The 72,089-nt window shown below is 41.5% G+C and overlaps 3 protein-coding genes across 3 annotated transcripts in view; 1 reads left to right on the top strand and 2 right to left on the bottom strand.

Moving 5' to 3' along the window:
- The window catches only part of LOC144688008 (cell cycle checkpoint control protein RAD9B-like), a 44,789-nt gene extending 19,001 nt beyond the window's left edge, over positions 1 to 25,788 (bottom strand). Inside the window, exons 1-7 of the mRNA XM_078554661.1 lie at positions 25,571 to 25,788; positions 18,395 to 18,465; positions 17,224 to 17,376; positions 12,138 to 12,252; positions 11,384 to 11,483; positions 10,794 to 10,900; positions 10,513 to 10,619 (exon numbers count right to left, since the gene is read on the bottom strand). Coding sequence (XP_078410787.1) covers positions 10,513 to 10,619; positions 10,794 to 10,900; positions 11,384 to 11,483; positions 12,138 to 12,252; positions 17,224 to 17,376; positions 18,395 to 18,465; positions 25,571 to 25,604 — 687 coding nt within the window. The 5' untranslated portion in view covers positions 25,605 to 25,788. The remainder of the gene's footprint in view (positions 1 to 10,512; positions 10,620 to 10,793; positions 10,901 to 11,383; positions 11,484 to 12,137; positions 12,253 to 17,223; positions 17,377 to 18,394; positions 18,466 to 25,570) is intronic.
- Positions 25,789 to 29,640: 3,852 nt separating this feature from the next.
- Positions 29,641 to 44,819, top strand: vps29 (VPS29 retromer complex component). The gene is made up of 4 exons (XM_078554178.1): positions 29,641 to 29,782; positions 39,866 to 40,057; positions 42,751 to 42,986; positions 44,300 to 44,819. Exons 1-4 carry the CDS (start codon positions 29,780 to 29,782, stop codon positions 44,415 to 44,417), a joined length of 549 nt encoding a protein of 182 aa, XP_078410304.1. The 5' UTR covers positions 29,641 to 29,779; the 3' UTR covers positions 44,418 to 44,819.
- Positions 44,820 to 48,883: 4,064 nt separating this feature from the next.
- Positions 48,884 to 70,798, bottom strand: fam216a (family with sequence similarity 216 member A). The gene is made up of 8 exons (XM_078554660.1): positions 70,672 to 70,798; positions 67,829 to 67,869; positions 62,317 to 62,444; positions 53,360 to 53,486; positions 52,273 to 52,453; positions 49,342 to 49,426; positions 49,010 to 49,060; positions 48,884 to 48,901 (listed from the first exon to the last, which is right to left on the bottom strand). The coding sequence occupies exons 1-8, from the start codon at positions 70,746 to 70,748 to the stop codon at positions 48,884 to 48,886; spliced, it is 708 nt and encodes a 235-aa protein (XP_078410786.1). The 5' UTR covers positions 70,749 to 70,798.
- Positions 70,799 to 72,089: the final 1,291 nt, after the last annotated feature.

Raw genomic sequence — 72,089 nt, 5'->3', positions numbered from 1 at the left:
ACAGCTGCATTCTCCTTCACTTAGTTAGCAGCCTTCCATCAGCCATGCTGCAGCTACTGCATCAGAGCACTGGGACAGGCAAAAGCACATAAAAGACAAGCATCAAGGCAATGCAGAACAGGAATTAGCTGGTGTTTGTATGCAATATGACAGACTTTGATTTATAAATTTGGTTTTGGTTTGGAATATTTATTTTGTATTGGCGTTTATTTTTGCATTGTGGCTAAGAGAACATTATGATGGTCAATAACTGGGAAATTAAGGTGTAGCATTGTTGAATGGGGAATTGGAACTGTGTTTACTGAAATTGCAGTCAGAAGAGTTGTTCATGGACAACCTGACCAGAAAAGGGCTGCCTTCTCCCTTCCTGTTCCTCCTCCTCCATAGCTTTTCACTGTATAGCTGGCGGAAAGGGCTGTTCCCTCATGGTGGCAAGGTTGTGCAGCATGCAACATACCAGGAAGAATCAGCCATGTGGTCAGCAAATGGCCCATGTTCCCCTGTAGACACCCTATGGTTTGACATGGTGGCTCAAATACAGATGAATGGCAGACTGCTGCAGAACGAAGGCATCATGATTGCTGTCATGGTGCCGTGTACTGGCCTGAATGATTCACTTCATATGGTCACACATCAACTGGACGCTAAGGGAATGGAATCCCTTTCAGCTGCAGTACATCTCAAAGCTGACATACAGTGCCCAAAAAGTGACATATGTGCAATCACTAGCACCCTTTACTGGGGCTAAAAACTGTAAGCTTCACAAAGCCACGTACTCAAACCACCATCTGCTCCCAGACAAGAGAGAATGAAATGTAGTCAACTTTCTTTGAGAGCCTCAGTGAGCTCCTTTATACAACAGTGGGTGGCAAACTGAAATGTTGAAAAGATCTCCAGCTGCAGCCTGAAAGGAGCCCTACACTTAAAAGTTTGGCCACTGTCACCTTCGCAGCCATAAGCAAAGCCATTCTCACCTTACTAAAGTTGTAGTTGTAGCTGCTGCAGATGACAGCTTTCAATGAGGACACCCTTAGTGAAACATAAATAACGCACACACAGTTCCTCGCTGAGGTTTAGGTTGCAGAATTGATCCCTAACCACCTTAGGCAGATATAGCCTCCTGCTGAAACACTTTTCCCCCTTCTCCTCCTCTGTCTTCAAACAGCTTGCCCTGCTCTTCATGCCCCCTGCTCATTCTCTCAGTCATGCTGTATTCCATGGGGCATGCATTCTACTGCACCCCATGTCTGGGAGCAATTGCTTTATGCAAAAGCTTTTAAGTCAGGACCAAGTCCTTCAGCACCTGCCACTCTAATCCCTGTATACTTTTGCAACCTTAAAGAACTTCAGAAAGCGCCAGACTTATACAATTGTAGCAACACACAGTAGAAATCAATAAGCAACTAACCTGAAAAAACAGTTGACGATCCCTTTTAACGGCGCTGGTGAGAGGGGGTCCATCCTGCTGCTGAATGTGCGCTCAGCCGGGTATGATTAAAAGTGTGTTGGTTGCAGCATTAAGTTCCAAAATGGCAGCTTGGCATCAAACTAGCCTTATATGCTGATTAACACCTTAATATGCCAACTCTGCATACTTCCAGCAGTGTCTAATTATATGCACACTGATAACCTTACCAATGTGCCGTCTGGCAGAACTCACACCAGAAGTTCGCATGGTACCACTGGTGCCATTTTGGACCTCTGGCGCTACACATCTGAATTGTGCACTGACTTTCTCCTATGTATCCCACTGTAAATTTCCCATTTCAAGTCCGCCTTACACCTTTCCCTTTGTCCCTGAATAAATAAAAATTCTTAGTTTTCCCAATACTGCCTGTTAGCCCACTCCTCTACACATCTCTCTACCACCAAAAATGAATTGTACAGGGAGGTTGTACACGCAAAGCAAACATTTTTTAGTTTCTAGAACAGATTGTTAAGGATCCGGACTTAGCTGATTTCCGAGCGGAAATCAGGAACTACAAGTCCCAATGTGCCTGGGTGTTTCCACATGTGCATGGATCGGGAACGGGCTAAGAATGCACAGGGACATCTGCCCAGGGCACCTGCGTGGTGGTGGTGGCATGAAAACCTGACCATGGGACCCGGTGTGGCGAGAAATGTAAGCCCATACGATCAGGGAGTGTTCAAGAGAAGAAAAGGCTTCAGGCAAAAAAGGTGCTGCTGGTAAAGATTCCAGGTGGTTAAGGCCTAGAGAAGCCCAAAGGACTGAGAAGGTCACTGGCTCTGTACTTGAAAGGGTTAGGGCTCAGAAGAAGCCCTGGGAGCCATTTATAGCTTGGCATACCTGGGGAGATTGAAGCCCGATGAAGCTAGCCACCTATTAAAGAGCTGAAATTGCGCCAGTAATTAGAGGCTGGACTGCAGACTTGGGAATCCAGGGGAATATATTCTCAGGAGATGAGATTGAAACCCTAGGTGAGCACTTGTTGAGGGAGTCCAAGTCAGAGCAGATTTTGAGAGAATTCAGAGGCTAGGATCTTCAAAAGTGGACATTTGAACTCCCTCATGAGGGAGGCAGTTTTAATAAGATTGTGTAATTCACAGTAGACACCAACATCTGGGTGGGTTGCTGAGAAATCCACGGGATCTTTCTTGGTTGCATTTGCCATTTATTGTGCAGTGTAGTGTGTTCCATGAAGTGTGTTCCAACACAGTTTGCCTGTTAATTAATATGTGCCTCATGTTAATTCTGAATGTTAGAGTATAAGATAGATATTGTAAATTGTTTTACTTAACTGACTTTGTAAAGTTTATTTTGTTTGTTTAAAAACAATGGAATCTTGTGGTTTTATTCTTAGTAAGTACCTTGGATCTCAAACTTTGTCTACTTTAAACTAGAAGTGACTGATCCCTAACCAAATTGTTCCAAAATTTGAGGGTCTGGTCCAGGATCATAACAGGACTCTGAATTTAATGTCATTACCTGCCAATAGCGTATGCATGGTGTAAACAAACTTCTGAGCTCTTTCAAAGTGGTACAGCCATGCTGGAAGCCTGTCAAATGGCTGGCAATGAGCTTGTGTCAGACTCCTGGGATCCAGATGGATCTTAAACTCCAAAAATAGAAGGCCGTGCTTCAGACTGCAGCACTTCCACACCTTTGAGGTAGTCTAGCCCTTCCACTTTCTGATACATTTGAGGTGAAGAATGGAATTATCTGGTTGTTGTGCCAACTGGAAAGAACACCATATTGTCCACTTCAAGTCTATACTTGCTTGTAGTCTTGATGTCCTCCACAACACATTCAGGGCATTAAGCACCCCTCTTGATCAACGCCCCACCCACCACCTTAAATATTCACTTCCTCCAGCACTAGCACACCATGACCAACATCTACAAAATACGCTGCAGCAATTTGCCAAGGCTTCTTCAACAGCACCTTCCAAGCCCTGAAGCCTACCACTTAGAATAATGTCACCTAGAAGAACAGAAAATCAGAACTGAGGAAAGATCATTAATCTGAAACTTTTAACTCTGTTTCTCTCTCCACAGATGCTGCCAGACCTGTTGAGTGGAAGCAGATTCAACTTTGTGCTTCTCCACTTGAGTTTCCAATTCTTCAAGTACCAAACCACTGTGAGAAACACCAAGCAAGTGTCATGTGCTTCCTAGCAATAAGACAGATAATGGGGTGAAAATTGGTTACAGCCTGCTTCTGGGTCCACAGCCAGTAGCATGCTGACAGCTGCACCACAACAGGAGATCCAAATCAAAGACAAAACAGGTCCTTGGGCCTCATTCACGTTTTTTAAGCAAGCTGCTACTGTCCACTGCACTTCTGTACGCAGCTTGCATTTGAAGAGAATGAATGTCAGGCTCCCTAATCACCAGCAGTGCCTGAAAATTACATAGTGTAATGGGAACTTCAAACAGCAATGGGAGAGAGGAAGACTGTGATATCAGAGGTGCACTCTTGCTCCTGTTTGTTCCTCAGAAAAACTGAAAACATTCTCAAGTTAGAACTTGCCTTTTGCAACCACTGAAGAATCCTGAGCATCTGCTCCGCTCATTGGAAACAAATTTCCATAGGGGTCCTTAAACAGGCATTCTGTCCATCATACGAATATGTGAAAAAGGAGCAGGAGTAGACCATTCAGCTCCTCGAGTCAGCTCTGCTGTTTAATAAGATCATGGCTGAATGGTCTACCCCTCAAATCTGCATCCCGCCTACCCCCGATAACCTATCACCCCCTTCCTTACCAAGAATCTATTTACCTCTGCCTTAAAAATATTCAAAGACTCTGCTTCCACCACCTTTTCAGGAAGCGAGTTCCAAAGACTCAGGACCCTTTGAGAGAAAAAAATTTGCCTCATCTCCGTTTTAAATGGGCGACCCCTTATTTTTCAAGAGTGACCCCTAGTTCTAGATTCTCCCACAAGTGGAAACATCCTCTCCACATCCACCCTGTCAGGGTCCCCTCAGGATCTTATATGTTTTAATCAAGTCACCTCTTACTCTACTAAACTCCAGCAGATACAAGCCTAGCCTGTCCAACTTTTCCTCATAAGACAACCCACCCATTCCAGGTATTAGTCTGGTAAACCTTCTCTGAACTGCTTCCAACGCATTTACATCCTTCCTTAAATAAGGTGACCTATACTGTACACAGTACTCTAGATATGGTCTCAAATAATTTCCCTACTTTTCTATTCAATTCCCCTCGCAATAAATGATAACATTCTATTATTACATTCCTAATTATTTGCTGTACCTGCATACTAGCCTTTTGCGATTCATGCACTAAGACACCCAGATTCCTATGCATCTCAGAGCTCTGCAATCTCTTACCATTTAGATATGCCTCTTTTATTCTTCTTGCCAAAATGGACAATTTCACATTTCACACATTATACTCCATTTGCCAGATCTTTTCCCACTCACTTAACCTATCTATATCTTTCTGTAGCCTCCTAATGTCCTCCTCACAAATTACTTTCCTACCTATCTTTGTGACATCAGCAAATTTGGCAATTATCCCATCCATCCCTTCATCCAAGTCATTTATATAAATTGTAAACAGTTGAGGTCCCAGCACTGATCCCTGTTGCACACCACTCATTACATCTTGCCAACCTGAAAAAGACCCATTATGCCTACACTCTGCTTCCTGTTAGCCAGTCAAATCTTCAATCCATGCCAATATGCTACCCCTATACTGTGAGCTTTTATTTTCTGCAATAACCTTTTATGTAGCACTTTATCAAATACCTTCTGGAAATCAAAGTACAGTACATCCAGCATTCCCCTTTATCCATAGCACATGTTACTTCCTCAAAGAACTTCAATAAGTTGGTTAAACATGATTTCCCTTTCACAAAACCATGTTGACTCTGCCTGATTACCTTGAGCTTATCCAAATGCCCTGCCATAACTTCTTTAATAATAGCTTCTAGACAGATGCCTCAGGGAGCTGCAGACCTTCAAATAATAAAAGAAAGCACAAAAATGCTGCAAAAAATGTCCTTGCAGCACAATCAAGCACCTGAAAGCATACCTCATAAAAGACAGTCCCCAGCTGTTTCTTTTTATTTTAAGTCCTAACAAAGATGTCATCCCACCTTTGGATGGGGTTTCATTAAAAATGTAAAGCCCACCTGACCGATTGGCCCATCCGCTAACCATAACGTTGGATGGGGCACGGAAAATCAATTCCAATGGGCCATAATGAGCTAAATTGCCTACTTAATTATCGGCGGGTGCTCTTCTGACTTTTGCACATGTCCACTGAGCGAAATATCATGCAATTGTGCCATGACATTGGGACACACTAAGGAATGAAACCAGACGTACCACCCAGCATCGACCTAGGCACCAGAAACGACAGTGGCAAACTCAGCCCGATCGACCCTGCAAAGTCCTCCTTACTAACATCTGGGGGCTAGCACTAAAATTGAGAGAGCTGTCTCACAACTAGTCAAGCAACAGCCTGAAATAGTCATCCTCACGGAATCATACCTTACAGATAATGTCCCAGACACCACCATTGCCATCCCTGGGTATGTCCTGTCCCACCAGCAGGACAGACCCAGCAGAGGTGGCGGCACGGTGGTATAGAGTCGGGAGGGAGTTGGCCTGGGAGTCCTCAACATTGATTCTGAACCCCATGAGGTCTCATGGCATCAGGTCAAACATGGGCAACAAAACTTCCTGCTGATTACCACATACTGCCCTCTCTGAGCTGATGAATCAGTGCTCCTCCATATTCAACATCACTTGGAGGAAGCACTGAGGGTGGCAAGGGCACAGAATGTACTCTGGGTGGGGGACTTCACCAAGAGTGGCTTGGTAGCACCACTACTGACCGAGCTGGCCAAGTCCTAAAGGACATAGCTGCTAGACTGGGTCTGCAACAGGTGGTGAGGGAACCTACAAGAGGGAAAAACATACTTGACTTCATCCTTACCAACCTGCATGCCGCAGATGCACCTGTCCATAACAGTATCGGTAGGAGTGACCACCACACAATCCTTGTCAAGACGAAGTCCCACCTTCACATTCAGGAAACCCTCCATCATGTTGTGTGGCACTACCACCGTGGGAAGGGACTGGACAAGGGGAGAGAGAATGGAGTCAAGATAGCAAGAAATGAGTTCCGTGGGGCAGGAACAGGCTGACAGGATCAATCTGCCAGGACAGTCCTGTTTGTGGATTTTGGATAGGAGGTACAAGTGGGCCGTCCGGGGTTGGGAGACTATCAGGTTGGAAGCTGTGGAAGAGATGAGGTCAGTAACAGTTCTGGAAACAATGGCTTGATGTTCAGTGGTGGGGTCATGGTCCAGGGGGAGGTAGGAGGAAGTGTCTGCGAGTTGATGCTCAGCCTCTGCGAGGTAGAGGTCAGTGCGCCAGACAACAACAGCACCACCCTCCACAGGTTTGATGACAATGTCAAGGTTGGACCTAAGAGAACGGAGTGCAGCAAGTTCAGAGAGAGACAGGTTAGAGTGGGTGAGAGGAGCAGAGAAATTGAGACGACTAATGTCACGCCGACAGTTCTCAATGAAAAGATCAAGAGAAGGTAAGAATCCAGAGGGAGGGGTCCAGGTGGAGGGAGAATATTGGAGGCAGGTAAAAGGATCCATTGAACGGGGAGAGGACTCCTGCCCAAAGAAGTGAGCATGGAGACGAAGTCGGCGGAAGAAGAGTTCAGCATCATGCCAAGCCTGAAATTCGTTGAGATGAGGGCGTAAGGGTACGAAACTAAGTCCTTTGCTGAGCACTGAACGTTCAGCATCGGAGAGGGGAAGGTCAGGGGGTATGGTGAATACACGGCCGGGGCTGGGATTAGAAGACAGGATGGGGACAGAGGGACAGGCAGGGGTGGAGGGTCCTGGATGGGTGTTGGTGTCGATGAGTTGTTAGAGCTTGCGTTCCTTTGCACCTGAAAGACCCCACCACTGAACATCAAGCCATTGTTTCCAGGACTGTTACTGACCTCATCTCCTCTGGAGGTCTTCCTTCCACAGCTTCCAACCTGATAGTCTCCCAACCTCAGACAGCCCGCTTCTACCTCCTACCCAAAATCCACAAACAGACTGTCCCGGCAGTCCGATCGTGTCAGCCTGTTCCTGCCTCACGGAACTCATTTCTTGCTATCTTGACTCCATTCTCTCTCCCCTTGTCCAGTCCTTTCCCACCTACATCCGTGATTCCTCTGACACCCTACATCATATCAACAATTTCCAGTTCCCTGGCTCCAACCGCCTCTTCACCATGGACGTCCAATCCCTCTACACCTCCATCCCCCACCGAGATGGTCTGATGGCTCTCCGCTTCTTCCTCGAACAGAGGCCCGAACAATCCCCATCCAGCACTACTCTCTTCCGTCTGGCTGAACTTGTTCTCACACTGAACAATTTCTCCTTTAACTCCTCTCACTTCCTCCAAATAAAAGGTGTGGCTATGGGTACCCACATGGGCCCCAGTTACGCCTGTCTCTTTATGGGGTATGTGGAACATTCCTTGTTCCAGTCCTACTCCGGCCCCCTCCCACAACTTTCTCCGGTACATCGATGATTGCTTCAGTGCTGCTTCATGCTCTCGTCTGGACCTGGAAAAATTTATTAATTTTGCTTCCAATCTCCACCCCTCCATCATTTTCACATGGTCCATCTCTGACACTTCCCTTCCTTTCCTTGACCTCTCTGTCTCAATTTCTGGTGATAGAATGTCCACCAATATCCATTACAAGCCTACCGACTCCCACAGCTACCGCGACTACAGCTGCTCACACCCCGCTTCCAGTAAGGACTCCATCCCATTCTCTCAGTTCCTTCGCCTCCATCGCATCTGTTCTGATGATGCCACTTTCAAAAACAGTTCCTCTGACATGTCTTCCTTCTTCCTTAACCAAGGTTTCCACCCACCGTGGTTGACAGGGCTCTCAACCGTGTCCGGCCCATCTCCCGCGCATCCACCCTCACAACTTCCTCTCCCTCCCAGAAACATGATAGGGTCCCCCTTGTCCTCACTTATCACCCCACCAGCCTCCGGATTCAAAGGATCATCCTCCGCCATTTCCGCCAACTCCAGCATGATGCCACCACCAAACACATCTTCCCTTCACCCCCCCGGCAGCATTCCGCAGGGATCGTTCCCTCTGGGACACCCTGGTCCACTCCTCCATCACCCCCTACACCTCAACCCCCTCCCACGGCACCTTCCCATGCAACCGCAGAAGGTGCAACACCTGCCCATTTACTTCCCCTCTCCTCACCGTCCAAGGGCCCAAACACTCCTTTCAAGTGAAGCAGCATTTCACTTGCACTTCCCTCAATTTAGTCTACTGCATTCGTTGCTCCCAATGCGGTTTCCTCTACATTGGAGAGACCAAACGCAGACTGGGTGACCGCTTTGCAGAACACTTGCGGTCTGTCCGCAAGCATGACCCAGACCTCCTGGTTGCTTGCCATTTCAACACTCCACCATGCTCTCATGCCCACATGTCTGTCCTTGGCCTGCTGCATTGCTCCAGTGAAGCTCAACGCAAACTGGAGGAACAGCACCTCATCTTCCGACTAGGCACTTTACAGCCTTCCGTACTGAATATTGAGTTCAACAATTTTAGATCATGAACTCTCTCCTCCATCCCCATCCCCTTTCCGATTCCCCCCCTTTTTTGCCAATAATTTATATAGATTTTTCTTTTCCCACCTATTTCCATTATTTTTAAATGTATTTCCATCCATTGTTTTATCTCTAGCTTTTAGCCTATTTCGATTCCTTCACCCCACCCTCACTAGGGCTATCTGTACCTTGCTTGTCCTGCTTTCTACCCTTAATTAGCATATTCCTTAGATAATATCACCACCTTCAACACCTCTTTGTCCTTTTGTCTATGACATCTTTTGGCTATCTCCACCTATCACTGGCCCTCTATCCAGCTCTACTTGTCCCACTGCCCCCCCCACCTAAAACAGCTTATATTTCACCTCTCTTCTATTTTTACTTAGTTCTGTTGAAGAGTCATACGGACTCGAAATGTTAACTGTGTTCCTCTCCGCAGATGCTGCCAGACCTGCTGAGTTTTTCCAGGTAATTTTATTTTTATTTTGGATTTTCAGCATCCGCAGTTTTTTTGCTTTTATCTTACTTATTTCTATGTGCACTCCCAATTCATCTGTTTTGTTTCTAATGTTACGTGCATTCAGATACGGAGCCTTTAGTTTTATCCTTTTATTGTTTTCATAACCTCTAGTTTCATCTGTTGATTTACTGTTAGATTTGTACACTCTATCCCTTCCTGTCACGGTCTGTTTCTCATTTCCCGTAATAACGCCTTTCTCTTTTGCCTTGTCTCTACTCTTTGGTTTACCACATCTTCCCAAATTTGTACCCATCCCCACTACTTAGTTTAAAACCCTCTCTACTTCCCTAGTTATGCGGCTCACAAGAACACCGTTCCCAGCATGATTCAGGTGTAGACCAACGGTACAGATCCCACTTTCCCCAGTATTGGTGCCAGTGCCCATGAACCAGAACCTACTTCTCCCGCACCAGGCTTTGAGCCAAGCATTTATCTCCTTAATTTGATTTGCATGTGGCTCAGGTAATGATCCAGAGATTTTGACCTTTGAGGTTCTGCTTCTTAATTTGGTGCCAAGCTCCTTATACTGATTTGCAGAGCCTCCTTCATTAATACATGCAAATAGTTTTTAAAACCTGTTTTTGGTGGCTGCCTGGGATGCATAAAAATGGGTCCTACACTTAGTACACAACAAATACATGCAAATGGAGCACACAGCCATCCACAGATAAATTTATCAGTATTGCACTCGTTTTACGCCTTTCCAGCCAAAAGACAAATGGTCCAATGAAAAAGTGGGATAAAATATAAATTTCATATATTCTTATTAAACTAAATCATTACTTCAAACATTCACAAAACTAGTCTGCATTTTGCATCAATTGGTTTAAAATGTTTTTTTGTGGTTCTGTGACATTGCATATTCTGAAGCATTAATCTACCACAGTAATATAAAGTCCCGTACCCTAATCTCCTTCAAGCAAAACGTAATCTCAGAATCAACTCCAACCTGAAGGTAATCAAACTCGTTGGGTTTTAAGCTCATTTCAGTTTGCATTACCTTTGTGAAATCTGTACAATAACAAGAAAAGTATACAGTAAATGTTTTTTAAAAATCTAGTTTACAAATAAGGTAATATAATAAAGGACAGAATTAAAAGGCTTTCATCTCTTTTACTTGATATAAACAATTTAAACTCTTTATTCATTCTGCATAGCAGTGAAAACTAATTTAAAGTGACTTGCCTTTGCCTTCATCTACATAACTCTTGAAGAAAGCTTTCATAGGAGTCAAAATCAAAGTAATCTCCTCTTGTGACATTGGAAAATGAATGGCTATATCAGCCAGAAGCCTTTAAGAAAATTAGATCACACATTTTATCATTTTGTTTCAAAAAATGCCTATTGCTTCTCAAGATATGTTCTCTCCCTTATTTTATTCTTCATCTAGTGGTGTTTCCATACTGTGGTAGTTCACACCTATTTTCAAACAGCATCTCATTGTTTACCAGATCATGCATTCCCACGTTTCTTTAGTGTTTCATAACCAGTGAGTAAAGGGTGCCTCTCTTACATTTTGGTGAAAGGAGGAACTTGGCCCTAGCTCAAGATAAACAACAAAAAACTGCAAATGATGAAAATCTGAAATAAAAACAGAAAATGTTGAAAACATTCAGAAGTCATTCAGTATCTGTAGAAAGAACAAGTTAAGGTTTCAGCTGTTACTCTTCAACAGAACTAGTCAGCATTGTCTGTTTATGTTTCAAGGTAAGATACAGTAATGTCATGATACACCAGTATATTCCTGCTGGATTAAATGCATGATTGCCCCCTACCTTGCCTGGGATCTGAATACATTTGGGCTCAAGTGTTTTGAAAACACAGCTTGAAGGGATTCGCACTCCTGAAATGTCAGATTATGAGCTTTAGTAATTCCTGTGTGTAGTAAAATGGAAAGTGATTTGCAATAAAAATCAGAATCAAAAAATAATGCATCAATGGCACTTTTTGAAATGTTGACACATTCTAATGGACTATGTAGCACAGTGCTGCCCTTTATATCTAGGACTGTTAAAGAAAGAACCTGCAATTGAAAATTTCTTTCATGGTCTCTGAATATCCCAAAGCACACCATAACAAATGAAGTATCTTTGAAGTGTAGTCAGAAAGTCATGAGTTTTAGACGCCTCTCCAGAGATGCAAGTACATAATCTAGCCTAATATTTCAGTGTACTACTGAGGGACTGCTGCATTGTCCACCTTTCGGATGATATGTTAAACTGAGTTATCATACTTTCCTAAGGTTTATCGCTCAACCAATATAATTTAAAAAAAGATGATTTTGTCATTTAACTCATTGCTGTCCGTGGGACTTTGCTACGCACAAATTAGCTAATTCTCTCTCTATGCTTCTTAAGGAATTGGAAATGTTACAGAATAAAAGGGAATAGCTCAAGAAAGAACGATTATCTACAGATATAACACATAATTGCTGCAAATTGTTCAATCATTAATGATGCATTCTTCCCACGAAAACCCTAGTGCTGGCTAGGAGTAAAAGCATGTGATAGAATTAAAGTATTTTCCTACCGTGCTTGCAGCAGAACTGAAAAACAACACGGCAGTTCTGTGAATTCACATAAATCTTGCATTTTTCTACATTCCTCTCTAATGTAGCTAGGCATCGAAACATAGGAAGAACATACTGAAAAAAGCCAAGAGAGTCAAGAAGTAGTAGTCTGTCAGCTAAGTGGTCCAGTAGTATAAATGGCAGAGTGTTACTTCAGCAGCCAACCCAGTGACACACGCAACAGATGTTTGTCATTAACAAGCAGGCCACAAACTCAAGTTCCAGAAATACCATTAAGACTAACTAGATACTGGTGAGAGTAAATTAATCAAGACATTCTGAAAGCCAACCTCAGAGCTTGCAAGCTTGATCTCAATACAAGAGAAAAAACAACCTTGGACAGATCCAAATGGAGAAGTCTCTGTCATCATGCAATTTCAACATTTGAGGAGAACCAAGTTTAGTGCTTTCAGGACAACAGAGTGTGGTGCAAAACCAATGTCTCCATCCATCCCTCCAACATTGATGTCATATGCAGTATTTGCAATTGGTAATGCAAATTGAGACTTGGCCTAATGTCACACTAGACAACATCAACCTGGACTAAACCAGTCTTCTTTATTTGGCTGAACACTCATCCGTTGAAACTACCGAAGAATTCAACAACTGTCGTGGAGTATTTGCATTACATTCAGCATACGAGGGATAAGATAGCAAATTGTTAAAAACACCATAACACGCAATAAATATGGTTCCTACCAACCAATCAAAGACACCTTTAACACTCACTCACTGCTTTAGAAAGTTTCAAGTTACTAAATAAATTTGATGGGAACAGAATTTGTAATGACCAGTAAGGCTAGTCATTAAAAATCTTATGGCTAGAGTTTGGAGTTCAACATCCACTAAGATGTCAAATTTGAATACTCACATAAAAACAGGGGACAAAAAGATCAAAATGTTAAAAAAGTGCAAACGATGCAAAGCTTTTCAGGTGTTACAGGTGCCCATTGGTGTCTCAAATGGCATCTGTGGCTTGTACACACTTTAGGATGAGCGACGCCAGACAGTATATTGGTGAGTGCATTAGTGTATGTGCAGTAAATGGCCATTAGAAGTATGCAGAGCAGGCAGATCATGGTGTCAGTGGTACCATTTTGGAGCTTAATGGTCTAAATTGACCTTGCACAGAAGTAAGAAGGACCCTCTACCAACACCATTTAAAATGGATCATTAACTACTTAACAGTTAGTTGCTGGTTGCTTTCTGTTGGCTGTTGCTTCCATTTCACTAGCATTTGGTGCTTTCTGTAGTAATTCAAAGTTACCCAATTCTTCAGGGAGTATGGCAGCTGTTCATAAAGCTTCTGCTGACTTCAAAGCTTCTGCACAAACCAGTTGCTCCCAGACATGGGTGCAGTAGTAGCCATTCTCACTGGAATACAGCATGACTTGGAGAATGAAGAGATGCCATGTAGAGTAGGACAGGCTGTTGAAAAAGGGAGGAAGAGGAGCAGGAGAAGGGCTCTCAGCCGGAGACCATATCTGCCCGAGGCATTTAGGAAGCAATTCTACACAAATCTCAGCAAGTAACAATGTGTGACATCTGCACTTTAGTGAAGACTGAAATCTGCCACCTCCTGCAGCCACAACTGCAACCTCAGTGCAAGGGCCATATTGTCAAAGGCTGTGAAGGTGACCCTGGCAATGAACTTTTGTGCATCCAGCTACTTGCAGGCTGGAGTTGCAGATGTATGCAACATCTCGCAGTCTGCTGTCCGCTGTTGGATGAGGGAGGTCACTGGCTCACTCTATTCATTGAAAGGTAACTACATTTCATTTTCTCTTGCCAGTGAGAAGCAGGAGATTTGAACACAGCTTTGCTAGGGCTGCAGTCTTCCCCATGGTGCAGGATGCTTCTGACTGCGTTTACATTGGTTTACAAGCACATCTCAGGTCTATACTAAACTGAAAGGAATTCCAACACTCAGCATTCAGCTATATAACCATAGGCAGATTATCATGGTCAATGCCCAGCATCGAGGCAGCAGTTATGATGTCTTCATTCTACAGCAGTATGCTATGCCATCTGCAATTCAGACACCAGGGCAAGCTAAAGGGTGGCTCCTGGGCAACAAGTACTATCCGCTGGCCCCAAGGTTGATGACTCCTGCGCATAACCTATGCACAAATGTGCAGCATGCATACAATGAAAGCCATGTTGCCATGCTGATACAACACTTCTACTCCCTGGAACACTTTGGGGGAGCCCTCCAGTACTCAGCAGAGCAAGTGTCAAGGTTCCTCATGGTCTGTTGCACATTGCACAACCTTGTCATCATGCAGGAACAGCCTTTGCTTTACCAGCTTTACGGTGAGAAGCTCAAGAATAGATGTCTGAGGAAGACGTGGGGGGAGAGTGGGGGGAAAGAGGAGGACAGCAGGCAACCTAGACAGCCCCTTTCTGGCCAGGCTGTTTGTGAAGATGTCATCCTAGTGTGATACCAGTAACTGGAACCCCAATTTCCCCTTCTCCAACAGACCTGCACCTGTTGCTGACCATCAAAGTCTATTTGGCCATAATACAAAAATAAATATTCAAAACCAAATTTATAATACAAATCATTCCATAAAAAGTCAACTAGTCATCCGTGTGTATTCCCTTACTGTATGGCTTACGTGCTTTCTCACCTACCCTAGCGCTTCCCCAGTGACTACAGCATGGTTGGTGGAAGGCCCAGGTATGGACTGCCCCATCTTGGCATGGGAAGAAGCAGTCTGTGCCGACTGCCTGGCAGGTAGGAGCAAGGACACAGATGGAGTGGCAGGGACGGGAGGACAAATGTTCTCTTCCTAAGAAAGAACAGCAGGAATGTGTTCAATGGGGCCACTGGTGTTTCCTCAGCATGGTGTTAGCAATTCCAGTAAAATGTGGAAGGACAGATTGTTGAACTGCTGTGACAGCCTGCAAGCCCCTTTCAACACTGATATCTGCAAAGATTACAGCAAGTTGAGCTTGCATGGCAGCAGTCTGATCTTGCTTGACAGAAGTTTGAGCTTCCACATCAGCATTCAGATGGTGGGTACTGGAATGGAAACTGAGGCATCAGCCATCAAACCCTATATCATGGTTGGGTCCACAAGTGTGCTCATGAAATTGACCTCCATTTTGATGCTGGAAAGGATGGGCATTGAGCCCTGTGCAAAGATGTGTCAATTTTCTGCTGAACTCTTCAATGCTTCCTAACATTGCTCGTAGGCTTTCTGGCAGGCTTCCCAATGCACTGAGCATTTCATTGTGCATACCCATAAGTCTTTCTTCTTTAAGCTGCTTTATCAAATTGCTCATCTGAGTTCTCTGCAGTGGATCCTATTTACATCTTCACCCTCTGGCGAGCTAACACCTGCACTATCCTTGTCCCCTGCCCTGGCTGCAGGTCATTCATGCAGATCCCACCTCTATAATATTCTCTAAATTACAAGGTGTCAGTGTTGGAGCTGGTGGTGAGAGTGTGCTGTCAGGTGATGTTGCTGAGTTTTCATAATCTCTGTCTTCTTACTGTTCCTGCACTGCCTGGCCAGGTTGAGTATTGGAAAAGACAAAGACACAAGGGTAAGGTGGTGTTGCGACAAGGATTGGGAGAAAGGAAGACTTGCATGTTTAAATCATCTGCAGCTTGTATATCATGAGAGTGTGGGATGATGGGGAGATGGGATCTGAGGAGAATTAGGTATGAGGATACTGTCATCTTCCGTGGTTTCAGCGCCTTTGCTTCCACTGATATCAGCAATGGACAACCCAATAATGGCTTGTGTCACCTCCTCCAAGGGGGTCAGATGTACAGAGATGCCTGTCACTCTCCACTTAGCTCCTGTTGTCTCTAGTTGTATGCAGTCTTGTCCTGCAAGAGAGATGGAAATGTGTCAGTGTTGTAAAATCTGTTTGGGTGATGTGCTGTCATAGTTGAACAGCTGGCAGCAATTACAAGCTGTGAGAACTGGGTGTAAGGCTTGTGTCAATGCTAAGTGTGTAATGGTGCGCTGCAGCATATAAGTGTCAGGAATGAGTCCTGATTGATACAGATTGTTGGTACATGAATGATAAAGCTATGATGAATTGATCAGTGTCTGAAACTAGTGATACAATTGGTAGGATAAGGCATTCACAGATCTTAACCATCTTGAGGTCATTGAATTTCTTGTGACACTGCTTCCAGGTCTTCTGGGCTTGACTTCTGGCATAGATATTCTGAGCACGTGTTTGGAGGGCCTACTGCAGATACAGGCCATCCCTCTTTATTTGCACCTCCTTCACCAAGCTTTCCAGTACAGCATCCAAGAACCTTGGTGCCTGGTCTCTCCCATGTTGCACCATTCTTCTGTATTTCCCAGATGTTTCAGCACTCTCAATTCTGCAAACATCCGCTCCATCCACAATGCACCTCTCTTTAAGAGGTGCAGGCTAGCTTTAACTGATGCTATCAATCCACAATATTGGACCCCCTGGTCAGGCATCCCATCAATCAACATTGTGGTTAATGCTGGCTGGATGCAGCAATCATGAAAACAGCAGGCTGAAAGGAGCTGGTGTGCTGCCCGATTTGCAGTCAACAATTGCGGGTCACACATCACAGCCCCCAGACCCGATTTCGGGAGGGGAAAGGGAGCTATTGAATTCAGTCCTGAAAATTTCTTTAAAGATAATTTGCTTCAGACAATACCATACCTTGTGAACAGAGCATACAGTAATATCCTATTGTTGAATGGCACAAGACAAGCCAATGGGATCTTGACATCTTGTATAAAGTAACATTTTAAACAAATTCAGACCATGCGTTAAGTCCAACATTAAAATTTTTGACTTCCAGTAAGTAATATTTACACTAGTTCTTCTCCAGTCAAAGGAGTTAGAGATTTGTCAGGTTTTATTCTCTGTACAACAACTCAAGAAAATCAGGCCAGAAACAGATTTAAATTTTTACACACATGTTGTAACTACTTCAAAGTAATACAATTTATCAACTTTTAAAATTTATTTCAACAGAGATACTATCTGGCGTTGTTGTCCAATGTTTCAGCTTGTAGCTCCTGAACAATCAAACTATACCTTGATTGCCATCTTACAGTTGAGGGGTATATTTTCATTCTCATGAGTGTCTTGCTGATACCTGTTCCCCCTGCTGTAGTGCAGGAAGAAGAGTGGAGAGAACAAAAAGCAAGCATATGCTGACCCAGAAGAATTAACTGATCTCAAAGCAAGCTGCAAAGAAAGGGAACCAAAAACATTATCTATAGTAATATGCAGAAGTACAACTAATAAACTTAAAATTATTTTAACAAATTAAAATTGGAAAAATATTTCAGTATTTCAAACAATACAAGCTGTCTTTGGCCAGTGTATTGAATTTTAAAGGAGTTCCCCATTCCACAATTTGATTATTCAAAATTGAAGGGAAGCCTTTCTTTTGGAGGGAATACCTAATTGTTCTAGTTTTTAAAAACGCCTTTTGTCTCTCCTCCTCTCCTGAAAGCTCTGACTCATGCTGGAGCACTGTTGCACTATTGGCACTTTAATGTAGGTAGCCATTCTCCAAATATAATGTTAAACAGTGAATGTTTGAATGTTGTTGTGGAGATGACGTTAAAGCTGAGCCATATCCTGTCCTCATCCCAAAGTTATAAATATACACTTTGCAGGAATACCTCACTCATCAGTTTGAGGCCCAGGAAAATTTAATTCACAGACCTCGGCAATGCAATCCCAAGCTGGTTCCCACCTGAAACCAGCCAGGGATCAACAGCCAGAGTGGACTGTTAGCAGGAAGCCATCACCAGAGACCAAAGGGACAGTTCAGCACTCGGGTAAGTTACCAGAAGAGGATTTGGAAAGACCTCACAATCCAGGAGGGAGTGGAAGCCTAAACTTTTCTTCTCAGGCCCTGAAAGTACTTCTGCACCTCCTGGTCCCACAAGAAAAGTCAAATAAAGTTTTTTACTTGGTCTATTCTGCCTCTACCCACTAGATTGGTCTAAGGAAGCCACAATGGCTTCCCCAAGTAGGTCTCTGCGTAAAACAGTAGTTGGACTCCCAATGTTGTCATCGCCAGATTTAAAGAAGGGTCACATTGGATTTTGGTTCAGAAGAGCAGGTTAAAATCAGAACCTGTGAGAAAGGAGCAGGACCTCAGCAGGTAAATCCCATGTGTGTTTTTAATTGCCCACCTGGTTTAAGTCGCCCCTTCAGTGCCACAAAGGAGTTGCTAATGTCAATGACTTACCCCTTTCTCTAAAGGGTCAAACCATAACTCATCACCAATTCGGGACAGGGCATGTATTGCCTTTCCAAATGCTGTAAAATATAAATACCATTTTTTTTACACTATGCATTACTTAAAATGGAATAAGAGTTTCAATTTCCTACGTCCTGATGGAAGGTCATCGACCTGAAATATTAACTCTGTTTCTCTCACCACAGATGCTGCCTGACCTGCTGAGCATTTCCAGCATTTTGTTTTATTTCAGATTCCTGCTTTCCAATCTCAATTATGACATTCTGGAGAGACATTGTTCTGTAACAGCAGTAGGACAAGATAACACAAGGAAAAAAAAATCAACCATCACACTACCAACTGATCCTAAAGCAAATTGGCTGCTCACCTCTTGGCTAAGCATGTTATATGGGATATGGAGAAGCACAAAAATTATTGAGTCATTGAAAGTTGCTTTAGACTGGATGACAATTCTATGTCAAATATGCCAGATTTTTAAAAAATAAATGTGGAAGGGTAAGAAGAAAGAAAGAAAAATCTTAAGAAATAGTCATCAGTAATGATGAGGCTGAAAGGTGATTAAAATGGTGGAAATTCTATTTTGACAGGATATCATTTTCATGAATCCTGAGATACATACATTTGAACATATGAATTAGGAACTGGAGTTTGCCACTTGGCTCCTTGAGCCTGCTCCGCCATTTAATAAGATCATGGCTGATCTGATTGTAACCTCAATCCCACATTCCTACCTACCCCCGATAACCTTTCATCCCTTGGATCAGTAAAGGGGTGCACAATCAGTTAGGGGAGACTTCGGCCTGAGTGAGACAGAGACCGAGTGAGTATATTTGGGAATTTGATTCAAAGTGGGAATTCGGTGCATAAGGGGAATTCGGTGCTTTAGGTAAGGTTACTGCAAGAAGTGCGGCTTAGAATAGAGTGCTGGGAGTTGGGTAATTAAGGGAGTTAGGGAAGGAAGGGAAAAAGGTACTCTTTTGCTTTCTGCTTTTTAACTTTCTCAGCCTTCAGCTAGTGGTCGTACTCTGCTACAGGAGAAGATAATTATTTGGTGAGTATCTGGTAAAGGACTAAGGTTTATTCTATTCCTAAGGTTCAAAATAGTCTAGCAATTGGTGGTAAGGTTAATAAAATATATAAAAACAGAAGTAAAATATATAATTGAATAAAATAATTAAATAGTTAATTAGAACACATTAAGGATGTCATGACAAGTGATGTGACACAGCTGCAGCATGTGGGAGCTCCTTGATGCCAGTTTGATCCAGGACAAACACGTCTGCAATAAGTGTTTGAAGTTTGAGCAGCTTCGGCTCAGAGTTTATCAGCTGGAGGCTGAAGTACAGACACTGCGACACATCAAGGAGGGGGAAAGTTACCTGGATTCTTTGTACCAGGAGGCAGTCACACCTCTTAGAACAGAGTCTTCTGATTTAGTCAGTAGTTGGGGACAGGAGCATGTGATTGCGAGTGAGGCAGGTAAGGAGACTCAGAGGGCAGGTGTGCCGGAGCCTCAGCCTTGCAATTGTCCAAGAGGTGTGAGGTTTTTTCAGCTTGTTTAGATGAGAGTGGGGGCTGCAAGGTGGATGAGCTAACCGGCCATGGCACCATGGTACAGGAAGCCATTCAAGTGGGGGGAGCACAAAAGGAATGTAGTGGTAGTAGGGGATAGTATAATCAGAGGGATTGATGCCATTCTCGGCAGAAAAGAGTGAGAGTCCAGACGGCTGTGTTGTCTGCCCGGTGCCAGGGTTCGCAACATCAGCACAGGGCTGGAGAAGAACTTGCAGTGGGAGGGGGAGGACCCAGTCGTCATAGTCCATGCTAGTACTAACGACATAGGCAGGACAAAGAAGGAAGTTCTGCATAATCAGTGTGAGGACCTAGGCACCAAATTAAGAAGTAGAACCTCAAAGATTATAATCTCTGGATTATTACCTGAGCCACATGCAAATTGGCATAGGACAAATCAGATTAGGGAAATGAATGTGTGGCTCAAAGGCTGGTGTGGGAGAAATGGGTTCAGGTTTGTGGGGCACTGGGACCAGTACTAGGCAAAGTGGGATCTGTACCGTTGGGACGGTCTATACCCGAACCGTGCTGGGACTGTTGTTCTTGCGAGCCACATAACTAGGGAAGTAGAGAGGATTTTAAACTAAATAGTGGGGGGAAGATGTGGTAAATCAAAGAGCACAGACATGGCAGAAGAAAAAGGTATTATTATAGGAAATGAAAAACAGACCATGACAGGAAGGGATAGAGAGTAGAAATCTAACAGTAAATCAACAGATGAAACTAGAGATTATAAAAAGAATAAATGGATAAAACTAAAAACGCTGTATCTGAATGCACGTAGCATTGGAAACAAAACGGGTGACCTGAGAGCACACATAAATAGAGAAATAAATAAATATGATTTGATAGCCATTACAGAGACATGGCTGCAGAAGGACATGGATTGGGACATGAATATTGAAGGGTACAGGATAGTTAGGAAGGACAGGAAGTGCAGAAAAGGTGGAGGGATGGCTCTGTTTGTTAATGATGGTATTAGCACAATAGAGAGGGATGACCTAAGTTCAGGAAACCAGGATGTAGAAACAGTTTGGGTAGAGGTGAGAAATGGTAACGGAAAGAAGCCACTTGTGGAAGTTGTGTACAGGCCTCCTAACAGTAATCACATGGTTAAAGGAAGAAATAATGGGAGCTTGTCAGAAAGGCACATGATAATCATGGGAGATTTTAATTTACATTTAGACTGGAAAAGTCAGGTGGGCAAAGGTAGCCTAGATGAAGAGTGCATTGAATGCTTTCGGGATAGTTTCTTAGAACAGGATGATTTGGAGCCAACCAGAGAACAGGCTATACTAGACCTGGTATTGTGCAATGATATGGGAGTAATTAATGATCTCATAGTGAAGGCACCCCTAGGTAGCAACAACAACAATATGCTTGAATTTTACATTCAGTTTGAGGGAGAGAGGAGTGGGTCCGAGACTATGTTTTTAAACTTAAATAAGGGCAATTATGAGGGCATGAAAGCTGAGCTGGCTAAAGCGAATTGGCAAAGTATATTAAGGGATAGGTCAATAGAGTTGCAGTGGCTAATATTTATGTGGATATTTCAGAATGCACAGAATAGATACATTCCAACGAGTACAAAAACATCCAAGGGACGGACATACCATCTGTGGTTAACTAGAAAGGTTAAAGATAGTATCAAACTTAAAGAAAAAGCATACAATTGTGCGAAGACAGATGGCAGGTCTGAAGATTGGACAGAATATAAGGAACAGCAAAGAATGACTAAAATACTAATAAATAGGAAAACATTAGAGTATGAGAGAAAGCTAGCCAGAAATATAAAAACAGATGCTAAGGTTTTTATAAATATTTAAAAAAGAAAAGAGTTAACAAAGTGAGCGTTCGTCCTATAGAAAGTGAGTCTGGAGAATTGATAATGGAAAACAAGGAGATGGCAGATGAATTGAACAAGTATTTTGCATCAGTTTTCACTATAGAAGATACAACATCCCAGAAGCAACTATAAATCAGGACATGGAAGTGGGAGAGGAAGTCAGGAAAAAACCTTGTGGCACACCATTCTGCCAACCAGAAAAAGACCCATTTATACCTACTCTCAGTTTCCTATTAGCTAGCTAATCTTCTATCCATGCCTGTATGTTACCCCCTACACCATGCGCTTTTATTTTTCGCAATAACCTTTGATGTGGCATGTTATTAAATGCCTTCTGGAAATCTATGTACAGTGCATCCACTGGTTCCCATTATCCACAGCACATGTGACTCCTTCAAAGAACTCCAATAAATTGGTTAAACATGATTTCCCTTTCACAAAACCATGTTGACTCTGCCTGATTGCCTTGAATTTTTCCAAGTGCCCTGCTACAACATCTTTAATAATTGCTTCTAACATTTTCCCTATGACAAATGTTAGGCTAACTGACCTGTAGTTTCCTGTTTTCTGTCTCCCTCCCTTTTTTAAAAAAGGAGTTACATTTGCTATTTTCCAATCTAATGGAACATTCCCCGAATCTAGGGAATTTTGGAAAATGAAAACCAATTCATCAACTATCTCACTAGCCAATTCTTTCAAGATCTTAGGGTGAAGTCCATCCAGACCTAGGGATTTGTCAGCCTGCTACCCCAACAATTTGCTCAATACCACTTCCCAGGTGATTATAGTTTTCCAGTTCCTCCCTCCCTTCCATTTCCTGATTTACAATTATTTCCGAGATGTTACTTGTGTCCACTATAGTGAAGACCAAAGCAAAATATCTGTTTAATTCATTCGCCATCTCCCTACCTTCCATTATCAATTCCCCAGGCACAATTTCTAAAGACCATAAAACCATAAGACATAGGAGCAGAAATTAGGCCATTCGGCCCATCGAGTCTGCTCCGCCATTCAATCATGGCTGATAAGTTTCTCAACCCCATTCTCCCGCCTTCTCCCCGTAACCTTTGATCCCCTTACCGATCAAGAACCTATCTATCTCGGTCTTAAATACACTCAATGACCTGGCCTCCACAGCCTTCTGTGGCAATGAATTCCATAGATTCACCAATGCTCACTTTGTTAATTCTTTGCTTATTTAAATATCTATAGAAACTTTTACTGTCCATCTTTATATTACTAGCTAGCTTTCTCTCATACTTTTCCCTCCTCATTAATCTTTTTATGAGATGTCAGATCTAGAGGGCCAGACATGACATGCTTCTTGTCCAAAATACGATTAATGCAAAAGATCAGGGATTGGAAAGCAAAGATAATTTTGAAACAAAATTAAATCACTTTCAAATCCAAACTCCTGGATGGCCATAGGTGATCTGTGTAACCCTGCTCCAAAATGTATTATCCTCGATAATCACCTCAAACACAAATAAATATGTAATTACTTGCGATAATTATACTTACGATGTGAGATAAAAAGCAGCTGTAAGCCTCCAAACGTCTCCGTAGGAATCAAAGTAAAAAGAGCCTCATTTTGAATTTGTACGATGAAAATGCTTTGCTTGGTGTCTGGTTAAGCCTATGGGTTGCCTTAATTGAGATTAGTTTGGGAATTTGTTAAAAGTTATGATAGTAGTCATTTGTAGCCATGTGTATATAAATTTTAACCTGTGTAAATTAATAAAATGTTTCAATTAGTTTAATGTAAAACCTCGAGAACTGGTGGTCTGATTCCTGAATTTAGAGTCACATCTCAAACATAACACTTAAAATTATAGGTTATGGCAGTTGTTTAAAGTTTCCCTCTGGGATTTTTAAATAACTCAGCTTTACCAACTGCATCAGTTATAACAATCCAGAGGACTGGGAAAGTTTTAAAAACCAGCAAAAGATGACCAAAGAAATAATAGTAGGAGAAAATAAACTTTGAGGGTAAACTAGCAAGTAATATAAAAACGGACAGTAAGAGCTTCTTTAAATATATAAAAAGGAAGAGAGGCCAAAGTCAATATAGGCCCCTTAGAGAATGAGGCTGGGGAAATAATAATGGGGAACCAGGAAATGGTAGAGGAGTTGAATAAATACTTTGCATTAGTCTTCACGGTAGAAGCATACAAAAAATACTAAATAATCATGGAGCAAAAGGGGGGGAGGAAATAAATACAATAATTATCACTAGAGAAAAAGTACCAGGGAAAATAATGGGGCTAAAGGCCAATAAGTCACCTGGACCTAATGGGTTGCATCCTAGGATATTAAAGGAAATAGCTGCAGAGAGAGTGGATGCACTGGTAGTAATCTTCCAAGAGTCCTTTGGAAAACTGCCAATGTAACACCCTTATTCAAAAAGGGAGGGAGACAATAAAACAGATAATTAAAGGCCAGTTAGCTTAACATGTCATTGGGAAAATGTTGGAGTCTATTATAAAGGATGTAATAGCAGAGCATTTAGAACTGCATAATCTAATCAAGCAGAGTCAGCATGGCTTCATGAAGGGGAAATCATGCCTGACAAATTTATTAGAATTCTTTGAGGAGGTAACAAGCAGGATACATAAAGGGGAACCAGTAGATGTAATAGATTTGGATTTCCAAAAGGCGTTCGATAAGGTACCACATGGAAAGTTACTTAATAAGATAAAAGCCCATGGGGGTAGTATATTAGCATGGATAGAGGATTGGCTAACTAATAGATGACAGAGAGTAGAGATACAGGGGGTATTTTCAGGATGGCAACTTGTGGAGTGCCACAGGGATCAGTGATTTGGATGAGGGAAATGAATGTACTGTCGCCAACTTTGCAGATGACACAAAAATAGGTGGGAAGGCAAGTGGTGAGGATGACACAAAGAGTCTACAGAGGGATATAGACAGGTTAAGTGAGTGGGCAAAAATGTGGCAAATGGAATATAATGTGGGAGAGTATGAGGTTATGCACTTTGGCAGAATTGAGGAGCTGAACATTATTTAAAAGGAGAAAGACTGAAGAAAGCTGCAGCACAGAGGGATTTGGGCGATCCTCACGCATGAATCCCAAAAGGCGAGCATACAAGTTCAGCAGGTAATAGGGAAGGCAAATTGAATGTTGGCCTTTATTTCAAAGGGAATGGAACATAAAAATAGGGAATTCTTGCTAAAACTATACAAGGCAGTAGTTAGACCACACCTAGAATACTGTGAACAGTTTTAGTCCCCTTATCTAAGGAAATATATACTGGCATTGGAGGCAGTCCAGAGAAGGTTCACTAGGTTGATCCCAGGGATGGAGGGATTTTCTTCTGAGAAGAGTTTGAGTCGGTTGGGCTTGTACTCATTGGAGTTTAGAAGAATGAGAGGTAACTTTATTGAAATATACAAGACTCTTAGGGGGCTTGACAGGGTAGATTTTGAGAGGTTGTTTTCCTTTGTGGGAGAGTCTAGGACCAAAGGGCATAATCTCAGAGATGAGGAGGAATTTCTTCTCTCAGAGGGTAGTCAATCTGTGGAATTATTTACCGCAGAGGCTGGGTGGTTAAGTATATTCAAGGCTGAGATAGATTTTTAATCAGTAAGGGAATCAAGGGTTATGGGGAAAAGGCAGGGAAGTGGAGTTGAGGATTATCAGATCAGCCATGAACTCATTGGATGGCGGAGCAGACTCGATGGGCCGAATGGCCTACTTCTGCTCCTACATCTTATGGTCTTATTACCTCTCAAGTTGTTTCCAGGTATGATGCACTTCATGTTCAGGTGCACTTCAGGTGTTTTTCACACCAGCACAAGGTCAAACCGCCTAGTTTCACTTGCTACCAACACAACCATCAAATTTAACAAGCAAGTCGGTAAAATTACTTCAAAATTAAGATTAAAAAAATTGGATAAAATATGTTTTCCCCTTATGAAATAATTGTCGGTGGAATCTGGGCTGCAGAGCTTCGTCGGCAACAGGCGGCCGCTCAAACTCCCGTTTTGGCGCCACTTTCGCCCACTCCCCCTCTTTCTCCACGCCCACTCTCCGTCCCTCGGCCGTTTGTCCCGCCCACTCTCCGTCCCTCGGCCGTTTGATTCGTCCATTCTCCGTTCCCCCGCCCCCCGCCGTTGCCCCGCCCACCCGCCGTTGGCCCCGCCCAGGCTGCTTTCCGCGAGCGCTGGCAGTTGGGGAGCCCAGGTCTCCGCGCGCCCAGTTTAAATGTTAACATTCTGAGCCACCCTGAGCAGTTGCCTTGTCGCTGCAGCCAGACCATTGCCATCAGGGTCACTGGCACACAGCGGTTCAGATTCCTGCTGATCACCTGGATCTCCACGGCTCTGCGAGGTCACCTTTCAATCTCCTGGCGTTCACCCGACTGATCTCAGAATACGCACATGCCATGCCCGCTGGTTCGCTTGAACCTTTTCCTGGCTGGCGGGCACCGCAGCCTATCGACTGCTTTATTTTTTTACATTTTAGTTTGGACAGGCTGTCTCTTTCATTACAAAAAGCGGAAGTACTGAGGATGCTGGAGATCTAAAATAAAGAGAAACACTCAGCAGCTCAAGCAACATCTGTGGAGAGAGAAAAACAGTTAACGTTTGAAAGGGCATCGACCTGCTGACCGTTCAGTTTCCTTTCCTGACACCCATACTAGTTAACCTTAGAAATGGTTCCCTCTCCTGAGGTACTATACCACTCCATTTCATAGAAACTAGGAGCAGGAGTAGGCCATTCGGCTCTTTGAGCCTGCTCCGCCATTCATTATGATCATGGCTGATCCAACTCAATGACCTGCTCCCGCTTTCTCCCCATATCCTTTGATCCCTTTCACCCCAAGAGCTATATCAAACTCCCTGAAAACATGCAATGTTTTGGCCTCAACTACTTTCTCTGGTAGCAAATTCCGCTGGCTCACCACTCTCTGGGTGAAGAAATTTCTCCTTATCTCAGTCCTAAATGGTCTACCCCGTATCCTCAGACTGTGACCCCTGGTACTGGACTTCCCCACCATCGGGAACATCCTTCCTGCATCTACCCTGTCTAGTCCTGTTAGAATTTTAAAGGTTTCCATCATAGAATTAGGCCATTCACTCAGTCGGGTCTGTGCCAGCTCTCTGCTAGAGCAACTATGCTAGTCCTACTCCCTGCCTTCTCCCGGTAGCCCTGCCTTTTTTCTCTTAATTGCTTATCCAATTCCCTAATGAAAGCCATGATACTTTCAAGCAGTGCTTTCCAGTTCCTAACCAATTGCTGGATGAAAAAGGTTTTTCCTCATGTTGCCTCTGGTTCTTTTTGCAATTATCTTAACTCCATTTCCTCTGGTTCTCAACTCTTCTTCCTTTCTCCTTACTATCTACTCTATCCAGGTCCCTCTTATTTTGAACACCTCTGTCAAATCTCCTCCATTCCCCCCGCTCGTGTATCTTGTGTCCTTGCAACTATTGCATCATCTCCGATCTCCCATTCTTCTCCAAAGTCCTTTTTTTTAATTCATTCATGGGATGCAGGCTTTGCTGGCTGGGCCACCATTTATTGCCCATCACTAGTTGTCCTTGAGAAGGTGGTGGTGAGCTACCTTCTTTAACTGCTGCAGTCCATGTGGTGTAGGTACACCCAGAGTGCTGTTAGGAAGGGAGTTCCAGGATTTTGACCCAGCAACAGTGAAGGAACAGTGACATATTTCCAAGTCAGGATGGTGAGTGACTTGGAGGGGAACTTCCAGGTGGTAGTGTTCCCATTTATCTGTTGCCTTTGCCCTTCTAGGTGGTAGTGGTCATGGGTCTGGAAGGTGCTGTCGAAGGAGCCATGGTGAATTCCTACAGTGCATCTTGTAGATGGTACACACTGCTGTTACTGTGCGTCGCTGGTGGAGGGAGTGAATGTTTGTGGATGTGGTGCCAGTCAAGCGGGCTGCTTTGTCCTGGACGGTGTCCAGCTCCTTCAGTGTTGTGGAAGCATCCACTCATCCAGGCAAGTGGGGAGTATTCCATCACACTCCTAACTTGTGCCTTGTAGATGGCGGACAGGCTTTGGGGAGTCAGGAGGTAAGTTACTCATCATACTATTCCTAGCCTCTGACCTGTTCTTGTAGCCACAGTCGTCCAGTTCAGTTTCCAGTCAATGGTAACCCCCAGGATGTTGATAGTGGGGAATTCAGTGATGGTAATGCCATTGAACATCAGGGGGCGATGGTTGGATTCTCTGTTGTTGGAGATAGTCATTGCCTGACACTTGTGTGGCGCAAATGTTACTTGCCACTTGTCAACCCAAGCCTGGATGTTGTCCAGGTCTTGCTGCATTAGGGCATGGAGTGCTTCAGTATCTGAGGAGCCGCGAATGGTGCTGAACATTGTGCAATCATCAGCGAACATCCCCACTTATGACCTGATGATGGAAGGAAGGTTATTGATGAAGCAGCTGAAGATGGTTGAACCTAGAACACTACCCTGAGGAACTCCTGCAGTGATGTCCTGGAGCTGAGATGACTGACCTCCAACAACTACAACCATCTTCCTTTGTGCTAGGTATGTCTCCAACCAGTGGAGAGTTTTTCCTCTGATTCCCATTGACACCAGTTTTGCCAGGGCTCCTTGATGCCATACTCTGTCAAATACGGCCTTGATGTCAAGGGCAGTCACTCTCACCTCACCTCGGGAGTTCAGCTCTTTTGTCCATGTTTGAACCAAGGCCATAATGAGGCCAGGAGCTGAGTGGCCCTGGCAGAACCCAAACTGGGCATCAGTGAGCAGTTGTTGCTAAGCAATTGCCGCTTTATAGCACTGTTGATGACCCCTTCCATTACTTTACTGATGATCGAGAGTAGACTGATGGGGCAGTAATTGGCCGGATTGGATTTGTCCTGCTTTTTGTGTACAGGACATACTTCGGCAATTTTCCACAGCTGGGGTAGATGCCAGTGTTGTAGCTGTACTGGAACAGCTTGGCTAGGGGCACGGCAAGTTCTGGAGCACAGGTCTTCAGTACTATTGCTGGAATATTGTCAGGGCCCATAGCCTTCGCAGTATCCAGTGCTTTCAGCTGTTTCTTGAACATGCCATCTCCCAAAACCATCTTTATCTTTAGCACAGCTCCATGTCAAATGCCTGCAATCAGATTTCCACCCCCCAACAGTACCAATATGGGTCTGAGCCTATGACTATGGCGCACTATCCCATCTCATCCTTCTGAAATTGAAAGCACAAGTTGTAAACATTACAGCCTAAGAGATGGCAGAAAGTTTAGAAAAGACCACTCTAACCAGCTGGCCAATTCTCACTCATCTGAAGTAACAAAAACAAGTTTTATTTGAGTGACAATTGCTCATTTTGGTTTCAAATGACCTATTTTGACATATGTTATTTTTATTAAAAAGTCCATATGTTTATATAAGTTTCCAAACGCTTTATTTTTGCCTTTTAGAAATGTGACTCTTTGCATTTGTTTATGTCAGCTGTGCTATTTGGGAGCACTCTCGCCTCTTACTTACAAGGTTCTTGGTTCAGGTCCCACACCAGGGCTTGAGCACAAAAAAATCGAGGCTGACACTCTAGTGCAGTCCTCAGGAAGCACTGCACTGTCGGAGCTGCTGTCTTTCGGCTGAGACCTTAAGCCGAGGTTCCATCTGCCGGTGCATGTGGATGTAAAGGTTCCCATAGCACTCACTATTCAAAGAAGTGTGCTGGCCAATACCAAAATTCATAAATGTTGGGGCATACCGATGTTAGTCTGTGATGCCAACACAAGCAGAAGCAGATACTAATAGCTGACCTGAGCCCGGAGTATTTAAAATTCGAAACAGAAACATTTGCGATTCCCGTTGTTCTGCGATTGTCCAATTGACGGCGCCGTAGGGACCTGTTTCTAAACCGGAGCGCGATTGGCTGAGTATTTGCTGGGCGCTGAGTCCCTTCGTTGAGGTGCAGCTTTCCGCTTCGTCGATTAGAAAATGGTGAGTTATAGATTGGGGCTCCGGAGATTAGGTGGCTGTTTTTTGCTGTAATCCTCGTCGCCCTGACAGAAAGGGCATGTAAATGTGAAGTTGACTGCGGCTGTTGTCTTGGCGTTGGGTGGTGTTGAGAGCCCGGGCCCGCGATTAGTACCTGAGGCCTGCGATGGGATTTGGGAACTATCACATGATGTTTGTCAGCTGGCTGATCCTGAAGGCAAAGCTGCAGGCAGGAGTAGGTGGGTTTTTTTTTTAAGGTCATTTCGTGGACGGCCGAAAATAAGAAAATTTCCACAGCTTTCCTGATGTAGCTGCCGTTACACTGTGTGTATATTCCAACATCAGCAATCAGTCACCAAAATGTCCCCCCCCCCCATTCCTGTTTAATTAAAAAAAGCGCTTTGGCTGCTGGAAAGATGATTGTACTGACGTGGGCTCAATCGTACTTCTTCGTAATCCAGAACTTCCATAAAAATTGATGCGTTTAGATTTTTTTTTGCTGTAGTTTAGGTTGCCACTTAACTGAAAATAATACTCTACAGTTTGCTTCTGACAGCAAGATACAGCAGTGGCGTGAGCCACCTAGAATAGGCCATTTTACACTGCAGGAAGTGGTGTTAACCCCCCCCCCCCCCCCAGTGCATGTTCCAAATTGAAGCAGAGTTTATTTAAATACTTTTGAGAAAATGAACGTGTTTCACCAAACGTTTAAAATTTACAGGCGAGGATTGGAGGGTTGTACGTGCAAAAGCAGAGCTGTTTCCATGTTTAGAAAATTTAATTTGTAGGCAGGTGGGAAATGAGGTGCTGCTGGCTCTCAGTCACGAACTACAGTGGGCTGACAGTCCTGATGCAAAAAAGAATACATTTATTTCAGTTTTTGTGTTTTTAAAAATCTGGTGGGATTTAAATGTGATTTAAAATTCTTTGTTTTTTTGTTATTGTTTGATTGAAACACAATGAGATTAATATATCTGAAATGGAGAATTTTACAGTAATGCAGCTCAATTTAATAGTTTTAGCTGTGGTAGAAATTATTTTAGAAGGAAGATCATCAATGTTGGGTACTGTCAGTTAATTGAGTATATATTATATATGCCAGCTAATAGACTTGTCGTTTAGGAAGCATATTTACAGGGTCTATTTGCATGGCAACCGTTCCATTTCCTATCTACAGGCCATTCAGCTAAGCAGGTATATGCCAATATTTATAGCTCACATATTAGCCACCTCCCCCTTTAATTACTTCTGTTCACATTGCCCTGTACCCAAAGTTGTCTCTAATTGTATTTTCTGTTGTTTGCGGGCCCTTGATTTTTTTTTTTTTGCAAGGCCCTGCACACACACTAACTGAAAGGGGCTGACTTGTACCCAGCCTGCAAGGGGAACTTCCAAGTTGCTGCGCTGCTGCAGAGCTCGGAAGGAACATTTAGCAGTGTGGTTGATAGTGAGGAAGAAGGCTCTACTCTAGGAAGATATCGATGGACTAGTCAAGTGGGCAGAAAAGTGGCAAATGGAATTCATTCCAGAGAAACATGAGGTAATGCATTTGAGGAGGGCAAATAAGGCAAGGGACTACAGAATAAATGGTAGAATACTGAAGTGTAAAGGAACATACAGTCTAAGGTTATGTTGACAGATTCCTGAAGATAGCAGTTAGGCGATTAAGAAGTGTTATGATCCCAGCTGAGGTTACCCCTGGACAAGCCTGATCCCAGTGTGGAACCCAGCTTGATAGATCCTAACATTTAATTTGTTTGTTTCGATACATGGAGACTGGCTACTGAACAGAGTCACCGGAGGTAGCTAATGAACTGTTAACAGAAGACTATAACATTTATTAAACAAGAAAAGATGAACAATATTGTACAATACTCCTTCACCCACAACTATACCTTTACAGATATATACAGATTTGTGATGATAACACAAGTTACAAATGCTATCTTATACCTTAATGTTCACAGTGAGCACACAATCTATGTACACCTATGGCAACCTATGGTCAGACACACCACCCCCGAAACCAAGTGACAGATGTCACCTCAACCGGATGCTATGGACCTCTCCTCAATTCTCCCCAGACGCTTGTCACACTATGAGCCAACCAGTCTCACTGCACTCTGTCTTTTACACAAGGGTTTCCAATCTTCACTCTCCAAGATCTCGCCTTGGAATCTTCTCCCAAACCGATGCTTTCTCTCAAACAATTCCACAAAGGTTCACCTCCAAAGTTTCAAACTCTCCTTCCAATGTTCCTCTTTTCTGGGTTGCCACATGCATTCAAGCTGTCTTCTGCGCACTCTCTCTCATCGACTCAGCCGGCAACAGTACCACTACTTCATATGCCCATCGCAAAGAGTTGCAGACCTTCAGCTGTCTCTTAGGACCTTCTTGCCTCTTGCAAGCTGTTCTCACTTTAAATCTGCTTTCTGTAGGTTTGTCCCTTTTAAATCTGAAGCTTGGAGCCTTTCTCTCTGCCCCCCACTCTTTACTTCATGAACAGGACCTTTTCCACGTTCCTGTCCTTTCTTTGACTAGAAGGTCTGCTTGGGACTTTCCCCTGTTTCTGTCTTACTCTTTTGGCCTCCTTTGGTTCTTTTGGGAAATCTGCAGTTCCCTCTCCCAGTGTCCAGTCTCTCTGGGGTCTTGGCTTCAAACTGAACTTAAAACTGCTGTTTCTTTAATTTTTCTGTGTGCCTGTGGGAGGGATCTGCCTCCCTGGTAATCTGTTGCTAGGCAACAGCCCAATTCTTCTAAAACAAAAACAGAAAATGCTGGAAAAACTCAACAGGTCTAGCAGCATTTGTGGGGAGAGAAACAGAGTTAATGTTTTGAATCCGTATGCCTTCTTCATACCGACTTGAAATGTTAACTCTGTTTCTCTCCCCATAGATGCTACTAGACCTGCTGAGTTTTTCCAGCATTTTCTGTCTTGTTTCAGATTTCCAGTATCCGGAGTATTTTGCTTTGATCTTAGCCCAATTCTTCTCTTGTTTGTTTAACCTGGCTGCAACAGTAATAAAAAACCTCATTAAAAATGCAGGCACCTTTTTAAAAGTGAAATTAAAACTCAATTTGACCTTTCTTAACACACACATACAGAAATACAAATCAAACTTAAACTTTAAAGCTAAAACGTATTCCTAACACCTACAAATACCAATATAACTGACTTAAACTATCTCTATTTCCTGACAGAAGGCATATGGGATACTTTCTTTTATTGGCCCAGGCCTAGAGTATGAGTGGGAGGCTATGCTAGAACTGTATACACTAGTTAGGCCACAGCTAAAGTACTACATTTCTGGTTACTGCATTGTAGGAAGGATGTGATTGCATCAGAGAACATTTGAGGATGTTGCTAGAAAAGGAGAATTTTGACAATGAGGAAAGGTTGAATAGCCTGGGGTTGTTTTCTTGGGGATAGAAGAGGCTAAGGAGAGATTTAATTGAGGTGTATAAAATTGAGTGGCTTAGAAAGAGCAGAAAGGAAGGACCTATTTCCTTTAGAGGCATCAATAACCAGGGAACATAGATTTAAAGTAATTGGCAGATGAATTAGAGGAGAGCTGAGTATTTTCATGGTGAGGGTGGTGGTGGTCTGAAACTTGCTGTCTGAAAAACAAGAAAGAGGCAGAAACCCTAACTGCATTTAACAAATACTTGGATGTGCACCAGAAGTGCCGTAACCTACTGGGCTAGAGGATATGAGCAGGATAGTGTGCAGAAGCTACAACTTGACTCATGTACAAGTTCAAACTCCAATAACAGGCTAGGTATACATTTTTGGATATCGTTGATTTATAAGATATAAATATACCTGTTCTTTCTAATTTTTCCATTCCACCAATCAAGAAAAATGCAACTGCATCACTTAAGATTGGTGAATAACCTTTTGGTGAAGGAACAGGTGGCCTTCAAGGTTGGTTCATGAGCACCCGAGATGTAAAAATACAAACATGTTCAAATATAAAAGCATAGACTACGAGAAGGTTTTAAAACAACTGGAGTATGAAGTACCATATTTGCAACAATTTTAGAAGTGTTTTGTGTTAAGCAATCATAAAATTGTTTTTCTTGGTGACTTTTGATATATTTTCCCTCTGACTTTTGTTTATTTTAACATATCCCCAACCTCCGTTTCATGTCTACGATTGACCTTCAATTCATTAAGGCCTGTCACAGAGTAAGTTACTCTCTTGGTGATGGTGAAAATTGTTTGTGCCAATAATTTTGGTAGTGTGCAGACTAACAGTTTATTGCTGTATATAGTATTTAACTTGCAGGCCTAATCCAAGCAGTTTGTGGACTGATATTTCCTTTGACTTTGCAGAGGTTCCCTAACTTTTTTGCTAAGCACCCCCCTACCTTTCAGTGATTCATGTCCCATACATGGCCCCTTTTCTAAAGAACAGTATTTTGTAGTTCCAAAGAAGATTGTAGAGTACAATTTGACTTAGTTTCAAAAACTAGGAAGAAAATTTGAGAGTTCAAGATGTTCACCCTGCCTTCAGTCATGAATGGATTAAACCTCAAATAGTCAGCAGCTTCAAGGACCTTTACTTTCATGTCGCAATCAGGAGATTTGACAGAAATGTTATTCGGCATGGGATGATTTGAATCCCTACTAATTTCTAGAAGTGAACATTGGACCTATAAGAGCTGCTTCTGGTGTAACAGTAATCAGTCACTTTGCACCAGAAGCTGCTATGATAAGTTCAGTTTCCCTCTTGTAGAAATCAGCAGAGATTCAAACGTCCCTTGCTGTCTTGACATTGCCCCAAAATGCATATCCTGCATAGGAGGCGACATTGGCCCGCACTTTCTTCCCAGTTTGGGAACCTCTGCAGTATGATGATCAATGTTTATTAGTAATCATACAGGTTAAGACAGTTTTACCTCCATGGTCAGATTGAGAAATTTACTAAGGCAATCATTGGAAGAGGAGAAACCATATGTTTTCCATCCAATGGGAATATGTTCAAAACTCCTTTACTTGCCCTCTTTCATCAACTCCCCCATCTCATCTGCAGCTACCCTCCGAACAAACTTCAATATCCTCACTCAGCCAGTTGATTAAGAACTCTTGCTTCATATTTTTATTCTGATGTAGACCTCCAGTTGGTCAATGAAAAGTTATATTAGCAGTGACAATAGAAACATCCATAGTTGAGATGGCCTTGCAAGAATAGCAGCCTAATAAAAGGTTAGATTATGAAGGCGAATACCAGCTGTTTCCCTGCTAAATTACATTAATGAAAATCTGTGTAATGTTACAGTGATTGTAGCATTGCAGTTTTTTGGGGAACACAAACACATTTTGTAGGATTGCTTTCTGTGTCTCGGGGTGTGAATTGGTACATTGTTCTTTGTTCTCCATTGGACTGAGCAGTTGTTTCTTTTTTATTATTCATTCATGGGATTTGGGCTTCGCTGGCTGGGCCAGCATTTATTTCCCATCTCTAGATGCCCTTCAGAAGGTGATGGTGGACTGCAGTGGTTCAAGAAGGCAGCTCATGTGATGTAGGGTCACCCACAGTGCTGTAAGGAAGGGAGTTCCAGGATTTTGACCCAGCGACAGTGAAGGAACGGCAATATATTTCCAAGTCAGGATGGTGGATAACTTGGAGGGGAACTGTCAGTTGGTGGTATTCCCATCTATCTGCTGCCATTGTCCTTCTAGTTGGTAGTGGTTGTGAGTTTGGAAGGAGCCTTGGTGAAATCCTGCAGTGCATCTTGTAGATTGGACACACTACTGCTACTGTGCGTCGGTGGTGAAGGGAGTGAATGTTTGTGGATGGGTGCCAATCAAGCAGGCTGCATTGTCCTGGATGGTGTCAAGCTTCTTGAGTGCTGTGGGAGCTGCACTCATCCAGGCAAGTGGGGAGTATTCCATCACACTCCTGACTTGTGCCTTGTAGATGGCAGACAGGCTTTGGGGAGTCGGGAGATGAGTTACACGTTGCACTATTCCTAGCCTCTGACCTGCTCTTGTAGCCACAGTATTTATATGGCTAGTCCAGTTTCTGGTCAATGGTAACCACCAGGATGTTGATAGTGGGGAAATCAGTGATGGTAATGCCATTGAACATCGATGGTTGGATTCTCTGTTGTTGGAGCTGGTAATTGCCTGACACTTGTGTGGCGCAAATGTTACCTGCCACTTGTCAGCCCAAGCCTGGATATTGTCCAGGTCTTGCTGCATTAGGGCATGGAGTGCTTCAGTATCTGAGGAGTCGTGAATGGTGCTGAACATTGTGCAATCATCAGCGAACAACCCCACTTCTGACCTCCAGCAACCACAGCCATCTTCCATTGTGCTAGGTATGACTCCAACCAGCAGAAAGCTTTCCACCTGATTCCTATTGATTTCAGTTTTGTTAGGGCTCCTTGATGCCACACTCGGTCAAATGTGGCCTTGATGTCAAGGGCAGTCACTCTCGCCTCACCTCAGAAGCTCAACTCTTTTGTCCATGTTTGAACCAGGGCTGTAATGCGGTCAGGAGCTGAGTGGCCCTGGCAGAACCCAAACTGGGCATCAGTGAGTAGGTTATTGCTAAGCAAGTGCCACTTGATAGCACTATTGATGACCCCTTCCATTACTTTACTGATGATGGAGAGTAGACTGATGGGGCGGTAATTGGCCAGGTTGAATTTGTCCTGCTTTTTGTGTACAAGGACATACCTGGGCAAATTTCCACATAGCCGGGTAGATGCCAGTATTGTAGCTGTACTGGAACAACTTGGCTAGGGGTGTGGCAAGTTCTGGAGCACAAGCCTTCAGTAATATTGTCAGGGCCCATAGCCTTTGCAGTATCCAGTGCCTTCAGCCATTTCTTAATATCACGTGGAGTGAACCGAATTGGCTGAGGACTGGCACCTGTGATGCTGGGGACCTCTGGAGGAGGCCAAGATGGATTATCCACTCGGCACTTCTCGCTGAAGATAAGCAAATGCTTCAGCCTTATCTTTTGCACTGATGTGCTGGACTCCTCCATCATTGAGGATGGGGATATTTGTGGAGCCTCCTTCTCCAGTGAGTTGTTTAATTGTCAGAGGAGGCTCCACAAATATCCCCATCCTTAAAGATGTTAAAGATTAAGAAGCTAGATAGTGGGCAATCTGGTATCCTAGTAGTAAAAGCACTTGCTGCATTAAATGTCTTTGCGTTCCAGGACATTTGCAATTAAAACTTCATCTTTGAGTTTAATCAACAGTTTAATTTAAGATGCCTGCCGTCAGTGTCTTTTGGTTTCTTGCTCTCCCCTTTTCCCTGCCCCTAATCACTGCATAATCTAGCAGATTCGGTCAGTTTGCTCTATTTTTGATTTTTGTTTTGACTGTTTCATGAGAACTGTTTGAATTATTGCCTGAAAGGTATTCTGAAAGGTATCAATGAGTAGCTAAATGTGTGGGTTGCAGTATGCCAAAAGCTGTGTGGTACTTCTGTTATGTCGTGGTAGGGGGTAATTTGCAATCAAATTCTCTCAGCTACCTTGCAAACATTCCATCAAACATTTTGCATGTTTTTGGTATGGTTAAACTAACAATTACAACAAAAGTTTTGGCTTCACTTTTTCAAAATACCTTTTCCTCTTCATTGCTGGGTTCGACGTAGCCAGTTCCATGCAGTAATTTTCACATGAGCCTTGACAGCAAGTGTCATCAAGATATTTTACCATCATGACAGCCTGACCCTGCCTTTGATTGAAATTCAAATACATCCACTTACAGCAGAAGTTTCTGGATATTGATCAGAAGTAGGAATTTTGGCCAATCTTCCCCTTCTTACAATTGGCCTCATCAGCCCTTGATTATGTTCTAACCCTCTTTTACTGGCACACAAGCTGAGAACCATCTCAGTACAAACCACCTAAAAATGTTCTTTGCCTGTAGCTTAGCTACTTATTGGGTTAACTTCCTGAGTGACCAGAAGTCAGCTTGATTTCATTTAATTACATTTCAATATTGAAATAAGTTGTCTCCACGTGCAGTACAGAGCTTATGATTGACTCTGCTCTGTTAGACCAAAAATTAGAAGTTGAGAGTGTGACTGGTTCATTAAGAACTCACAGTGCAGTCTAAAACCATGTTCACTAAACTTTACATGAATTGGCGTTCTGGAGGCTTTACAACAAGTCATCTCCAAACTCAAAAGTGTATGTAAGTAGATTGTAGTTTCTGTTAGACTGTGTTTCTCATCGCCTCACTGTTCACAGCTGATTTATTTAGAAATCAGCTGTCTCAATGTGCCATAATTATGTCCTTGCAAATGGACCACCTACTGTATCAGAGAATGATTGCTCCCAAGTGGGAAGGCACCTAGTTCTAATGCTATCCCAGCTGACAAATATAGATCTGGTGGTGACTACTTAGTCAAACACCTCAACAAATTATTTCAATCTATGTGGCACTCAGAAAAGATCCCCAGTAGTTCAAAGATGCAATGATGGTCCATCTCTACAAGGTAAATGAAGTAGTTTTTATGTGATAAGTACTGGGGAGACTCTTATCCTTGCCAGAGACCCTTAATCACTTTATTCAACACCTACCACATATATCATATCTAAGTTTGGGTGTCCAGACACATTCTCTGAAATGGTCAAACAATTTCCATGATGGCTTGATTAATGGAAGATGGGGACAATCCCTTTATTTTCCCGTTACAAATGGTGTCAAGCAAGGATATGTCTTTATCCCAACACTAAAGATTTTGTTTCCTACAATGCTTGTGGCTTTCAGTGATCTCTTAAATAGGAGTAAGATCAGATTCCGAGCTGATGGACTTCTCCTCAACCTTAGACTATAAGCTAACATAAAGGTGCTGGAAGAGTTTCATCTTGAAATCCTATTTGCTAATGACAGTGCTGTTATGGCCCACTTCCAAGATGATATGTAAAATGTCATAAACCATCTTGCCTGCGATGTAGCATGATTATAGATCTTTAAATGATAGTGGTACTCTTCCAACCCAGGCAAGGATCAAATGTCAGCAAGGATCAAACGTCAGCAAGGATCTCACACTTCAAGCTGTGTAGCACCCTATCTAGAGAAATCCATGTTAATACAGAAGCATCCTGCAGAATCTCCAAAGCCAGCTTAGCTTTTGGTAAACTCCATGAGCTGAGCACTTGCATAATAGAGTTTCAGCCTACAGGTCGAGCTCAAAGGATGCTCAATGTACAAAAAAGGGTGTAATTCTGATGACCCTGCTTTGCGTTTGTGAAATTTGGACAACATGTTCACACTGCGTTAGGATACTGAATCGCTTTCACCTAAGCTCAGATGACTAGTGATCAAAAAAGCAAGTTAAAAATCCCTGACACCAAAGTTTGTAAAGCTGACATGCCATGCATAGATACTTTGATCATAAAGACATGGTACGATGGTTAGGACATGTTCAGCAGAAATTCGCTCTACAAGTCCTGAAGATCTTCTGTGTTATATTGACACTTGGGAAGTGATTTACTGGTAGTCAGTGAAAGAAAGATATAGACAATATTTAAAAGCTACTCTGAAGCAGCACTAAATAGACATCCAGAAGTGGGAACAATTTCAAGATAAGAAAACATGGTGAAAAGTCATCCATAAAGGCACTTCCTACCACGAGGTCTGTCACTTTTGTTGATGCTAAATATAAACACCACCTGGGAAAGTCTTGCGTGAGAAATCAATTCCCAACCTGGTGTATCCAGAATCCACTGTTCAAACTACAGATACTCATTCCGAAGGGAGAAAAATAGATCTCATCAGTCACCAAAGAACTCGCTGTAGCAAAAAATATTCTGGCTATCTATGAATTCAAGGAATGAATGACCTGTTTGGGTTTTGAGCTTTACTGCATTGACTACCATCAGGAACATTTTGTACATTAATCATAATAGGATATTACAGGCTTCTAATTCTGGATTATCTTTGAGTCAGTGTATTGTGATTTATTGATGTTTTGCTAATAAACAATACTCTAATTGAATTTTAAGCTCTGCTAATATAATCATTTGATGGGTGGAAGATATTTCCCTGGGGATTTAAGTGTGCAGTAAGGTTCATGTAAACTTATTTTATTTTATTCTCTTTCTAAAGTTGGTGCTGGTATTGGGAGACCTTCACATTCCCCACCGCTGTAATACATTGCCAGCCAAGTTTAAGAAGCTGTTGGTACCTGGGAAGATCCAGCATATCTTGTGTACAGGAAATCTTTGCACTAAAGAAAGTTATGATTACCTTAAAACACTGGCTGGAGATGTCCACATTGTCAGAGGAGATTTTGATGAGGTAAGTGATGCTTTTTCTAAAGAAATGTTGTACTTTTTGACTGTAGTAGAAATCAGTATTTTTGATTGAATAATGAAATGTGAAAATGGAAAAGAATTGCTGTCATGTAGGTAAAACTACCCCCCCCCCTCCCCCCAAGATCCCATGAAGGTTTTGGCTTTTTGCTCGAGTAGTGTATCACAGGAACATGTTCCCGCCTGTATCTTGTCAAATATGTATTTGTGTAAGAAGCTTGACAAGCCATTTGACCACAGAGGATTAGCGTAGCAGACCCTTCACCTGACATCCTTGGGTTTTCAACAGCTATTGCTATATAACAATCAGCAGCAGGAATCCCTCCGCTTTGCTCTCTCCAACCCCTACTATTGCCATGGTTGAGATTAGCAAACTGAGCACACTGAATTTTGTATGTTACCAATCTATATGTCTCAGCTACTCGTTGGATAAATTGATTTTGTTACCAAAGGAGCAGATGAAACTGTTCTCTAAATTTATAGAGCAGTTTCATTTATTGCAAAGTGCATGGATAAGCAGTACCATTACTAAGTGCAGTCAGTCCTACATCAGAAGCTGAAGTGGCAAGCTGACCCAGCCATGGTCTTGATGATATTTCTAACTACAGTACAGATCTACTGAAAATCAGATACAAAGGCTAATTTTCCACCTTGGTTCTCTATCTAATATTCTTGGTCTATTTCCTCTGCTATCAAATAGAACAGATACTTCCATTACTAAATCCCAATTTCCTCTGTACCAAATCCTGCTTTTCCCATTAACAGTTCTTGCATTTCTTGAGTACCAGTCTGTGCAATGTCACTATCTGGCATTTTTTTCTAAACACTTTTCACACTCCTGAGCTGGATAGAAGAATATGTGTAATTGGCAATTATCACTCCAGCTAAATTTCTTCCCTTTGCAACATTTATTATGCTCTTTCTCTTATGGGTATTGCTACACCTCACAACATGATAGCAAACCATTGCATTAGCTTAAAGTGTTTGGTTTGCGGCTGGAAAACCCGTGGAGTCTCTGTACTCAAACTCCCAACCTGTTAACAACATCGTCTAATGGAAGCAGACTGACTGATTCCACCAAGAAGAGAGCAGCCTGCTAGGAACAGAGCTTCAGATGAGTGTCACACTTCAGCTTAAAACCTTTTTTTATGCAAAGCCAATATGTTGCCGCCCTATTTAAAGTATTTGTCACATTGTGGAGAAATGTGGCCATGCCACTGCTGATTTGTTGCGGGGTACTCTAATTATAAATGAAAGGAGAATATGGAGGGTGTTATCAGTGGCAATCAGTGCACTAGACAATTAAATTTGCCACGGACATCTGAAACCTCGCCATTGCAGAAAATCTGGGTCATTATATTAATTTCCAACATGAGGCAATTTTATGGACAAATTCAAAATTCCTTACAAATTAGTTGCTTATACATGTTATAAATTTCCTGTCACTTGTATGTAGTCAGCTGGCTAAAGAAACAAGATAGCCAAAAGGAGTTTGATATTTTTTCTTTCATGGTCCTTTGGTAATTTTATTGATAGTCGTTAAATTCTTCTCATTATACAACTTGTCCCACAGTAAGATTGTAATTATAAGCCCAAATCTGTACATATTGTTTTGATACATTGGCCCAGATCTTCCAGTCAGTGATGGGACGGAAACACCTGCTGCTGACTGTGATTATAAATTGCTTACCTGCTTTTTCATGCTGGAGTGTTAGGACTTTCCGGTCCCAGCAACAAGCAGGGTCAGGAGGTCTAAAGGCAAAGCATGACTACAGTGAAGCCACACCCCCTTTTTCATCATGAACTGAAGACCCTTAAGGTCTGTCTTCAGTTCATTGACTTGCAGAGTTTTTAAATGGTCCTGTCACCTCTCTCACTGTTCAGCCTCTCTCCCTGACCAATGCTTAGCTCCCAATGCTAACCCTCCCTGCAGCACTCCCAACAATGCTAATTTTCCCCTCACCTCGCATTGCTGACAATGCTGACTCTTCTGACATCAGCTGGTCAGGAGTCAGAAATTCCAGAAGGTGGGGTGATGAGCATTGTCAGGATGCGGGGGGTGGGTAGGGGGATGCGGCGCTGATGAGCTGTATCAGGGTTACTGTGAAATGCTTTGAGACTCCAGCTGATTTACTTCAAGCTGCATACCTGAGCAGACTTTACACCTGCTAGGAAAAGCTGTTAAGTAAATCTGTTTTTTTTAAAAACATGTTAAGTGTAGGGCAAACAGCCCAAGTCTGCCTAGTTCTGGCATCTCATCCCACTGTTGTAGGGAATGGTGCAGCGGTCCAGGCAGGGTAAAACCAGCAATCAGAAGTTTAAGTTTCCCACATTAGTACCGCCTATGTGCTCCGTCAGGACTCCCTCAGGGCCCTGAGGTGCTTCAGCGTCTTACCAAAGTTGAGTCATTCACCGCTTCTGGTATTGGGAGGTTCAGGCCAATGTGTTGTTAAGCCAACTCTCCATCACCAAACTAATTAGATTTTATTGTTTGTCTCTTTCAATTTCCCTTCCCAGTAATGGGAAGCTTCATACCCTGTTGTCTGTGCAGCAGGATTGAGATGAGAATCACGGTTGGTGCTAATTATAAATGTATACATTCATCTTTTCACGTTTTATTAAAGTTGGTTGACAAATTCAGTTCCTTGAATATATAACCAGTCTTATCATTTTTTTCAGAACCTGAATTACCCAGAGCAGAAAGTGGTAACAGTGGGGCAATTCAAAATTGGTTTGATTCATGGTCACCAGGTAATTCCCTGGGGTGATATGGCTAGCTTGGCTCTGCTGCAACGACAACTGGATGTAGACATCCTAATTTCTGGTCACACACACAAGTTTGAAGCCTTTGAGCAGGAGAGCAAGTTCTATATCAATCCAGGCTCTGCCACAGGCGCATGCAATGCACTGGAAGGGTAAGTACTATTTAAATTCTTGGCACCTTGGTGACCATTTAGGATTTCTTACCACTCATAACATTAACAGCTTGAATGATTTGGGAAAGTGTATCTCATTTATTCACACCTACAATCTTTCCTGTTCACTGCAATGTGAAAGTGTATGGCGTAGGCTAGGAATGAGCTGCTCTAGGCAGGAGTCTGAAAACTTGACTGCGTTTGGAGAAAAATCATGATTCTACCTTTCCACTCAACTCCACCCCAACCATTGCCTGAATTTGATCATTAATCCTAACGAACCTATTGAATATAGTGTTGGACACCAGTTAGCTAAATGTTAATACCATTCATCCAAATGTTTTTTTTTGTCATTTAACTTTCTGACGTCCAGGTTACTAAATCATAGTTGATTGAGAACATTTTGCAAACAACTCAAAAGATGTGACACTTTAGAATTAGTTAGTAACACTCTCGCCTTCTGAGTAAGAGAGTTGTGAATTTGCATCCAAACTTAAGTAACTGAGGCCCTGTCTGCTTGTTCTGTATTTCAAGTGGGCATTAAAGATTCCACGACACCTTTTTTTGAGGAGTAAAGAGTATGCCTGCTGTTCCTGTCCACACTCTTTCCTCAATGAATGCCAGCAAAACAAAATTAATTGGTTGTTCATCTCACTGTTTGTGCAACATTGTTAAAATGATTACCATATTTGACTACCTTTGACTGCACTTCAAAGCATTTCAGCGTATGTGAAGGGCTTTGGAATGTCCTAAGATATTATAAGGCACGATATCAGCACAACCTCCTTGCCTTGATCAGGGGAAGTAAATATATTTAAACAGCAAAAATATTACCATTTAATTATTTGCCTGTTGTAACAAAAGCCAACAATGAAATCTTGAAAAATTCCCCTCGTACTACTTTCTACTCCTAAAACATGCAGATGGAATAACGCATTCATTCAATGACAGAAGTTGCTGCTGATTGGAAATGCCAGCAAATGTAGTCATGAAAAAGCATTGTCTGTCCATTTAAATCCTAACCTAAAAACTGCACTTAAATTACTGAATAATCATGAATTACCTTCGTTATACTAACTGAGGGTGAACATTCAGCAGATATTTATGTTCATAAAGAATGACCTTGAGTGGAATTCAGCACATCAAACTTTTAAGTTTGCAGTGAGATTTAATTTAATTGGTCACAGACCCTACTATGGTACTAAAAATTTGTAAAACAAATATTTTTCTTGAATAGTGATCATGGTTTAAAGAAACTGATGCTATAACTCCTGTATGTAGAAAGTAACCAGTTTGTGTTCTCTCCTTTCCAGTAATATCATCCCTTCATTCGTATTGATGGACATTCAAGCATCCACAGTAGTCACTTACGTTTATCAACTGATTTCTGATGATGTAAAAGTAGAACGAATTGAATACAAAAAATCCTAAATTTGTCGACTGCTTTTTTTACAGTTTCATTCCTTGTTCCTTTTGAGTCATTTTTTCCTTAAGTCTTTAAATGTATTATATTGTGAATTGTAAGTTTTAGTTCCTCTAGTGCCAGTTCTTAACTATTCCAGCAATATGAAAGGAACCTTATCGCACACAAGTGATGTAAGGTTAGTTTAGATCCTTGCTGAAAAGGGTGCTATATTCTTGAATCACTGAGTTTTCAGTCCTGTAAATATTTCCTTTCAAAGCTTACAATAATGGAATTAGTGTATCATGTAATATGCATGAAATTCTTTGCCAAAGGTTTTTGTTTCTGCCTTTGTTTGAAGCTCCACTGTTCCATGTAAAATGTTTATCTTCCTTCCCATAAACTCTAATAAATGTGATTTCAAATGCTAACATTATTTTGCTGAAGAAATTAATTATATAGAAAACAATGAATTGAAATGTAATTGTGTGCATTTCACAATCTTTTTGTGACAGACTTCATAAATTGGTTTATATTCTGTTTATATTTTCCTATTGACACTTGGCTAATCCATGTCTCAGTGTAATTAGAATCGAAATACAGTTTTAGTTATAGCTCTGTAATTAACTAAATCTGTTCATTAAAACTAAATCGTTGATGGATGTTGAAGGTTTAAAAATTACTTTTAGGGTTTCAAATGCTGGAACTTATATAATGTAGTGGTTTCTGCAACAATTTGCTGATTTTGATTTAAGGTAATGCATTGAGAATGAAGAATTTGAGGTGCGGGTTCTCACCTTTTCTATTTTCTTTACACTATCATTAAAGATGTTGACTCTGCTGGATGTGGTACCATGACCACTATTGACCCTCTATGCCTTGCTGAAGTAGTCTCTTGTCAGGATACTTGACCCAGGAGCAGCACAGATGAGCAAGTCTATCCTTGTATTGCTGTATATGGAGCAAGGGTCATAGCTAACCTTTTCAGTTCCTCCTCACCTCAAGAGACCAGGACACACCCACAACCTTGCCAGCACAGCTACTGGCTAGTTAAAATCTCAAATCACAGCCAATGGGGAAGATGTACCTTCATTCACTTCTAGCTTTTAAAAACAATTTTACACTTGTTGAAAAGTATATGTTATTGTTGTTCTAACAATCTTAATCTGTGGAACAATATTGATATTGAAATTTAATGTTTTCATCAATTTAGAGAGGTCTGAATATTGGACAGCTAACATGGGGCTGTGAAAGAAATTTGGTTGGTGAGCATGGTGTGAATGGGGTCAAGGGAACATGAGCTGGATCTTGCAGATGCAATGAGTTTGAAGACTGCATGAGATGAAGCTAGAGAGAGAACTAGGGGCGGGAGGGTTTCATTGGAAAGTAAATTTAAAATTGAAGATACCATGTAATAGATTAATGAATAAGTTCAGAGCATGGGACTCAGGATAAATAGCAGAATGGATAGCTAGCTGGCTTCAAGATGGAGAAAGCAGAGAGCAGTGGTAAATGGTGGCTACTCAGTGGTAGAAGTAGCAAGAGGGGTCCCACAAGGATCAGTGCTAGGACCACTGTTTGCCATCTGCAAATTGTTCTTAATTGCACTAAATTAGATGAGATAGTCAAATAGTGAGAAGGACGGCAACAAATTACATTACCCTATTTAGATTACTTTTCTATTAATGGCAAAGGAACAAGGGAATTTCTGAATTACAAATGACACTACAAAGTGGTGATGCAGATTAGAGACCATTTTTAGATAAAAATACAAGATCTTGGATTCTACCCCTCTAGAAATAAATCCAAGTACAGTTATTCTAAACTTATATTGAACCTTGGTTATGCTTGTATATCTGTGAGGAAAGGATGAAAGGGCTGGATCCCTCTTTCAAAAGAGAAGGGTGAAGGTAACCTAATTGAGATCTTTATTAAAATTTCATAATTTTTAAAGTAAACCTAGAACGCTTCCACTTTTTTTTTCATTCACAGGATATGGGCTTGGGCCAGCATTAATTGCCCATCCCTAGTTGCCCTTGAGAAGGTGGTGGTGAGCTGCCTTCTTAAACTGCTGTAGGTACACCCACAGTGCTGTTAGGAAGGGAGTTACAGGATTTTGACCCAGCAACAGTGAAGGAACGGCGATATATTTCCAAGTCAGGATGGTGATTGACTTGGAGGGGAACTTGCAGGTGGTGGTGTTCCCATCTATCTGCTGCCCTTGCCCTTCTAGATGGTAGTGGGTTTGGAAGGTGCTGTCCAAGGAGCCTTGGTGAATTCCTGCAGTGCATCTTGTTGATGGTACACACTGCTGCTACTTTGCATCGGTGGTAGAGGGAGTAAATATTTGTGGATGTGGTGCCAATCAAGCAGGCTGCTTTGTCCTTTACAGTGTCAAGCTTCTTGTGTTGTGGGAGCTACTCATCCAGGCAAGTAGGGAGTATTCCATCACACTCCTGACTTGTGCCTTATAGATGATGGACAGATTTTGGGGAGTCAGGAGGTGAGTTACTCATCGCACAATTCCTAGCCTCTCCTGTCCTTGTAGCCACAGTCAAAAGGGTGGCAGAGTGGGACTAGCTGAGTTGCCCTTCCAAAAAGCTGGCATGATATCATGGGATGAATAGGTGCCTTTTGTACTGTAATCATTCTGAGGAGACGAGTAAAGCAAAAACAACAGCATTTGAGATTCCCTTCCATGATTTATCAATTTGATGGTGACCTTATCAACTAGGGACCAGTCTTTCCAAGTGAAGTTATCTTGCTTAATTCCAAATTTAAAGAAACCAACTGAATTTTTCACTTTCCATAGTAATTTAGTCAAAACAATGGACAGTAAAGTTCCCCAAAAATAATAGTCCAATTATCAGAGTAGCCTGCATGCCAATTGTTGCTTCAACACATCATAGCTACTTGCATCACACTGATCGGGCCTTTTGCTATTTATAAGAGAAGCAAAATGATGATGCAGGGTTACTTATGCTCATTTTCTTTGCTATGAGGAATTTCTGAATGTACTTAGTCAACTGTCTGGTACAGCACTAAGATCAAGAACTCTCCATCTAGGGGACTTAAAGTGCAAATACAGTAGAAACTGGGATTTTGCTCTGCTTTCTATTGATTTTTGTGCTGCAATATCAGTTACCTTTCATCTGAAAAAGAATGCTGTAAAATATAAAAGTGCCAATATAGTGTTAGCGTGCCAATTGCATAGAAACCATGTTTAAATTTTTTAATAAAATCTGGACTCTGCAATTCAATAATACAAAGCAACTACTCAATTCTGCAAAAAGATAACCTACTCAAATTTAATGGATGCCGCTGAATTCCTAGCAAGGTTATATTTTTAATATAAAAGCAAAATGCTGGAAATACTGAGCAGGTCAGGCAGCATCTGGAAAGAGAGTGACAGTTGACATTTCAAATCGATGTCCTTTCATCAGAATATTTTTAATATATTTAAGTAGCTGAGTCTTAAGCACAGCAATTCTTTGACCAAAGTTTTTAGATTTGCACGCATTTTATCCCACCTTTAGTCAAACTTATATGGTCTTGGTTTCTTGAGAAAATATTAATGAATGACTTTACAAATTTATGTTCTGACGGTGTAAAACAGCAGTCACCTCTAATAAAATGGAAGCAAATTTGAGATAATTTCTGAACTCATTCAATTTTCATTCCTTGCTCTTTTCCTCTTGATTCTTGCTTAGCTTGTTCTGATTTGATCAGCTACTGATATGGAACTTGTAGAATCAACCAGTTGTTCTTCATTCCCTTGTCACTTCTAAGGAAACATTGCAGCTTAAATTTTGAAATTCTTGCAAAACAAAGCTATATATATTAAAGCTGTAATAGTAAATGCAATTTATTGTAAGAACTTTATAAAACTGTAAACTTCACAAAATGATGTGCTTAGCATATCAGCCATGATCTATATGCAACATTATGCTAAACAAATTCAGTCTCGGCCTTCATATTTCTACACTACCTATTCACAGATTCCACTGGCTCTTTATTAGATGCAAAGTAACTATCAATTTTAATTACTGACAAAGGCTTAACAGGTCCTAATAGGAAAAAAGAGAGAAATCACGTTGGTAAATGTATTCTTCAACTAGCCAAGAACATCAAAACTGTTTTATGTAGTAATTTAGCAAAAAGTGTGAAGGTAAAATGCCTGTTAGTCATTCCAGTTACCAGACTATGCTGGATGCTGGCTATTGCTTCAACACGATGTTTTTCTCTCACTAGCCACATAACCAGCTGAATATTTTGTTGGGTGACAACCTGGGGTGGCAGGTGCACTCCTGCTCCTCTCATTTTACCTCTCTACACCCCACCTCCCCAAAATGTTCTTGCTAAAATATAGAACGTGTCATCCAAAGCATGCCACTTGCTGTGCTGGTAGGCAGCTTTAATTCTATTTCAGAGAAAGGGAAACCAAGAAAAGAATTTCTACAATTAAATTTATGTTCTTGTTCAGGGAGGGGAGGATTCAAGTCAGATTAACTTTCTATGAAATCATATTCATGTCAATGAATATGATTAAAGCAAGATATTAACACTTTGCTATATTTTCACACACACTTTGATTATAGGAGCATCACTGTCTTGTGCATACCCAAATGTAGCTCAGGAGTGAGGTGTCTGGTATTTTGTCAATCCCCATGACCTGTGTAAGAAGTTTATATTTAGCAATTAAGATCTATAAGCCATTTGGACAGGAGATCTGTTGTGCATGTGGCAATTGTGATGAATAAAGCAAACGGAGCTTTCAAGTATCGTCTCTTGACGATGTAAATGAGTTTCCATTATACCCGAGTAATGATTGAGGAATTTATGCAAAATGAGTGTTCCCAGATTCGAGTGAATTCTCATCTTTTACCTGGTGTGAATTCATTTATTTATGCTAATAAATTTTGGACAATTTTCTTTCTTTAAATAACTACTTACCTTTTGGATTTGTTCACTTCGATTGACCTGGACTTGGGTTCTTTTAGCCTTAAAGTTTACTTTGGCTGGGGCTCTAGAATGCAACCTGCAGCATTAGAAAATGTAATTTCTTACTTTTAAGAGAAAGACTTGCATTTATACAGCATCTCATTGTGCCACTCAATGTCTAAAATTCTTCAATTATAATGAATTAATTTGCAGGTTTTTAAGTAGGCAATTCTTGTCTTAAATGGGAATAGTGAAGACAGCATCATAGAACCATAGAACTTTACTGCACAGGAGCGGCTATTTGGTCTGTCTGTGCTAGGTCAGCAGCAATCCAAAACTAATCCCACTGATTACATCCTCTGGTTCTTACTATTTCAGATCATTTGGTTCTGTTTGGATATTGAAAGACTAGCGTCTGTCAGGTGGCTATTTATCCTGATAAAAGTTTTACTGAATGCATAGCTCAGATTATATTGTGTCCTTTGTTGTGAGACTTTCACTTCTTCAATCCAAAAAGCTACACAGTAAGCAAAAAGAAATTACATTTTGAAAATCCTCCAATACAATTGAAAATACAGCAATGATTATCACTAATGTTGTTGTGAATTCCAAACAAGTACATTTTCTTTTGGTTAAAGCAAGTTATTAATCCAACTCACTTTAAACACCTGTATCTAGTGCTACATATTTACTCAACTGTGAAGAGTCCTTGCATCTTGGACTGTTTGCAGGTTTCCGTAGCTTCCTGAGGAAACTCATACTGTCGGTTGATTGACAGACCAGAGTGCAAATGCGAACCTGTATATTTCAAGCACCCAAGTTTAAAAAACCTCAGATTTACAAATCGGAGTTTAACTCACTTTCTCTTATTCTGTTGTCACAGCGTCAGGTGGTAAGAAGAGTTACATTTCCTAAAAAAAAATTGACTGAGCATTACATTACATCTAAGAAGTTTAAGCAGTTTAATGGGGATGGGCATGAAGCACTGACAAGACTTTGCCATAAATAGTTATCTTTTTTCCTGCACAAAAATTTGAGCATTTAAAAAAAACTGCTTTTCAAGAAAGAAAAATGTAGTAATGAGCTACCATAATGAACTACCTATACTACTATTGCTCATGATAATGGGCATTAAGGTATAAAAATTCAGTTGTATAGCATATTGTTCGGATATTATGGGTGCTATTTTGGTTTCAATGGCATTTGCACACGTTTACAGTGCAGGCCATATCCATACCAAACGCTATTTTGGAATCTGGTAAAGCGAGTTGTTGGACCCTGTGCTAGAAGTATGTAGATCATGACATAAGTATGCATGCGACTCTTAATTTGAAGTACGTGGCACTATTTTCAATCTCCCTACTCAACTTAACACCTGTCCTGACCTCACACAGCTGAACTTGCGTTTAACAGGAAAGACTCTTTTCTCCTCTCCAACCCATCCCAGTGGCACATCGGCAATCCTAGTAATCAATTGCAGGATATTGTTGGACTGCTGTGGCACCCTACAAGCATCTTTCAATGCTAGTAACCGCAGCCATGATGGCAGCAAGTTGACTTCAACCTGAGCTTCCAGTGCAACTCTGAGCCAATGGTGGCTTCTGCCCATGCTGCAGTGGAAGCCAAGACATCAGCCATCAGATGCTACATCATGGTCAGGTCTGAAAGAGCTCATGTAAGCTTCCATGCTGGAAAGGATGAGCTCCAAGCTCAGCATAAAACCCTGTGCCAAGTTGACGCTGGATTCTTCCATGCTCCTTGACAATGACAACAAGCTTTCTAGTAGGCCTGCCACTGCACCAAACGTTTTTCTGTGCGCATATCAAAGAGCCTTTTTCTATACACCATCTCATCTGAGTCCTGTGGAGCAAATGCCATGTGCAACTTCACCCTCTGGGAAGCTGAATGCATGCAGTGCCAGTATGTGAGCTGATGGCTGAGTGTGAGATCAAGTGTGTGTTTCCTCTTCAGTTTCTAGTTCCACCTAGACCTCTTGCTCTTGCACCACTGCCTGGCCAGGTGACAGTTCTTGGGAATCTGAAAGGAGAAAGGCAAAGAGGTAGGATTGCAGGGCTCCTACCCCCTATGGACACATGATCTCTCTCCTGCACCAGGGCCTTGAGTACTGAATCTAGAAAACTAGAAGCCCATTGTCTCCCACATTGTACCATTCCTCAACATTTTCCAGGGCAGAGTCACTTCTTGTACCACTGTCAGTAACAGCTGCAGCCAGAATTCTCCCGTTTAAAATGATGCAGGTTACCTTTAAGTGGTGCCAGCCTTGTAGGAGCTTGGGCCCTCTGCTGTGCATGCAGCAAGTCAGTGAGTTTAGCACTGGGATGCCTGCCACTACCATATAAATTAGCGAGCAGCAAAAGTTTGTGGGCTGCCTGCCTCATTTTGATAATGCATGGGTTAATCACACATCCCTGGACTTGATTTTGGGTCTTGTTGAATTGTTAGCCCTATGCAATTTGTAATCTTTTCTCAGATGGTGTAACAAAATACCACACATTATGGTGGGGATAACTCCATTTAAACGAACATAGCTGGAGATGTCTGTTGACGATATACACTTGGAAGAGGTTGACAGATCTACACTAGAGGACATGTGTGAAAGATGCTATCTCTAGCTCAGATCACGTAGGTCCTAAGCTTACAAGCCTGGGTTATGTTATATAATAAGATATTGCACAGTAGGGGCATACTTCTGAATTTGACAAAGCCACTTGCATGAATAATCAAAACAGAATTTCAAAGGCAGGCCTAAAATCTAACATTCTCGCTTTTCAGCCTAATGAACATTCTGTAATCAAGATTCATACTAATAGGCCAATACTATGTAAAATAATTATTCAAAACATATCAATTAATAGTCCTTAATTGTGCAATATTCTTGGATTTAGAGAATAGAGAAAGGAAATTAATATAAAATATACAAACCTCTGACTGCTGTCCCCTATTGTAGGGAGAAAAAGTGGTTTTCCAGCCTGTAGGGTTGGTGACTGCTTAACAGAGCTTTGAGCTGTTGATGACTTGCTACTACTTTGCTTCCATGTTTCCTTTTGGGACCGTTTTGTGAGATAATCTGTGTACTTCTGACATTCACGTGGGCTTATATATCCTGTTGTGGATAAATGAAAATATATGTGGTTGAACAAAATGGACATTCTAGTTATTAAAATTGTTAAATGTTTAATTATTGCTCTAGCACTTATCAATTGAAAGGATAAATTAGGGGGTGGGTGGGGGGAGAATGGTGGCATAGTGGTAATGTCAGTGGACCTAGTCCTCTAGAGCCCAAGCTAACGCTCTGGGGATATGGGTTCAAATCCCACCACGGTAGCTGCTGGAATTTAAATTCAATTAATAAATCTGGAATATAAAGCTAGTCTCAGTAATGGTGACCATGACACCATCATCAATCGTCATAGAGACCATCTGGTTCACTAATATCCTTTATAGGAAAAGAAATCTGCCATCCTTACCCAGCCTGGCCTACATGTGACTCCAGACCCACACCACAGCAATTTGGTTGACTCTTGACTGCCCTCTAAAACGTTCAGTTCAAGGGCAAATAGGGATGGGCAAACAAACACTCACATCCCATGAAAGAATAAAGAAATAAACCCAGTGGTGAACATATCCTAGCTATTTCACTATACATGGTAACTCTTCCAATCTTTAGCTAAGGTGGGGTGCTCCACCTCAGAGATATGCTCAAACTATGAACATAGTCCTACAATTAACTCATTATGTAGCAGTTTAATGGGGATCATTTGCCAGAGAAAATGTCCCATGCCCTAAACTTAATCCTACCAAAATTATGATTGTTCTTAAATTGAAGTATTCCTTCGCCTGTGTTTCTTACATTTTCTTTCAACTCCATTTTTGCCTACAGAAATGCTAGATAATGGCAATAAAGACAGTCAAGTTCAATATTCAAGCTACCTCATTTTGTTCAAACTTTGATATACAATGTTAGATAATATTAATACGTTTTTAAATTTATTAAATGTTTGCTACTTACCAAGTTGGGTACGATGTTGTAACATGCTTAGGTACTGTCTTTGCATCATCTTGTGCATGTGATCTGTGCTGTAGATGTTAGCAATACTATATAGGTATCGCTTCTGGCCTATTTTCAAGCCTGGATGCTGGAAAGCAGATAGCTATGTTAAAAACGTTGAGCATAAAGGATCTCATGACCCTTTTCCAGTGAGTCTAAATTGTTACTGAAGTTAATATACTAATGCTCAGGTACTCCTAATTAGGTAATTTTATCCAATTTGGATCAATTCAGGTTTACATACTTTTTATTTAGGGGTAAAGCAAAGATATTGATGAACATATGCAGATGGACCATATTCCTTAATGTGTATTGCACCTTTTACCTAGAGAAAAGTATTTCACATCCATTGAATTACTTTAAATGGTGTGATTATGTAAGCAAATATGAAAACCATTTTGCATATAGCAAGATGCAACAAATAATAAGAATGCATGACCAATTTATACATTTTTGTTGGTGATGACTGATAAAACTACCTGCTGTTCTATGCATAGTGCCAAGGGGTTTTTTAATCATACACTGGAGATACTGAAGCATCATCTAAAGAATCATGCTTACAATAATGCTGCACTCCCTCAGCACTTCAATGAAAGTCAGCTTAGACTACAAGCTAATATCACCAGCAATTTGTCACGATAAAGAAAGAATGAGAAGGAAGTTGCCATCTGTAGTATCACTAGACTACAAAAAGGGAGTTTTGTCTACTGTCAGTGTTAGTACACCATGAAATGAACCAAACCAAAAATCAAATAAAACATTTGTGGTAGACTGTAAAAAAGTGGAACACTATATAGATTTGTAAAAATCCTTGAGCTAGCAATTCTGTTAACCTCCAGTACCTTAATAACAAGTCTTATCCTTACTTGCTCCAGAGGTGATTAAGTTCCAATAGCAGTTTAGAAATGAAGACCAAAAGTAAGACAGAATCCTTCAGACAGAGTTTTATTGCTCGTCATAAAACTGTCTACACAGAGAACTAGTCTCAGCTGTCATCCTTTCATACAACCAAATGGGTGCTTAGTTGAACAACCTAATAATTAGCAATTGAATTTCTTTAACTGTTTCCTTCCCTAACAGTGATATAACCTCTCAGCCTGCTACAAAAAAAATAATTAAAATATGTACCATTTCTTCCACTAACTGTAAGACCACAAAGTTGAGAACACCCATTACACTTGGCGTCAAACAACAAACCCATCAACAGAGCAATTCTTAAAAAAAAATCCTGATTTATTTTTTCTGATTGAGATATGATAACTCGGAGGTCGTGAGATAACAAGGAATAACAAAGGAGAGGAGCTAAACAGCTGCCAATCCAAATGAATATTTAACAGAAACAGTAGTTTCCAATTGACCTCAGGACTTATCTAAACAACTTATCCACAGGAGTACCCGAATGAAGGTCTCATAAGGCATAGGCTAAGTGGATGAACAGTACAGAAATGTACTACACAACTATTACTATTTCTTGTACTACACTTTTACAGCTATTTTAGGTACTATTTAAAAATTGAACAAAATTAAAATAAGAGCTTCCATTTGTGTGACATATTTTACATCCTCAGGACATTCACAGCCAATGAATTACTCGAGTGAATTTACTGTTTCTTTGTAGACAAAAATAGCACCAATATGTTAAGGTCAGACAAATAACAGAAGGACCAGGTAAATTATAAGTCAGATCCCTGCTCATCTTTGAATAGTACCATTGGTTTGTTCATGTGCACCTGGGTAAGCAAGCTTTGCCTTGATTTAATATTCTACCTCAAAAGATGGCACCCCTAACCATGCTGTACTCCCTCTACACTGCACTGAACTGAGATTATCTACTCGGGTTCTAGAGTAGAACTATGAATCAAAGTCCTCCTGACTCAGAAATTGAAAGTGTTACCACTGAACCAAGGTCAACGCAATGTGAATTTGTGCAAGTAGTGCAACTACTTGACTTTGTTGCACCTATTGTACTATTCTCAAAACTGCTACATATAATTCTTAAAGTATTGAACAACACATTGCCTTAGCCGTACATTTGTAGGACATATGACATATAAACAAAAGAATATCAACAGATTTACAAAACATATTTATATAGTGTCCCAAGGTGCAAAACAAAATATGACACCAAGCCACATAAGGAGATTCTAGGTCCACAACCAAAAGCTTGGTCAAGTAGTAGGTTTTAAGGATTATCATAAAAGGAGGAAAGTAGAGGAGTGGAGAGAGGGAACTCCAGAGCTTAGGCCGAGGCAACTGAAGGCCTGGCAATCAATTATGATGGAATTGAAATCGGGGACGCTCATGAGGCCACAATTAGAGGAGCGCAGATAACTCGGAGGATTGTGGGACTGGAGGAGATTACATAGGATCAGGAGGGGTGAAGCGAAGAAGAATTTGAAAATAAAAAAATTGCTTGACTGGGAGCCAATGAAAGTCAGTGAGTACAGCGGTGATAAGTGAACAGGACTTGGTGCAAGTAAGGGTACGGGCACCAGAGTTTTGAATGACCTCAATTTTACAGAGGGTAGAATATCGGAGACCAATCAGGTGTGCGGTGGAAAAGTCAATCAAAAGCAGGAGTGTTTCAGCAGCACATGAACTGAGGCAAGGGCAGAGTTATGGAGGTGGAACAATAGTGGTCTTAGTTATGGTGTGAATATAGCTCACCTCAGGGTCAAATATGCCACCAAGGTTACGAAGAGTCTAATTTAGTTTCAGAGTTGTCTTGGAGAAGGATGGAGTCGGTAGCAGTTTGGAGCAAGGACTGAAAACAATGGCTTCTATCTTCCCAATATTTTATTGGAGGAAAATCTCTGCACATCCAGTACTGGATGTCGGATAAGCAGTCTGATAATTTAGCAACAGTGGAGAAGTTGAGAGAGGTGGTGATGAAGTAGCACTAGGTGGTGTCAGAAAATATTGTCCAAAACAATCGTGAGTACAGCAAGATTACTTGGCATACTCTTATTTTGTTTACCAAGAATTCTGAAGATTGGCACTTCCACAGACATAGCATTGAATGGGTTGCTAGGCTAGTGGAGTTGTTCATGTTAAAAGTAAGCTCATTAAAATGGATGAAGTCATTCTGCAAGCTTAGAAAGTTAATAATGCTGCCAAACTGAAAAGAAGTGTTCTTCATAATCGAGCTTTCTCGGCACTTTCAATCCTCAGGTTTTCTTGTGCCTTTTCTAGAAATACATTTCTGTTTTCTAATTTGCAATGTAGCACATTAGTCACAAGTTATAAGCAGTCAGGCACTGCAGAAACGCAACAGTCTTCACTTTTAATGTGCCAATGAGCATAAGAGAGGCAACTGATAAAGAGGCTATTGTTGTACAAAAGGTTTGAAATTTAATATGTTGCAGCTGCCAATTCTGCTTTTTGAATCCCTAATTTTAAATATATTCTGGAATAATTTGGTTGAATTGAAGGTGATAGATACTGTACTTCCAATTGGAAGTTAAAATGAGATGAGTTTCGTAAGGTAATGACAAACTTTCTTCTCTAATTTTTAATGAGTGTTTACCAATAATGTGTAAGATTAAAATATAGCTTTCAAATTGTCATGAGCTTTAGGAGGGTGTCAAATGTAAACTAGTGATGCCTGTGGAATGCAGAGCAAGAACTAACATTTGTTGTGAAGGGACCAGTCGGGAAATGAATGTCACTTGACATGATAGAGTTGTGCTTGCCTTAAAATATTGAATAAGATTCTCATGGAACAATTTAGTAAATTGTTTTACTGATTTATTTGTCAATATGTTGTAAAGGTAGGACCACTGTCCTTGATAATGCTTTAATCTGAGTAAATTTTAAAGGTACCTAACTCAGTTTTTAAAAAGTGTGGTGGTTTGAATAATTTTAAAATGTAAACTGCATATTTGAGCAGACCTTGCTGTCAAAACAGGGTGGTCTTAAAGGGATGTATGTGATTGATAATTGAAAATTGTGAGCCATACTAGCAATTTTGATTGTTTGTAAAAGATTGATAATAATTGTAACAATGGTGATTGTTGGTTCAGCCCAGAAAGGAGGAGAAGGAAAGAGTTTACAAAATTCAAATGCAAAATGCTGCAGATGTTGGAAATATGAAATAGAAACAGAAAATGCTGTAAAAATACTCAGCAGATCTGGCAGCATCCGTGGAGATAGAAACAGAAGGCAGGATTTTCTGGCCCCACCCACCATCAGGATTGTCTGGTCCCGCCAAAAGTCAATGGATTTTTGGCTGGGCCGCCAAATCGCCCACGGTGGGTCCAGCCACGACGGGGCCGGGAAATCCCAGCCCGAGTTATCATTTCAGGTCTTGTTAATTCTGCTTCTCTCTCCACAGATGCTGCCTGACCAGTTAGTATTTCCAGCATTTTGTTTTTATTATGCCTTTACAAAATATTGATTAAGAGCAGGAAATACCCATTTAGAATGGAGCTCAAGATGTTTAAACTTGCTGGATAAGCAGGAAGACCAGAGTTTGTACTGGTGTAGACAAAAATAATTGGACTTATTGAGTCAAATGACCAGCACTTTGGAGCATACAAGAAGAGGGTTTTTAAACAGGCAAGCACAGGAGTTGAAGACCTTGGCTTGTGAGTGGATCTTAATGCTGGCAAGAGCCTAACACCCTCCAGCTAAAGAAAGCTGAAGTAGTAGCAGACAATGCACGCTACTCTGTCCAGTAACTGAACAGTTGAAACTCATCTGTTTGGGACTGTAAACTACTGCCTTGACACTAATGTGTTGATCTCTGCTGTGTGCCAATAAAATATTTGCTGTAACTAATTGGTATCAAGTTCAAACCCCTTGAATTCTAACAGTTTAAATGCAATTGTTTTATAAGCACTGAAGGTGGTAGTTCCCAAAAGGGCAACCTAACACACATTGCTAAGACTGTGGACTGAAGACTCTACTGATGGCTCAGTTTCTGTTAAGATGCTGGCTTTAGTTTCCGGTCCATGTTGGGTTAGCTGATGTCAGCCAGCACAATGGTAGGCACGCTACAACTGCCCTGTGATCCAGGCTAGAAATGTGCATGTGTGGAGATGTCAGGCAAGGACAGGGCTAAGGTTGGTTGAGATACTTTCCAAGGTCAGTCCGCCTGCGGATAGTCACAGTAAGGGCTCAAATAATGGGCCATATCTTGCTGGGGAAATAACAGCATATTAATGATGCACCCCATTATTAATGTGTAATGTGGCCAGCAAATCCAGGGAGAGGCTTGAGAGTTGCAAATTTCCATAACTTGTTGGTCGATTTAGACCATTCCACCATTTGTTTTACACAAATGGCATCTCGCTCTTCAGGCGGAATCACTCGAGCCCGCTGACATCGGGCGTGCTCAGTGACGTGAGCGGACAATACGGCGAGAAGGCAAAATAAATTTTTATTTTTTAAAAAGGCTTTCACGATGTCCTGAAACCAGTTTGCGATCGTCCATTCAGACCATTGATAGCGGGCCACATTTCCCATCACCAGGTGTCAGGAACACATTGCAATACATCTGCATATCATTATAAGGCTAGTCTGTTGGACTCATCTCCCCCCCCCCCACCACGTTCAGGACTTCAAGGTTTGTTTGCCTATCTTGCTTCGGGCAGCACTCGCAGTCATCAGCGCCAGGCTTCACAGACAGCACCACAGCACTTTTAGTGGGGGCTCATGGGCAGGTCTCTACCTACCAGGCCAGCCATAAGGCTGTGGTGGCTTTTTATGACTGCAGGGCTAGGGCTTTCTTGGGGAAGGGGGACGAGTGGCCTCAGGCAAGGGAGGAGGCTGCAGGATGAGGGCTGTACTGAGGAAGGGGGGTTATCCCAGGGTTTGTGTGGGGGCACAAGTTTGTCTGTGCAAGTTGCCTCAAGATTATGAGGACTGAGGAGGCGGTCTCCAGAGCAGATGAGATCAGGTGGAGATGTTAGGGTGTGTGAAAGAGCAAGTGGTGATGTTCCTTGAGCTGGCAGTGAGTGAAATGCCAGTGAATGTGTGATGGACTCAAGTGTGAGAGTTTAGAGAGATGGGATGGTTGCCTTACCCTGTCGGCATGGATGAGATCATTCATCCTCTTATCTGCATTGGATGGCCAATCTCTTCTGTGCAGCACTGGCAGTGCCATCTCCTACTAAGCCAGAGTGGCAATGTTACTGCCCCTCTGCAGCCAGAGCAGGGGTGGGGACATTGTGGCTGGCCTCCACAGCATCCAAAGGATGCTTGAAGGACATGTCACAGGGGCTGCAGTCTTCTTACCTTTTGGGGCCATGTCTTTCGTGCAGCAGTCCTGGTCTGGAAGCACAGAGGTGTGCACACAGCTGCACTTTAAACATGGCACCCAGAGTGATGAAGCAGTGAGGCGGTGGTGTGGCAAGCAAATGAGAGCCCACCTGCCATGGAAACGGCACATTTCCTAGGAATGCATAATTAATGCGGCAGGTTTGGGACGATACGGTGTGAAAAGCTGCCATTGCGGCCAGCGGGTAAAACCTGCCCGCTACCACATTAAGTGCAAATCTGGGACAATTCCGCCCTTCATCTCCCATTTTTAAGAACTTGGATTTACATGTTAATTAATTGCCCATTAAACTCACCATAAAGTTAAGATTTGCAATGAAGAGCACATGATCTATTTAATGACATGGTAATACCAGTCAACCCCTCACTAGCCAAAATGAGAACAATTTAAAGCATTCAAACTCATTCCTGCATTATCTGAGATGATTTTGTAAAAAGTTAAATTTTATTTATTATTTTTCCTGTTACCTACCTCTCTTAATCCCCAATTTTTATTTCCCTCTCTTTTGGTACCCAATTTGATTCCGATTCATCCAATCTAATTCACTTTCCTTCTCTGTCATTCTTCTGTTTCTTTCTCCATCTTTAAATCTCATTTGTTAATGAGATACTCTGTTGGTCTCACCGCTATCAAAGGTCCCAGATGTTCTGCTGCCCTCGCCACAATATAATTAGCTCACATTTCAAGAAGTTACTATGAAAAAGATTTTGACCCGAAGGATACAGAAAAAGATCCAACTAATGTTGGATGCCACATGATACCCTGCTCCAGCAAGATTAGGCCAAATAGTTTCACATGGTTGAAGGTGAACACCGACTAAGCAACTACGCCCTGGAAAAGAATAAACACTTTCAACAAAAAAGAGACATTGGTCGGTAAAAGAAAATACACGATGTGCACTGGAGAATCGTAAAACATAGCAATCAGAATCATATAGCACATTTGGCCCATCATACCTGTGGCAGCTCTTTAAAAGAGCTATTCAATTAATCCCACTCTTTGTTAGACACACTGCTGTGTGTAAATTGCTTTTCATAATTCTTACATTACAACAGTACTTCATTGGTCGCACAGCACTCTGGAATGTCATACGGCACTCTGGAATGTCGCACGGCACTCTGGAATGTCGCACGGCACTCTGGAATGTCGCACGGCACTCTGGAATGTCGCACGGCACTCTGGAATGTCGCACGGCACTCTGGAATGTCGCACGGCACTCTGGAATGTCGCACGGCACTCTGGAATGTCGCACGGCACTCTGGAATGTCGCACGGCACTCTGGAATGTCGCACGGCACTCTGGAATGTCGCACGGCACTCTGGAATGTCGCACGGCACTCTGGAATGTCGCACGGCACTCTGGAATGTCGCACGGCACTCTGGAATGTCGCACGGCACTCTGGAATGTCGCACGGCACTCTGGAATGTCGCACGGCACTCTGGAATGTCGCACGGCACTCTGGAATGTCGCACGGCACTCTGGAATGTCGCACGGCACTCTGGAATGTCGCACGGCACTCTGGAATGTCGCACGGCACTCTGGAATGTCGCACGGCACTCTGGAATGTCGCACGGCACTCTGGAATGTCGCACGGCACTCTGGAATGTCGCACGGCACTCTGGAATGTCGCACGGCACTCTGGAATGTCGCACGGCACTCTGGAATGTCGCACGGCACTCTGGAATGTCGCACGGCACTCTGGAATGTCGCACGGCACTCTGGAATGTCGCACGGCACTCTGGAATGTCGCACGGCACTCTGGAATGTCGCACGGCACTCTGGAATGTCGCACGGCACTCTGGAATGTCGCACGGCACTCTGGAATGTCGCACGGCACTCTGGAATGTCGCACGGCACTCTGGAATGTCGCACGGCACTCTGGAATGTCGCACGGCACTCTGGAATGTCGCACGGCACTCTGGAATGTCGCACGGCACTCTGGAATGTCGCACGGCACCCTGGAATGTCCTTCGGTCACAAAAGGCTCTATATAACTGCAATTTTCTTTAAAAATCCGGAGGTCTTGTATTAGATTGCCTGTTCACCCTGCTGCACAGGGCAAGCGGAGCAAAGACAAGTGCTTCGGTCAGCAGCATGAGGACCCAGCAAAAAAGACCAGACCCGCCACCTCCGCCCCCAGATCCTAATACCCAACAGTTCAATATTAACAAAACTCAGGTTTTTCCCATTAGCATAAAACCTTTATTTCCCCTGATTGAGTTTCTAAGTGTGTGATCTGATCTGTAGACATTTGTACAATCATACATCCCCTACTATCCATGTTAATTGTTTAACAATATGCAACTGATGATTCACTTAAATTCTTATAGACTGAAATTGTTTTGGTTGGGTTAGTGTGGTGGTTGGGTTAGGAAGCATGTGCTTGTAATATGTAACACTAAATAAATATAACATTCATAAAGGTTGATTCTGGTTCTACCCTTCACTAATGAGCTTTCTGGAAAATAATAACCCATTTCTATATGATTGGACAACAGCATTTTTCTATACTCAGATTCTAGAGAGGAATGCCCAATATCTGCTACTTTTAAGTACATATGTCTGGGATAATGGGATTTTTAAAAAAAGTCAAATCATTTAGTTTCAGGAGGGTATTATAGTCATGTAGTGCAGACACCTGCAGAAATGATGCGTTCTCCACTGATCTGGGGATGTGTATAGTTTTCAGCCGTGGACTGAGTGACCCTTGTTGCAGCATGACTCGACTCTCTTTGGCTTTCCGTTCCTTCATTTCAGCTACTTTCTCTGTCAGCGGAAACGACAGCAACAGACAAAAAAAGCATATTTAACTCAAAAAGTGTTTCATATATGTTCTAAATTTTGCAGAGCAATGCCTGGTCATTTTAAAAACATGAGATTGTCATTCTAGCTAATGTTACTTCTCAGCATGTGAAGGAGATAACAGACAATTTACAACACAGAAGAAGGCTATTCATCCCATCACGTCTCCACCAGCTGAGAGAGAGAGTTATCCAACCTAATCCACTTCCAGTTCTTGGTCCATAGCTCTTAGGATACAAGCAAGTCAACATTTAGTGCCCCAAGATAGTGGCATGCCCTTTTCCTCAAATCATTATTGTTCTTGTAGCATTGGTGGTCTAATGACTACATACGTCTAAGTTAAAGATGGTGTTCAATGTGCAGGCTGCCCCATAATGTTTCAGCTCTTGTCCTTTTTGTTGGCAGAAGTTGTAAGATTTGGGCACTGCTGTTGAAGTGAGCTTGGTGAGTTTCTACAGAGCATTCTGTAGATGGTCATATATTGCAGCCACACTACACTAGTTTCATAAGGGCTGTTGTGACTGCAACAACTTGTATTTATTGACCACCTTTAATCTAATAAAACATCTTAAGGGGTTTCACAGGAACATTATAAAACAAAATAACACACCGAACTACCCAGGGGATATTATGGCAGGGAACCAAAAGCTTAGTTAAATAGTTATGTTTTAAGGAGTGTCTTAAAATGAGAACAGTGATGCGGAGAGGCAGAGAGCTTTAGGGAGGGAAGTCCAGAGCTTAGGGCCCAAGCAGCTGAAAACAAAGCGAATGGTAACTATTGTAGATGTTGCAGAGGCATTTAAGGGTTTGCAAGATAAACTACTCACTGTAATGTATCTAGTTTGTGCCCTGCTTTAGTAGTCATTTATAGTATTGTGGTGGATCAAGTTTTCTAGTGGTTGATGACCTCATTCTGCAGATCCAGCAATGCCTCTTTCCTCATGAGGTTGGAAACATACTGATCAAGAAAATTCTCCTGAGCACACTTCAGAATCTCTTCCCCCATCTGTGTCCTTTACATTATTACTATTCAAGTCTATATTTTGACAATTGTGGTTCTCCCTTTATCATTACTCTATAATTTCCCTGCAAATTTGCTCCTCTATATCTTTGCCACTAGTTGGTGGTCTATAGAATACACCCAATGGTATAATCTGACAAAAATTAGGTGTAACACTGGTTTTATGCTCTATCCAATTTTACTCTCTGTCAAAGCCAGTGGATTGTAATATTGAGAGGGGTATAAAATCAGCATTACAACTGTTCCCAGTAGTGGTTTAAATTACCCCATGTTTTTAAGAGCATGCAAAAATTATTGTGCCTATTCAAAGAAAAAATTATTTAGGTAAATGTGACATGTTCAATTGTTTACTTACCTTGTAAATCAATCTTATCTGTAAATGAATCTGGACAATGATACAAGACTGTGCAGCTGTATCATGTAGTACTTTTTCACCTTCTGAGATCAGGGGACAATACTTTATGTATCTCCCATATTTGCTTGTTAGCAATTTACTGCAGTTGATTGTTGGTTAGACCTGAGCTATACATGAGAAAGTTACAGTTTTCAGTTCATAACCCGTTCAGTTTGTTACTGCTTCGATGAGAATACTGGTCATTGCACATGTAGCATGGGTGTTCTTGTCTTAACTAAAGGAAGGGATATGTCTGTTAGTGAAAAGGTTTCCTAACTTATTAAATGTCAGTGCAATCTTATAAAATGCACAGAATGAAGCTCACTTGGAATGTGGAGTCTATAATGGAATTAAGTCTGTTGTTATGATAATTGTTTGAAATTTTACTATAATTCCTAGTTTGTTGCTGTTCTGCTAAAACTATAGAATCCATGTCTGCAGAAATTACATCATGTTTGAAGGATGTAAAAACATGCACGAGGTTATTATACCCCAGCTTTTATAGTGGATACAGGAAGAGGCCGTCCAGACCAGACCTATTAGCCGTGCAGTAACTAACTATGTAGCATTCCGACCAGCAGTACATCAGAAGACTTGGGGTTAGCCGAAGTGCCAGTCCCATCTGCTGCATTATAAAAGATCATTTGGCAATCGTTTCAGAAGTTTTTGCAGGTCTTCTTGTCACCATGAAACCAACAGCATCTGCCAAATTTGCATCTTTCTAAGGTTTTTTTTAAACCCAACACCCCCTTTGTTTAAAGTTATATTTAGCTGCACTAGTTAGGGCAGCAATTAAACATTGTTTGCTTCCCTAGAAACCAGCAACTGCAAAAGCAATGCTGCTGTGATATTTGTTGGACTTTACAGGATTCTGGGGCGATTAACTGTGCATGTGTATCTTCATGGAAATAGGTCACTTACATCAAGGACATTGCTCTACAGAATTACATCTGTTACACAATTGCAAAAACGTCAGTACTAGATCCTTCAATAGCCACTTTTTCTCATTTCTCCCTAAAAGAAATTAGCAAGTAGCAAGAGATCAACCTGTATTTAAATATCACATCTCAAAAATATCTCAAAATGCTCATGTACAATGAGTGACTTTGAGTGCAGTAACCTTATCATTTGTGGTACCACATGGTGCAGAGGTACTTATATAATAGCCGTTAATCTCCAGCACCTGAATTCAAAGGCAACCTCGAGTGATGAGATAGAAGTTGTTTTTGTCTGCTGTTTGTAAGGGTCTCTTCCAATCCAAGTGGGTACTGATCCGCAGCGCAAAATGGTCACTAATTTGGAACGAACTTAGCAATCTTACTCAAATAGGTGACAGGATTGCAGGTGTGGCAATGGGAAGCTGTCACACTGGTTCAACAAAGCTGTGTTCTTTTGAGGTTAGCCCAGAGTAAAGTGAGCTTTGGTCTGCATTTAACTGCAATATTTTATCTTAAAACACTAACTGAAAAGTACTTCAATTTCCCAACGTTAACCACCCCTTTATGTAATAAGCCCACAACTCACTTTCTATTTCCTACCCACTTCATTTTTCAACCTCAGAACATCTGAGCAAATTGTAAAAACTTGAACTTCCAGAATAAGTAAAGGATATATTAGTGTTTCCACCTCCTTGGGTAGCGATGTGCAAGTGACAACTGTTGTTGCCCAATATCCCATGCTAAATAAGGGATAGAACTTAGACTTATAACAACCGTTCCCATGCAAACAATGAGTTTTATTATCTAGGCACCTAAATGAACTATCTTGCTGCTTATTCGTGTTTAATGGTCTTATAGTGTGCCTGCCCCACTAAACCAAGATAAAAAGGTGCTACATGACTAGCATACACAGTTGGTGGGTCCTGCTATCTACATAGGAACTGTCCTGGCAGTCCTAATGAAGGGTTTAACTGACTGATGTTTTATAGGTTCAGCACTCATGTTCTGGCACAGCCATTTAACCAGAGAAGCAATTTCCTTGGTGAGTTCTTTGAAACCAAATTCAACAGTTTCTTGGAGCTGTAATAGGTTGGAGTTAATTGTGGTTAGCCTGGAATCCATATTCTGTAGAGTGGTCTCAACTGAGCGCACAGTGGAACTCACCTCCTCCACAGCTGATTCTATCTGACTGTTACTGGACTCAATTACACCTTGAAGCAGATTCACCCCAGTCTGCAAATTAACTTGAATCTCTTCTAGTGTCTGCTGGAGGTTCTCTTTCACTTCCCCTATCTGGATCAGGCCATCTGTCTGTAACATTGCCAAATTGGCTGGAAGGTCAGCATCTCGCTGATCTTTTTGAATTTTCCATTCTTTTCTTTCACCTATCCTCACTTTGCCCTCAGAACATGTGTTACTTTGCTTGCCTCCCTGTTTGGCAGTTCCAATCCCCAATTCCTGCTGTTCTGGAGGCTCTTTTTGAATCAGACAATGGTCTGAAATAGAAGTTGCCATCAGTTTATATTCCTCCTGCTGGCATCTCTGACCCTGTGATTGTTGGTTGGAAGACTCTGGAATTGTCTGTACAGCACTGTTAGTATCAAGTGAGGAAGGAATTGGTGAATTAACTTTTCTCTTGATCACCTCTTGGAATATTTCTGGAGCATCTGCAACCAAATTGCAAATTATGATGAGTGGCATTTCATGAAATGTTGTATCTTCCTCAATTAATAGCTGATTCGTATCTATTACAACAACTGAGAAAGTTTACATATCTATAAATATTAAAAATTTTACATCTGCACGCACTTGTTGTCACCCTTTTTCAGTACAAATCCTTATGTTTGTATAGGTCTGTAGCAACACTGGCAAGAAGGTGTAATTACTGTGCAAAGTTTCCTAGCTAAATGTGGACATGGAAATATATAATGGAAATTTAAAAATAAGGACAGGCTTACAACTTTGATCCCTCTTCACCTAAAGACAACAATTTGGGCAAGATTTTGACTCATTGAAAATCTATCTAGAGTTAAAAATCAAGCCCTTGGTCTCAACTCCATGTATGCAATGTCACAGGCTATTGACAAGTATATAAATAAGGCATTTGGCTTTTTGTTTCATGTATTAGGTAAGCTATGTGGTGGGTCTGTTCTCATAATAGAAAATAGAAGGACATAACTATACTGCAAAACATGAAGATGATAAGAGAATGGCTTCCATTCGTATCCCAAATTCTTCCCTTCACCAATGCTTGCTAGACTTAACTCCACCCCTTCAGTTTACACATGAAGAAAAATACTGCAATCTATTCCCCATCTAAAAGGGGGAGGAATCTAGTAAACAAGTAACTGTAGTTCTCTGCATTACCCAATCTGCAGTAATAGTTTCCTTTAGTGTTTTCATTAAAACATTTGCATATCCCTTCCACATAAACTTGTGTGGGTTACAATGTTGATTTTAAACTGATTTTTGATGCAGCCAATGGGATTCTCTAGAGCCGTATTCTGCAACTCCCATTTTCTACCAGTTGAACATTTTATCAAATTCACTTTGCTCCACCTTGTCCATCGACAAGGCAGACAAAGCCCAATGTCATTTAACAGGGCCTCATACGCTATCAGCATATTATAATTCAAGCTACTCTGTTAAATGTATGAAATTCCAAACTTAAACAAAATGGTGATATATCGACCATAATCGTATACTAAAATTTGTCAATATTGAAGTACAACTGGCATTAACCACACGCAATGGTTTAAGCTTGAAAAAAAGTGGCTTTTACACAAACGTACAAAGTAAATTCTGACATTAATGTAAAGCAAAGCAGCTAAAACAGAAAATGAAATGCCATATCAATATTCCCATTTGGTCAGAAGTCAAGTGGCTAATTTGTCTCACCCAGGAAGTGAGTCAGCTCTTAAAAACGTAATTGTATCACCTTCATACATTATTAAATTCCCGAGATGCATCCCAGAAACCAGAAGCTTCTCCTTACCAGTTGAATCATGACTTTTTGGAAAATTATGTCCTAATGTCCTAAAAGGAATAACACATTAAGATTACATTACACGTAATCAAATGTGCAATGATTTCATGAAATATATGTGTGAATTAACAATAACACATTTTAAAAAGGCAGTATTCATTTTAACATCTGCTGCTTACAAAAGTCCATGTATACATCCCATTAAAATAAAACAGCACCAATGGGAAAATAAAAGGGAGCGCTTGTACCAGTTTAAATTTGGTCTTATGCTTGCTAAATCAGTTATATGTCATTCAGCAGAACAAAGTGGTTCATATTATGGAAGTCAAATTTTATTGTCAATTGTAAATTTTTCTTCCCCTTCATTACATCCTCAATTTCTTGATGAGCTGGGTTTAGCTCCTGTCTTCACAGGAGTCTCTCACTATGTATTTACTCAAGTGTAGGAACTGAAGGGCACATTAATCCATTAAAAGGTTTCTTTTCTTTCGTTGATTATCACAAGATTGATATTGATAAGAAAGGGCCATTTGGTCCATCATAGCTCATCCAGAGCAAACTTGTGGTCTCCCATCATAGCATTGAACTGATTGTTAAATGATTCCAAGTTACTTGCCTCCACTAATCTAACCGGAAGTCCATTTTATTATTAGTCACTTTGAAGCAAGGAAGAGCTTCCAGACAAGTTATATATTTTGTTTTCACCAGTTTGATCCTGAACCCCGTGTTCCTACTATTTTGTTTTATCCTAAAGTACAGCTCTGCATTTACATTTCTACTTATGAATGGGAGGTCTTGTGGCACAGTAGTAGTGTCCCTATCTCTGGATTCAAGTCCCACTTCAGGACTTGATGGCCACAAAGGTATGTTCATAACATAGCCAAGCAGGTCGATTATCAGCCTGTAAATCCTTCCAATACACCCGTTGGCAGGCAATAAGAGCAGGAGAGTTTCCTGGTCAGCCATACTAGAGAAGGCAACAGCAAACCACCACAGTGCTTTGCCAAACATAATAATGGACCAATCCAATTGCTCCTTGGTTGCCACTGCTCCCTTAAGGTATGGTACCTGAAGGAGGACTTATGAATGAATAATTACCATTACAAAAAAAGGAAGGAATATTGTCCATCTTATTCTGAAACTGATGATTGAATGCAGTCCAGGTTGTTAGAATAAGTGTCCCCTTTTTTGGTTGGGATCTTGGCACAGATGAGTGACTTCCCTAAAAAGGAATGGGATTCTTCAGGATTCTCAGAAAAAAGGAAGCCCTGATAATACTGTGCTGTGGAGCCATTCAAGGAGCAATCAAGAAATCTCATCTCTCCTAATCCACCCTGGATCCTGGTGAATTACATTCAGGCAGTCTCACCCATGTCTTACTATGGAATAGTCCATAGAATAAACCTATCCATAATTTGGCACAAGGTGGGCAAAGAGGGCATAAGGATGAGTTATATGTCAACTACTAAAAATGTTAGTTCAGGAAAAATCAGTGTGTTTCGGATGTTTACGGTTAAGGGACATTGTTAGAGCAGAAGGAAAATTAATAGCCATCTGTACCTTATTTGGAAGTGCATAATACTGATACAGGATGCATAAAGTGAAAGAAAACGTCCATTCACTTAAGTTAAATCTTGAGGTTTTGATAATAAGCAATCTCTAGCTTCCCTCTATTTATGAAATCATCTCCTGATTGATTAGTTACTTGTCATCTATTATCCAAATGATAGAGAACCTTTGTGAAAATAAACCGGCATAAATTCTGAAGCAGAGCACTAATAACAAGCAAATGAAAGCATGAAATTCAAATCCAGATACAAAATTAAGACAAGATTTAAACTTCCAAAAACACGACCATTAAAAACTTGAAAGGAGGTACTTTATTCAAACATCCACTTCGTTTATTTTGAATAAATCATCCAGTAATACTTGGACGAAAAAAAAAAGGGATGTTTAAACGTGAAAACCAATGAGGCACCAAAAAAATAAATAGAATGTTTTTAAAAGTTCTGTGGTGTCAGATTTAATAGTCTGGAATAACTCCAAAACAAGCCTTCAATAAAAAGATATATTTTCTCCCTCAAGTTCAGTTCTCTGATGTTGATATGAGGCATTTGAAATGAGAGAAGCCATGACAATGACAGTCCACACAGCAGCTGATATGTTAATGTTTTCCATCACAGTATCCTATTTCTTATTAGTTCTAAACAGCCTCAAGTGGCCCAAGGGAAGGAGGCGACTCCATCGCCGGTAGGTGAAAACAATCAAGGATAAGTATTTTCTTTTTCACTGTGCAGGAGGCTAGCCAAGTATATTAAAAATATAATTAACCATTTAGGAAAGTATCATCCGACTCCCTTTTTTAAAAAAAAATGCTCTTTACTTCACTTTAAAAGCTTTGCCAAGCAAAATTGCCAACAGCAAACAAAGTACACACATCGTCAGTCAGATATGAGAACAGAAAATAATGCTACGGAAATAACTGAGCAGAAAGGGTGGGGGAAAAAAACTAAAGCAGCAAGGTGAAAAATGCAACCGAATAACATCAATTCAAACAGCAAGAAACTTGGAAGTTTCTTAGGAAAAAAAGAGGAAAGCTGTGGAGATGGACGGAAATTTCAGCATAAATTCCCCTTGAATGCAAAATCGGGTCACGGAAATAAACATGAAATTCAAGGAAATTTGGTGAAATTAAAAAAAATACATAAAGCAGTAATAATCTTAGATGACTATTGCAAACGGGCAACAACTACCGTTTGATTCCTTGTGATCTGTCCATCTTAGCAAAACTCAAATCGGCTCTGAGCCAATTTGAAAGCAACAATTAGTCGTGTTTTTTTTGTCCCTCTTACCTTGTACTGCACGACTGCTGCGGGTCCTGGCTTACAGAATCCCGTTCCAGAAAGGTGACCTGTTTCCTGGTCTCCATAGCGAAAGGTTTGTGCCCACTTTGTTCCAGCTCCAAACCCACAGCCGCGAAGTACCTGTAAAGCTGAGCACCAGCCAGTGGGCAGCTCAGAACCCCCCCGTTACTGCTGAGTTAGCATTTAACATACACATGCGCACAACGCAACTTTCCAGCAGAATTTAAAGCAAATGGGTTTTTTTTAATATACATATGCGGAGTGCAACAGTGTCAGATCAGTCTTTAGATTATACTGATGAATTATGTATATTTTTTTAAGGTTCTGTTTCGCAACGACCTGCAGTAAGGGATTTATAAGATACTGCCAGTGTCATTTATGATTTAATTGGGTTAACCACGTCTCAAGTGATTGTTACGTGGTTTTTGACTGGGTCAGCTTTAAATGTTATTTGAGGTGTCAGCTGTGGCTCAGTTCATAGCACCCTCGCCTTTGAATCAGAGGGTTGTGGGTTCACGTCCCACTCCCAGAAAACCAAGAACTGTGATTGTACTCGAAAGAGTTGCAATCTGTGACTGTTGATAACTCAAAAGAGTTTAAATGTTATTTTCACTCATTATTGTACAAACTTGCTGCTAGTTTGCGTTATTTTGCTGAGCTAATTTCTAGGTTTGCTGTACCTTATGGGCATATCCTGATAGGATACTTCAAAAGCGCCAGTTCTCTCAAAGGCAGAAATCCCAAGTTTGTTGGCATTCATCAAACAGAGGTGGCTCTATTCGTTCCGGCAGGGCTGCAGAATGGAAGACAGGCGCATTCCCCACGGACTTTCCCTATGGGGGAGGTTTCCCAGAGCCAGATGAGCAGAAGGATGCCCAAAACTCCACTGGAAGGCTGCTTGCAAGCGTGACATGAAGGCCCTAGATAAAAGCAAAATACTGTGGATGCTGGAAAACTGAAACAAAAAACAAAAATAGCTGGAAAAACTCAGCAGGTCTGACAGCCTCTGCGGAGAGGAACACAGTTAACGTTTCGAGTCCATATGACTCTTCACCAGAACCCTAAACATTGATTATTGCATCTGGGAGTCACTGGCTGACCACAGAGGTAAATGGTAACACTTCCTTTGGGCTGGAGTGCAACTGCAAAACGACCGGTGGCTACAATGACTTAACAACAGACGCTTACACCGAAAACAACACATTCGGTAGCTTTGCAGCAGAACCTGCCTCTCAAGAATTGGCCTCTTCAGCCATTAGCAAAGATGTGCCATATGAAGACACCCCATCTGAAATAGATTTTTTTGCCGTGTGTCCATCATCTTTTGTGGATAAAAGATTACTGACTGATGGAAAAGTTGTTTTCCAGTCTTGGTTTTAAAATTCTCATCTTTGCTTTCAAATCCC

Source organism: Cetorhinus maximus, chromosome 12 (genome assembly GCF_964194155.1).
Source record: "Cetorhinus maximus chromosome 12, sCetMax3.hap1.1, whole genome shotgun sequence".
Taxonomy (NCBI): domain Eukaryota; kingdom Metazoa; phylum Chordata; class Chondrichthyes; order Lamniformes; family Cetorhinidae; genus Cetorhinus; species Cetorhinus maximus.
This window is presented reverse-complemented; position numbering and strand designations above follow the sequence as displayed.

Bases quoted from the DNA above. Each gene is read 5' to 3' on its own strand.
- vps29 (XM_078554178.1), top strand. The intron at 40,058-42,750 runs GTAAGTGATGCT...CATTTTTTTCAG, and splicing joins TCAGAGGAGATTTTGATGAG to AACCTGAATTACCCAGAGCA. The intron at 42,987-44,299 runs GTAAGTACTATT...TCTCCTTTCCAG, and splicing joins GCATGCAATGCACTGGAAGG to TAATATCATCCCTTCATTCG.
- fam216a (XM_078554660.1), bottom strand. From the start codon at position 70,748: ATGGAGACCAGGAAACAGGTCACCTTTCTGGAACGGGATTCTGTAAGC. The intron at 67,870-70,671 runs GTAAGAGGGACA...TATTCCTTTTAG, and splicing joins CAGCAGTCGTGCAGTACAAG to GACATTAGGACATAATTTTC. The intron at 49,061-49,341 runs GTAAGTAGTTAT...CTTCTTACACAG, and splicing joins GAAGTGAACAAATCCAAAAG to GTCATGGGGATTGACAAAAT.